We start from the raw sequence: 72089 nt of genomic DNA on the forward strand, positions 1-72089 counted from the left end.
ATCTATTCTTTTTTTAAAATTAAGAAAACCAAAAATAGACCTTTTATTTCCTTTAGTTTTTTTAACTTAAAAAGGGTAATATTTTTACTTACTCTTAAGAGAAAAATGGAATAAATATTTAAAAAATAAAATGTTTAAGCCTGGGATCGAACCCAGACTGATTTTTGCCTTTACTAAGAGAAAAAACAGAATTATGAAAAAATTAATAAAAAATTGTCAAAGTGGGGCTCAAACCCAGGATGCAATGGTACTTATGCATAGCTTTAACCATTGGGTTGTCCAACCTTTATTATGTCAAGGTTGTTTAATTATTAATATATATCTATAAAATCGATATTTATTATATACATTTTAAAAAAATTTCCAACGAAGATTGGTCATCTAACCAACCTTACCATGTCATAGCTCCGCCCATGGATGCAACCATAACCATCGGATAGTTGCAAAGGTGATAAAAAAAGTTCAAGGTAGTCGATGCCAGAAAAAGAAACATATTGGTTTACACTCTTTCTCACCGCAAAATATGCCAGCCTACACTCAGTTGTTGTCCCAGATAAATGTTTTTTGGATACTTCAATAGAGGCTAAAAAAATAACCAAGAAAAAGAATTAAGAAAGATCGGTTATTGTTACTTTTTTTTAAATTTTTATTTGAATAGAATCACGAATGATCAATAAACTGCTAGCATCTGCATTTTTTGTGTAAACAATTGAAGAAAATCAAAGACTTTGTTAGTGGTTTTACTTAAGATTTGATTATGTTAAGTAAAATGCAATCACTAGCACAATTAATTTTGTATAATTTCATCTGACAAGAAAGCTAGCTCAAGTGGAAAGAGTTCTCAACCTCCAACCTTGAGGTTGGGCCATTGGGTGATTGAGCCAGCAGGGTGGAGAATGACAGTATTGACTCCTAGGGAAAGAGGTGTCTTGGGTTGCTAAATTTAGGTTAACATATAAAAAATAATTAAAAGATTCTAGACATTCAGATTAGTTGATCTAGTCAAGTACGAAACTACAATTGGAGGAACACTCAAATTTAATATAGTCACAACAATAATCATAATAATCGAAATAGACAAAACAACAAATATAACTATGATAAAATAAATTTTTGAAGGACTGAGAAGGCAAATATTCCATCTCCCCTATAAGTATTCCTAAACATCATAACATTTGTTCATTACAATTTAGGGCTCCAAGTAAAGTCGTGACACGCTCATGCATAACATGATTCCTCAGGTGTTCAAGTACTTGATTTTCATCGTCATCATCATCATCATCATCGTCGTCATCGTCGTCATTTGTGGACTCCTCAGATGCTTTATCAACTAGAGGCAGTAACTCCGCTTTATCTAACAAAACTAGGCTTTCCTCGTAATTCTCATAGTCAAAAGAGTACATAGTACCAACAATAGTGGTTCTTTGTGTTGTTTGCAGCTTAGGATTATACAAAGCTAACATCCCTTTCACGTCTGTCAACATTATTTTATGACAATCAGTAACGGCTAGTACCATGGCCAAATTCCCTTGGCTCAGTGCAACAGTATAGAGGTGTTATCAACATTGTGACAAACGTAGATAATTCTTTGTCGAGACATTAGAATTTCAAATAAGCTCATTTGGAATTAGTAAGAACAAATGGATGGATAGTACCACTGACTTAACATAAAGCTTTTGCTATCAATTATCGCAATTAACCTAAGATTTAAACAAAATATAAAATTACCTTAACACTATAGAGATGTGGAGATAGTAAATCAATATCATATAAGAGTAAATGCACTGCTTTATAGTGATGTTCATACATGAAAAGTCTAAGTCATCTTCAATGACGCTTATCATCTTTGGATCTCAAAGAATTTATGCTTAGAATCTTCTTTTCTCATTTCCATTTTTCTAGGCTAATCAAATTGATGACAAATACACACTTTTTAAAAAAAATTATAAGGAAGACTTCGTTCTTTTTGTAAATATTTCAGAGTCTCATTTCTTCTTTTTTGCCCTTCACTTAGCTCTAATTCATCGTTCCTATCTACACCACAACTTAGGATTTTGGCCTAAGTTATCTATTCAAATATCATAATGCTTCAAAAATGATTTTAGGTGAGAAGGTAGGGGTAGTTGTTGCTCAAAAGTCTCAATTGGTGCAAACATGGATTCACACCTCACAAGGTAGTCATTTTAGGATTATGTCAAATTTGGCTCACTCATTGACTTTTCCTCCATGATCATGTTCCATATTCACCAAGACTCAACCAATTGAACTAACAAGGGAAATTGTAGGACTTCACATGGATGTTTTCAAGTAAACATCACTACACATGATACTTCTAAATACACTCATCTGGCACATCAGGAAAATTAAAAGCATACTTGTGGTGTTCATTGCAAGAATCACATCCAAATGCAGCTAGTCAACACAATATTTAAAAAGATCACTCAAAAGCTGTAACCACATTTATTTTTCTATCGCAACACCAAAACTACTCATCATGAGTAATCTTTTAGACATCGATATTAAACAAAATCAATTCTAAATTGTTTCCTGAAAAATCTCCTCATTGAGATCAAATAACATAATAAAGTTATCGAATCTTCTCTCCTCATTCCTCTTATATTCAGTCAAATAGACTTCCCAACAAATTTCAACATGTGTCCAGAAGTACTCTACAATACCAATATCTACAATAAAACCATCAAAATCCTTCCAAATTCCTGAACTAAGCGCATAAATCTCAACCCTAGGTGGCATCAAGTATTAACCATTACCATGATCATAGGTCATCCTCACAAAATTGTAATTCTCTTGTTTTAACAGCAAAGCCAAACCCAAGGACAAACATGTAAGTCCCGCCCGAGTTGTTACAACCAAGAGGAGTCATTGGGAGGGTGAGGCATCTGGAAATGCTAGGATTCCAAAGTACCTTCAGGACTACTATGGTCTAATAAAGCATCTAACATAAAGAGAACAGTGTTGCATATACCAATGATCCTACAATAGAAATAATATGACAAGTCAACACTAAAAGGTGATCTTAATCGCATAACAGGGTTGTCAAAATTTGATACATCAATGAGTTGAATTTTTTCCTTCTGAAGACCTTTGCTGAAATACCTTTTGAATAAATGTGTAGGGGTTTTTAGGAGGACAAATTGTTTTGTATGCAGCCATATGAAGTTTGGGCTTGAAATTAGTTCATTCAAAGATTTTGATAAACACCTTAATTGGAGGAGAGATTTGAGTTGGAACTTCGAGAAGATTAGGACCATCATCTCTATATGGAGATATTTCGACAATTTTATTGGTTAAAGTTGGAAGGAATAGGGAGAGTATTGAAAAGAGAGTGTTCTTGTTGTGTATGGACGGGTGTTTGAAGTATCAATAGTGAATGCATATTCAATGAATGATAAGAGTCATAGGAAGTAGTATTTATACCGTGTAAATAGAGAAAAGACTAAATTATGTGCCAAAAACAACAATTGGATTCTCATGCATAAAGGAAAATTCTTTAATAACTTGCTTAAGATCTCTGCTCGCATTTAGGTAACAAAATATAAAGACTAACTTATGTACCATAAACAACAATTGGATTCTCATCTAGAAACGAAATTCTTAATAAATTACTTAAGATCACTCCTCACATTTAGGTGTCAAAATCTAAAGACTAACTTATTTACCAAAAACAACAATTGGATTCTCATCTATAAAGGAAAATTCTTCAATAACTTGCTTAAGATCTCTCCTCACATTTAGGTAACAAAATCTAAAGACTAACCAAAAAAAAAAATTGGATTCTCATCTTGAGAGGAATATTCCTTAGTAACTTGCTTAAGATCTCTCCTCACATTTAGGTGACAAAATCTAAAAGACTAACTTATGTACCAAAAATAATAATTGGATTCTCTCATCTAGAAAGGAAAAAATCTTAAATAACTTTCTTATGATCTCTCCTCACATTTAGGTAACAAAATATTGTAAATTTATTTGATTAGCAATCAAAAAAATTAGGGGAAACAGGCAAATAAACCCCCTCAACTATTGACCAGATATACCCCTTCGTTAAAAAATTGATGCATATCTACCCCTGTTGTCTAACAAATGATGCATATTTGGCCTTTTCCTTAACATGTTGTCAAAAAAATAATACTAAAACTGTTTGCTTAATTCCAAAAATGTCATGTTGTTTTCAAAAAGAAAATTTAAAAAAGGGAAAAGGAATAAATATATCCTCGAACTACAGTAAATAGTATGTAGATATCCTCCATCATACTTTTGGGATGTTGGTGCCCCTGTTGTCAAAAAACTCTGCATATATGCCTCTCACTCCAACGAAAGACTAAATAGGGACACATAACGCAGTTTTATCCATTGATTTGATACTTAATAAATGTCAGGTCGGTGGATAAGATACATATATATGTCCGTTAGTATAAATGGTGTATATGCTCTAGTTTTTAAATGACAGGGGCACCAATGTCCCAAATGTATGACAGAGGAAATCTGCATACTATTTTGATAGTTTTCGGGGTATATTTGTCCTTTTCTCTTTAAAAATAACTTATCATCTTAAGAGATCTATAACTTTAGTTTGGGTATTTACAAATCATATATTCTGTCCTATTTCCTCAATCTCGCTCGCTTCTCTTTCTCTCTCCCTCTCTACGTATAGCTCACCTCTCCCTCATTGTATTTTGATTACCTCTCTATCTATCTCTTTGTATTTTCTCTACTCTTCCTCTTAGTATTTTCACCTCTCTTTGTATTCTCATCGTTCTCTCTCTTTATATATATATATATACACACACACACACACACTAGTTTATTCTTTAATATTATATAAATTCATATAGGCATAATCTAACATTGATAATTATTAATTATATTATTCTTTTGTATATTTTGTTTTATGCAAAATAAACAGTGTCAATTAATTTTTTCATTAAATTTTGGTAATTTTTTTGCAAAACAAAAAATGTTGAAAAATATAAACTAATTAAGATAATATAGCATATAGTATGTGTTGTAGTTGTTAACTTTTGCTCTAAATTTTAGAAATGGACGCAAACATATCTAAAAAACTTATTAAAGACGTGATAACGAGTAAATATATATTAATCATGTTAATGAGGAAAAAATGACCAAATAGATTTATTTTACATAAATTTATATTATAAGATGATGAAATACATAAGTGAAGTAGACTTATATTTTTTGTTCAGTTTATACTAGAGATTATCACCACCAATTTATTAAAAGACGAAAATAATTGCAACCCAAAAAACTTATAATAAAATATAAAACCAGTAAATAAAGTGAAAATATATGCACACACAAAAAGAATGATCTTTTGAGTAAGATAACAAAGGAATATTAGTAAAATAATGCACAAATAACGATACAACTGACCTTGAAAGGAGTTTCACCATATAAATTAAAAAAATATTAACAATATTTTATACATAAATATTGTTTTCGTCCTGTTATTTATACTAAAATAAATACATTATCAAAATTGTAAGAAGAGATATAATGTGTTTTGCCTCCAACATTTCCACAATGAAGCAACATAACTCTTAAACCCAAAGCTAAATATTGTTTTGTAGCTGAACCCCAGTAGTAGAGAATGGGTGATGAACGCATGACAATCAAAAAGCTTGTAGAAGCTATGAATATAGAACTTATAAGATAATTTTTAGTTAGAGTTTGAGAGATCGTTTGATTATGTGATTGAATAATATAAATTTTTGTCCAAATCTATAGAATCCTGTAAAGAATATGAAAAGGTTATGATTTACTTCCATGGAAGATGAGAGGAATTAAACATTTTAATTGAAGTAATAACTAAGAAATTAAAAGTCAATAAATATGGAAATATGTAAAAATTTTCTACATTCAAATTCAATATATTTTGTTTAAAAGTCTACTAATTTAATTTTAAAATTAATGAAAAACATATTTTTATTCCCAACTTTTGATGAGTATGATTAATTAATTAAATAGAATATTATTAAATGTGATTATGTTTTTTAACTTTTCAACTTTTAAATTAAGGGTAAAAAAGAGTATAGAATATATATATATATATATATATATATATATATATATATTAGGATGTGAAAAGACTCATAACAGATTTATAATACAAAAGTATTTAATAGAAAAATCATGTCTTTTGAACTACTTAATACACCAGATAAAAAAAAATATAAAATCACTAAGGTAAATTGATATACCGTGATTTCACGGTATAATTAATACTTTTTCTTTAAGTTTAGTGTGTCCAAAAGTCTTCTTGTGCTAATTTTTATATAAGTTTCTCTTTGTTTTGCAGGAAATCTGTCCAAAGCTGAATGCGGAGATTTTGAGCGAAGAAATGCAGAAGAGACCACCACCTACGGAGCTTATGATGGTTCGTCGTGCTTGCGACGGTCCGTAGGTGGCAGCGTAGTGCATCTGCTGAAGGAAGATTGGGAAGTCTGACCAAGTGTGGGGTTACGAAGATTGTGACGGTTCATCGTGTCTATGACGGTCCGTCTTGCAGGTTCGTCATGAAGTTTAGAGAAGTGATCCCAGTATCCAGATTCCAAGAGTTGAAGTGTTTTGGAACGAAGATCCTTGACGGACCGTTGTGCCTATGACGGTCTGTCATACTTGCCTTCGAGGATAATTAAAAGAGCAGCAGAAGAAATTGCACAAGTATGGGACGACGGAGTACATGACGGTCCGTCGCGAGGTTCGTCGACCCAGCCACATTTTGGCAGATTTCCAGCAATTAGAATCCTTGTTTAATTAGGTTTATGTTTTTTTATAAATAGTTCGAAAAACCTTGTTTTTGAGGTTAGACACTAGATAGTTAGACTCTTAGATTGTAAAATTCCTTATTGGTAAACATTGTATTGTGAGATTCTTGATAATCATTAGACTTTTTGTGAGATTATTGATTACTTTGAGATTCTTGCAAGTGAATATTGGTGATTAATCAAGAAAACTTTTGGATTTTACTCTTTCTCATTGAAGTAAGTACATGAACTCTTATTTAATATATTTGAATATTGTGTTTATGGACATGAGTGACTAAGCTCCATAACTAGGGTTGTGGGAACCATAGGAAAATAATGAGATAAACCCTAACTAAAATAATAATTCTAGAATAGTGTCTTGCATGTATTAATAATTCTTTCACTTAGAAGTCTTTTTAACCGATAGCCAACGTTAGAACTCGCCTTAATGCTACTTGCCGGACAAATGAGTTAGATAATAGGAAAAGAATTATTAACGTAGATTTAGTGTATACTATCTAATAGGCTAGTATTGATTGGTATGAGGTGATAACTTAGTCAAATATTGAATACGCTGCTAAATATGAGGTAAGGATAAGGGTTAGGATAGAAACACAGTAGCCGGACCAAGGTGCGGAGTGAGATTTTCTAGATGCCGGACCAAGGATTTAGAAATACATAACTTATCACTTTGCATGCAAGATACTAGGAAAGAATTGTTATAGTTAGAGTTATCAAGTTATGAACTTGTGGGGAACACGTAAACCCTAGTTACTTTGATTGATTGATTAAAATCCAACATTCAAAGTTGTTAAGTGTCTCTGTCAAGTTTGTTAATTAATTTTACTCATTTAGAAATAAAAACCCCCCTTTATTGTTTTTACTTTCCATGGAAGTCATTTACCAAACAATAGTAATAACAGGTTGAAGTTAATTCTAGACTATTTTCCTCGTGGGAATGATCCCAACCTCACTAGTTGGGTTATTTACTTGACACGACCGCTTTACTTCTTATTTGAGAAGTAAGTTTGAGCGTACCAAATTTTGGCGCCGCTGCCGGAGAGGTCTAGCTTTTAGATTAACTTAAACTTATTACTATAGTTTAGTTGATATTTTCTTGATTTTACTTTGTTTTATTGTTTTTGATTTCTTTTCAGAACTATCCTCCTTATATGCCAAATACACGGAGAGGAAGAGAACCTATATTTCCCTACGATCACGAGTTAGAGCGTACACTGCGCAATATGAATCGAAACTTGGGAATAAATGATGAGGATCCGAACCAGAACATCCCAGCTGCGGTTGATGTTCATGGTCATATGTTACCCGATGCTCCGGGTGAACATCAACAGTGGGGACAAAATCCCGTTCCACGGCCCTAAGCATACTATAAAGGGTATGATAAAATAGCAGACTCAGATGGGGCACTTGTCTTTCCCCCTCTACCCACAGGCCACACCTTTGTGGTAACTAGTAGCCTGATGCAAAAGCTCACTGCCAGAGTTTTGTTTTCAGGGCTTCCTTCTAAGGATCCACATGCCCATATAGCTAAGGTAAGGGCAGTGCGTAAAAGTTGTGTGGGGAGGCCTGATTTGGATCTAGATGTAATAGGGCTAAGAGTGTTTCTTCTCTCACTGACGAGAGAGGCTGCTATTTCGTTCACTAAGCTCCCATGAAACTCAATCTTCACTTGGAACCAATTAAGAGATGTTTTCTTAGCACGCTACTATCCGTTCTCCAAGAAACTAAACCACAATGACAAAGTGAACAACTTTGTGGCACTACCAAGAGAGCCAGTTAGTAGTTCTTGGGATAGATTCACCTCATTCTTGAGAAGTGTTCCAAATCACCGTATAGATGAAGAGTCACTGAAGGAATACTTCTATCGGGGACAGGATGATTACAATAAAGCGGTGTTAGACACTATAGCAGGTGGATCTTATGGGGAGTGTCCTTATGATGAGATCGCTGAAAATTAAGAGAAAATCTCACGAAATAACAAAGATTTAAGTACTAGGAAGTCTGATACAGGGAGAAACACCTTTGCAGTACAGTCCACTCACAACCCAGCCACAGATGAGATTCATGAAGAAATGGCTCAGATGAGAACTGAGCTTGGGTTGGTACTAAAACATGTCACAGGGAGTGCAGAAAAGATAAATGCAGTCAACTACTTGGCTAAACCACCACCTCCTAGTGATGAGTGCTATTATGCGGAGAACACCTATGTAGTAAAAGAGCAGACGGGGGGTTTCCGACCAAGCGCCCAAGGCTCAAATCAAGATAATTGGCGCCAAGGTCGGAACTATGGTAACTACAACCGTGAGGGTCATTATGTCCGAGATGGAAACTACAACCGCGACAACAACTTTAACAAGGGTAACTATGCTAATAGAAACGACAGAAATGGGCCCTATGTCCCTCCTCAAAATCGTGAAGTTACTCCTAGGGATGGTGGAGATAGTATGACGCGAGTTGAGGATATGTTGCACAAAATGATGAGGAGGTTCGACACTAGTGATGAACACATTAAAGAGTTGAGGTGTGATTTAGGCAGTATTGGGCAAAAGTTGATACACATGCAATTTTGATTAAGTAGATCGAGTTGCAAATGGCCCAATTATCTGCGACAATGAACACACGGCAACCGGGCACTCTTCCTAGCAACACTGTGCAAAATCCAAAGAATGATGCGCACTGTATGGCAATCACTACTCAAGGTGATAAGCAAACCATTGACCGACCTATGCCATATAATGAGGAAAATGTGAGAAAGGATAATGATAATGTGGTAAAGGGTAGTGGTGAAGCAGAGGAAAGTAATGGAAAAGATGCAGAAGTACCTATCAAGGTAATTCCCATGCCTAGGCCACCACCACCCTTCCCTCAGTGATTAGTGAAAAAGACCGAGGATGGTAAATAATTGCATTTCATAACAATGTTGAAGCAGCTTTCTATGAATGTCCTTTTGGTAGAAGCTCTAGAAAAAATGCCCGGTTATGCCAAATTTATGAAAGATCTGGTCACCAAGAAAAGATTAGTCGCTTTCGAGGATGATGATAGATTGCAACATTGTAGTGCTATTGCTACAAGATCCCTTGTACAAAAGAAAGAAGATCCTGGTGCGTTCACTATTCCTTGTACAATTGGGTCATTACATTTTGCGAAAGCATTATATGATCTGGGGGGCAAGCATAAATCTCATGCCCGTCTCAATTTACGAGAAATTGGGTTTGGGGGATCCAAAACCCACTGCGATGCGGCTACTGATGGCTGATCGGACAGTGGAACGGCCCATAGGGATACTCCATGATGTGCTAGTAAAAGTGGAGTCATTCATCTTTCCGGCTGATTTTTTTATTCTTGATTGTGAGGTCGATTTTGAAGTGCCTATTATTCTTGGGAGGCCATTCCTTGCTACAGTTGTAGCATTAGTTTATATGGAGAAGGGACAAATGACATTTCGGTTGAATAATGAAGAAATGACCTTCAACATTTGTAGGACCATGAGGCAGAGTAGTGAGCTCCAATCGGTATCTGCCATATCCCACAAAGAAAAGATGAAGAAGGAGACTGAACAGAAAAATGCAAAACAAGAGTTCATGGTTGGGGATTTGGTGCTTGTAGACAGTTCTGGGGTGCCTTGTCTTCTTGGCAAGCTCAAGTTCAAATGGACTGGCCCTTACTTGATTACTCAAGTATTCCCTCATGGAGCAGTTGAGTTAAAAGCCAAGGAGGGAGTGCGGTTTAACAGGAATGGAGATAGAATAAAACTCTATTTTGGGCATAAAGCAACGGGGAATAAGTGATAGAGGCGTACCATCTTGATAAAGTCTGAGTAATCAAGGGTCCCCAGTCATGCCGCAACATTAAATCAGGCGCTTGTTGGGAGCCAACCCAATACTTAGTCTTTTTATTAATGGTAGCATTTTTCTACTAATGGGTTTTTAAATTTGCAGGTACATCACTAGGAAATTCTTCAGAAAACTACTCTGCAGCAGTCACTAACGGATACATCGACGGACCGTTGCGCCTGCGATGGACCGTCGTATGCCTCCGTCGTACCAGGTACGTCTTTCTGTTATTTTCAAATTAGGGCACACACGACGGAACCAACGACGGGTTGTCACAAGTACGACGAACCGTCGTCGGGGAACCGTCGCGTGATTAATGAGTCGTACCCGACCCGACCCGGCTGCAGTATTTTTCAAAATTAGACCGTTTAAACCCCCAACCCTTCATTTCACCCCATTTATTTATTATTCCTCCCACTTCCCTCTCTTTTCAACTTCCATATTCTCCCCCTCGATCATTGTTCCCCAAAAATTCTCCAAAGCCCTAAAAGTGTTAATCTGCTAGTCGGAGTTGCTGGTGTGGGTGTTTGCCTAGCCACCGAGTACTTGTCCAGTTGTTTTCTTTATTTCTAAGGTATGTGTCTCGAATTTCTACTCATTTATCTTGCATTTTTGTTTATTAGTTAGTATAGGTTAGTTCTTGGTCATTTTTTGTTTCTTTTATACGATTCTATCTAACCTAGGTTAAAAATGTTCGAAAATTGCCATGTTTACAACCCTAGACATAGGTGCTTTTGCATTGCTAGTTTCCTAGGTAGTTGGTTTAGACAAATGTAGGTCAAAATTACTACAAGTTTGATGTGGGTTCATCAAGGATGCATAGGGTACCCTCAGTTCTGTTACTGTTATTCAGAACGAGACCTTGATGACGGACCGTCGTACCCATGACAGACCGTCGTAGGGTCCGTTGCAAAAGCCCTAGCACCCTGTCCCAACGAACACATGTGACGGACCGTCATACTCACGACGGTCCATCCTGCACAACCGTTCCGGTTGTCAGAGACCCTGTTTCTAAGGGTCTCTCATTTTTTCTCAAGTGTTCCTGAACGGACACATGTGACGGACCATTGTCTTCACAACGGTCCGTCCTGCACAACCGTTCTGGTTGTCAGAGACCCTGTTTCTAAGGGTCTCTCATATTTTTTCAAGTGTCCTTCAACGGACACATGTGACGGACCGTCATACCCACGACGGTACGTCCTGCACGACCGTCATGACGGTCAGAGACCCCTCCCCTAAGGGTCTCCATATTTTTTTCAAGTGTTCTACGATGGACCGTCGTACCTGTGATGGTCCGTCCTGCAAAGACCGTCATGCTCGTAAGAGACTCTCCTTCAGGGTTCTCTATATATACACAGTCCAAGTAATACATGACGAACCTCATGACGGTCCGTGTTAGTAACGACGGACCGTCACCAGGCCCGTTGTGTGCCACTGTTTCTATAGCAATTACTTACTATTTTCAATGTTTTGTTAAGTATGGTTTTGCTTGCCTTGTTTGCCTCTACTCGTACTAATGTTGATCCTTTATAGGTACTATCTACTATGGCACCCAAGCAAGACCGCATCTACGCACGCGGGATCGAAGTTTGTCGCCCCGTCTGCCCGCATGGTCATCGGCTCTGATGATGAGCGTGACCCTGAGTACGTGCCCCAGGCTACTCCACCCCTTCCCGTGCTGCGCGTGCTCCTAGAGCAACACCCAAAAAGGTGGCGTCCGGCGTAGTCATTGCCTCCAAGTCTGATGAGGAGCGCACACTGACTGACACACCCTATGGGTCAGCCACAAATGAGGAATGAGCGTCTGGCTCCTTAGGAGTATCATGGTCCGAGGAAGCCTCCGGCTCTACTGAGGTTCCCACACCCGCCACAACTGCAGCGTCGGCCTCGTCTGATAAGGCTGACAGTTCAGACTCTATATCAGGCTCACCAGTTCAGGTCCCCACCCCAGCCACTGACCAGCCCAACCGGTGGTGTGTCAACGGGCAATTTCAAGTCTACTCCGACGCCAAGTTTGTGAATGATAAAGGAGAGATGACTCGAACACTCACCTTGGAGCGGCGGGTCCTTACAGGGAGTCTCCCGATGATGCCTGAGATCCACAATCTCTTCATCAGGGATCGCTTGGAGTGGACAGCACGTCCGTTGGGACGATACAGTGAAGAATTGTTCCGAGAGTTCTACGCATCTTACGTAGAGACTCTCCAATTACATATAGATAGACGGGCTGCCCCCGCTAAACAGGACCCACTGGAGCAGGTCCGAGTACGGGGCATACATGTTGACATTTCCCTACCAGCCATTCGCTGGTTTCTATATGGCGAGAGTGTTGATGCTACTCGGACCCCCCTCACTGCCGAGTTTGACTACCTCTGCAGATAGTTAATGATGGCCAGTTCTTGCGCGAGCCATCACTGAGAGAGACCACCAAGAGGTGGATGGCCTTGGATCTGTCAGTAGATGGAGAGGGTGCCGATTGGGTGACTGAGCCGAAGGGGGCCATCAAGAAGGCCAACCTCATATTCACAACAAAGTTCTTGTGGCTGCTTGTCCATCACTGCCTTTCCCCCACAGCTGCTGATAATATTATTACCTGGGATCGAGGTCGACTTCGCATCGCTTCTCCAGGCAGTCATGCACGAGAGGGCATTCAAGGTCACTACTACGTACCCTTTCCCGTGCATGATCTTTTCCCTCTACAGGTCCGCAGGTGTGCCCATATGGCACTTAGATCAGCTTAAGACCCCGCAGGGCACTATTGACGCCAGCCTCATCACAGATGAGGCCAATGAGTTGGCTCCACACAGAGGGCCCCTTCCGGAGCTGCCCCCACTTGCTGATGATCTTGCTGATACAGTAGCCCAGGCCCGCACAGCTACACAGGTGGCTTCCACTGACACTACCCCGATCGAGTCTATCCCGGGTAGTAGCACTGCCCCGAGCTCCTCTCGCACAGCCTCTCTACCGGCACTGGTCCCGCTTGCTAGGGTCCAAAAACTAGAGGCACAAATGGCCACTCTTCTCTATCATATCCAGCCGTAGATGCAGAAGTCGATTACAGAGTCCGAAGAGCGCCTAGAGAGGAAAATGGTGCAGTTAACAGAGCGGAAGATCGATGAGGTTAACCAGCGCTTGGACGGCTTTGAGTTGAGGGTGCTAGCCCGACCAGCCCCTCTAGTGGATGTGTCGACCCTTCAGGCTGCAGTCGACATTCTTCGTGCAGATATCGACACGATCTTAAAGGATAGGGTGCCGGATTCTGAGGCCCCTCTTGTCGAGCCTGCTGAGGACACAGTGTTGGCGACCCTTTTTGCTACTTTTGAAATTCCACCACCTCCCCCTCGAGAGTGCCAAGAGGCGTAGGGGTCGAGCAGAGGACGAGACGCGAGCACGAAAGAAGGAGCGCCGAGAGATAGACGCTACGACGAGAGCCTCAATTGCTGAGGAGGTGGCGCACCAGATGAGAGCATCAGAGTTAGCGGCTGGGGCGTCTAGCTTCCGCACTGTAGAGATTGCTGATGATGCGGTTGTTGTTGAGGACACCACTGAGGATGTCCAGATTGCAGAGGACGTGGGTTCCGGGGAACCGGACCCACCAGCTTGCTAATCGACAGCGCTTTGCGCCACAGGTTTGCTTCACCTACCACTCGAGCATTTTAATTTGTATGCATTGGGGACAATTGCATGTTTTTTTGTTGGGGGTGGGGTAAATGGAAAGTGAGTGTTAGGGTGATGTCTGAGTAGCCCAATTCACTATCCTCTTTTGGGGTTTTCTTGCCTGTGTTCTTTTTCCCCAAAAGACTGATTACTTTTTCTGTTGAACCGACATGTTTATATCTTTTGTACATAGTTTAATTCTGGAGCATGATTGCTAAAATGATATCCTGATAAACTGGAAAATAATGTATGACTAGGCATAGTAACTGATAATTGTGTGTCTTTAAGCATGAAATAGAGTTACACCATTGCATTACCCTAAGTCTTAAATTCGAATTAGGTGTCTGATAATCTGGTATAGTGATGAGAAGTCAAGTGAGTGTGAGGAAATTTGAATAGTCCACTATTGGTACTGAGCTAGAACTTGCCTGGTTAGTCCTGCTAAAAGTAAGCTGTAATAGACAATAGGAAAGGATCATAGGCCCTTATTCAATATATCCCATTTCTAGCCTAAATAAAAGAAACCAAATGAAATTTATCCTTCTTTAATCCAAATAATCTGAGCTTAAAATTAGACCTTTCTCTTTTCACCCCAACTGATCTTTTCTTGGAACAATGTGTTGGCCCTGGTCCCTCCTTGGACATGTGCACCTCATCTTATGCCAAAAGCATAAGTTGAGGGTGGCTAACGCATAAACAACCTTCGTTATGGCCCTGACCCAACTTTGGGTATTGTGTACCTTGACTCTTGGCAAAGCTATGAGATGAGGGTGGTTACTATGAGGAATGCTCTGGAAAGTGGGGTTGAAAGAACAAAGAGAGAGAAAGAACAAAAGTAAAGTGACTCAAGAATTAGTTGAAAAGAAAAGTAAAAAACAAGAAAAATACACAAGAAATACAAGCAAGAAAAGAAGAGAGTCACTTACACAAATGAAGAAAGAAGAGAAAATAGCAAGGTGAAAGAATATGAGAAACTGGGCGAGATAAAATGATAGAAAGTGGAAGGTTCGATATGTCAAGGAGGGCAAATAGTCACTAAAGTATATCTAAATATACCTTACCTGAACTTGAGCCTATGTTACTAGCTAAGAAACTCCTATCGTGATCCTAATGGTTGTAGAGCGAACTTAAGGCAGTGAAAAGAAGGGAAAGCTTATGTAAATAGGTATGAATGAGTGTGACTTTGTTCTAAGAGTGAGTGTTGAAAAAATAATCCTTATACTCAAACTAAAATCATTGTGTGAAAAATGAGGATTTTGTTCTAAAGTGAGGACACTAGTTGCAATACCGGAATTGTTAGCACCTCGGTGAGAAATTGAAGAGGATAGGTGTTACTGCATGGTGAACCTGTGTCATGTTCTGATCCCACAAAATTCAAGCCTAATAGTGATAGCATGCATAGATTTGATGAGATTAATCGGGATTAATAGCCAAATGATTGCAAAGGATAAAACATGGATACTATTGTACAAAGATTGTGTTGTGAGTCATAGTGTGTCGCTTGAGGACAAACAACGAATTTAAGTTGAGGGTGTTGATATATCGTTGTTTCACGGTATAATTAATACTTTTTCCTTAAGTTTAGTGTGTCCAAAAGTCTTTTTGTGCTAATTTTTATATAAGTTTCTCTTTGTTTTGCAAGAAATCTATCCAAAGATGAATACGGAGATTTTGAGCGTAGAAATGCAGAATAGACCACCTACGGAGCTTATGACGGTCCGTCCTGCTTGCGACGGTCCGTAGGTGGCAGCGTAGTGTAGCTGCTGAAGAAAGATGGGGAAGTCTGACCAAGTGTGGAGTTACAAAGCTTGTGACGGTCCGTCGTGTCTATGACGGTCCGTCCTTCAGGTTCTTCATGAAGTTCAGAGAAGTGATCCAGTACCCAGATTCCAAGAGGTGAAGTGTTTTGGAACGAAGACCCTCAACGGACCGTTGTGCCTATGACGGTCCGTCATACTTGCCGTCGAGGGGAATCAAGAGAGCAGCAGAAGAAATTGCACAAGTATGGGACGACGGAGTCCATGACGGTCCGTTGTGACCACGACGGTCCGTCGCGAGGTCCGTCGACCCAGCCGCGTTTTGGCATATTTCCAGCAATTAGCATCATTTTTTAATTTGTTTTTTGTTTTTTTATAAATAGTTCGAAAAACCTCATTTTTGAGGTTAGACACTAGATAGTTAGACTCTTAGATTGTAAAATTCCTAATTGGTACTAATTGTATTGTGAGTTTCTTGATAATCATTAGACTTTTTGTGAGATTATTGATTACTTTGAGATTCTTGCAAGTGAATATTGGTGATTAATCAAGCAAACTTTTGGATTTTACTCTTTCTCATTGAAGTAAGTACATGAACTCTTATTTAATATATTTGAATATTGTGTTTATTGCCATTAGTAACTAAATTCCATAACTAGGATTGTGGGAACCATAGGAAAATAATGAGATAAACCCTAACGAAAATGACAATTCTAGAATAGTGTCTTGCATGTATTAACAATTCTTTCGCTTAGAAGTCTTTTTAACAGATGGACAATGTTAGAACTCGCCTTAATGCTACTTGCCGGACCAAGGGGGTAGATAATAGGAAAAGAATTATTAACATAGATTTAGTGTGTACTATCTGATAGGCTAGTATTGATTGGTATGAGGTAATAACTTAGTCAAATATCGAATGTGATGCTTAATATGAGGTAAGGATAAGGGTTAGGATAGCAACACACGTAGCCGAACCAAGGTGCGGAGTGAGATTTTCTAGATGCCAGACCAAGGATTTAGAAATACATAATTTATCACTTTGCATGCAAGATACTAGGAAAGAGTTGTTATAGTTAGAGTTATCAAGTTATGAACCTGTGGGGAACACGTAAGCCCTAGTTACTTTGATTAATTGATTAAAATCCAACATTCAAAGTTGTTAAGTGTCTCTGTCAAGTTTGTTAATTAATTTTACTCATTTAGAAATAGAAACCCCCATTTATTGTTTTTACTTTCCAAGGAAGTCATTGACCAAACAATAGTAATAACAGGTTGAAGTTAAGTCTAGACTATTTTCCTCGTAGGAACGATCCCAACCTCACTAGTTGGGTTATTTACTTGACACAACCGCTTTACTTCTTATTTGAGAAGTAAGTTTGAGCGTATCATAAATGCATGCAACTGTACAAATTCTAATCGGATTCTCAAGGGTGATGAAAATGCAAAATTTCTTAAATAGACTATTAAGGACCTTTTCAATTAATTGAATTAGATATGAACAATAAAAGAGGTAACAATAAATATTATGAAAAGGAAAAAAGGATAAGATGTAACAATTTAATAATTAATTAGACATATAATTTTTTAACTCAGTATAAGGACAAAATAGTAATTCAATTTCAAAGTTGGGAGCTTCCCACTTTCAATAATATATGATATATATATTTCTTTAGGTATCATGAAAATGTTTTTGTTGTATTCATATGTGCATTTAGGTTGTATCCTCTCTCACCCTATGTATTTTATATGTCCATCTCTCTTTGTATTCCTATATTTTGTTAGGTGTGATGCAACAATATTTATTGTATTGATAGTTCTTTAAGTTAAAAACGTAATGTTCTTGTCTCCTATCATTTGAAGTTGTGACCTTATGGTACTCAACCTGTTTCATTGACCACTAAGATTTTATTTGTTTTCATTAAGATACAGACGTTTGAATCTTAATATACAACTGAATGATTAATATGTTATCTCTTGATTTGAAAATTGACTGATTAAGACTATTTGTTGTAAGCATTCCTTTGGCCATAACTCTTCTTGCACACGACATCCTAAATGACGTTGGCTTAGTTATTAGCAACATTGATTTCTCCATTGTTTCATTACCTTAGTTGTAACCTTGCGCTGACACCAAGTTGTCACATACTTTTACTAAGCACATGTGAGGCACTTGACAATGTGCTCACGTTCTTGGTCACAATCTGCTATGCCAAGTTTGCCTATAATTCTAGGGATTGCTAAGAGAATTGGAAGAGAGAACACAAGACGATTGCTAGGAAAATTTCTATTGTAGAGAACTTTGATTTTTTTTTATGAAAATATTATATGTATTTTCTAGTTGTATATAGAGTATCCGTTGCCAATTTGACATACTAACAAAAATACGGCTCCCCATTACCAAAAAGCTTCAAACGACATTAATAAAGAGTAGAAAATAAAGCAACCGTCTCAACTAGAGATGAATACTGAAAAACATAACAATATATAAGATACAAGCATAAGAGGAATTCAAGCCACGATCAAGAACAAGCACTAGTGCATTCACGCACAAAGTGACCATCCTCACCATATTTGTAGCAACCCCCGCCACCGCCAGAGTATCTGTTGTCACCGCCACCTTCACTCAGGCTACACTACCTAGAAAATTTTCTAGACTTTCCACACTTAAATCATCTGCTTCCTCCTCCACACCGCCACTGTTGTCGTGGTATTTTAAGTTATGTTTTTTCGATATTTATATCAAGTTGAGAATGTTGCTTTATTTTCTGTTCTTTATTAGGTATCATTCTGAAGCTTTTTTTATCATGCCTAGTAGTAATTTTGTTCATGCTGCAATAGATACTCTCTGTATAACTATACAATACATGCTCACAGATAAAATTTAATGTTCTCTACAATAAAGTCTTTCCTAGCCATCCTCTTGTGTTCTCTTAGCAATTCCTAAAGTTTTAGGCTAACTTGGCATAGCATAACCGTGAGCAAGTGGTGCAAGAACATGAGAACGTTGTCAAGTTCCGCACGTGTGTTCAGTAAAAGACTAAGTCAGTGACATTAAGTTGTATTAAAATCTTGGTGCTTATGTTATTCAGGAACTCAGGTCCTTGCCTTTTAGACAAACTAGAACAGGAAAATTTGCATAGGTGGAATGGATGGAATCATGTGACGAGTAATTTCAACACTCCATTTTGATCAAGACATACAACTCGGGTATGCGTATTGTTGTATAAAATATGGTCAAAATATACAACTTGCAGATGATTTGCAATTATGATATTGTAATTTGTTTGCATCATATGTGTAGGGTGTGTATATCATTTTATATCTAGGCTCCAACAATATATTAGTCATAAAAATAACATACTACATATATGTGTCATGTCAAACATGATCTTGGATTTGCACAACTTGTAATTATTTTTCTGGTACACTAGCTTAGTCCTTATCCATTTAATAGAGTGATATACCTTATCACGTATTAAAAATGTGTTGCTGACGAACTTATGTTATTCAGGAACTCAAGTGCATGACTATTAGACAAACTATAACAAAAAAGGTTGCAGAGACATAATGGATTGAATCAGATGGAATCATGTATGGGAATTACAAGAGTAATATTTACTACTAAAAGATTAAAGCTCCAACCAACATAATTTGTTTCATCTGGATAGTTGTGCATGAATATTACTTGCAAAAATGATAACAAAGAGAGGATTTAAACTTTACAACTGATGCTCCCTGTGTAAAGCAAAGGCAGAGAATGCAACACATTTGTTGTTGCACTGTGTGGCTGGGATATATGTGTAGGGTATATCATTTTATAGCTAACCTCCAAAAATACATTAGTGGTTATTAATGAAACATCCAAGTCCTTATAACTACTCCCTCCGTCCGGAATTATTTGTCACGTTGCGCTTATCGAAAGACAATATGACTAATTTCAAAGGTAAATTACATCATATCAATTCGATATTTCAAACAAAAAAAATTAGATATTCTAAAACTATATGAAAATTATTATAAAGTACAATTTGTTGCATATTAATATGATGAAAAAATACATCTTAAAATGTTAGTCAAAGTTTTTGTAGTTTAACTCTAAAAATAGAAACCGTGACAAACAATACCGGACGGACGGAGTAATATTTATTTATGGCTCAGATATACTTGACGAAATAATGAAAGAGAGAGAAAGACAATTAAAAAGAGCGGAGCTTAATCCTATACTTTTTATTTTATTGTTTTGCTAAATATTTGAAAAATACTTCAATTTGATAGAAATTTTGTTACAATACCAAACTTTATGGAGATATTTTTACCCCTCTAAATTCTTTAATAGTGTATTTTTTATCCCCCCTAAACTATTTAATAGTGTATTTTAAAGGTATAAATGTGTCCTTGTGATCACATTATAATTTATAATTACGCAATACTTTTTATGTCAACGTGGACACATATACCTTTAAAATACACTATGAAATAGTGGAGGGGAGGATAAAAGGTCATTTCCAAACTTTGTATCATATTAACAATTTCGATCAACGATGGAATATACTTCATATCTTTTTCTCAATATCTTATGAACATTATTGATCATAAGAGTAGTAGATAATTTTCATTGCTTGAGTCATGTCAAAAACATTATCTCAAGAACTTTTTAACCCAAATAGGTGTATCTCCAAGCTTTAATAAAATTTTCTTATATAATATTAATAATTTAATATTAAAAAAAAGACCCAAAGAATAAGAGAGCAGGAAAGAAAGTCTATCTTTAAATTCTTAGAGAAAGAAATGTTATTTTTTTAGAAAAATAATGTATAATAACAAAATAGTAATTTAAATTAAATGTTATAACCACAGTTTGATTTGATTGTAACACATAACACACTGTAATCATTTTCGCCTCTCTCCCTAGGTTTCTTGCTCACCACTCTCATCAGTCTCTCACCCGACTTTCTTGCTTTTTATACAAATAAAAATGTATAAAATGTGTTTGTATTTGTATAAAGAGAGAGAAAATTATATAAAGAAATATGAATACATATATTTTCGTCCTATACACTTAAAATTATATAAATACAGATCTTCCCCTGCCCAGTCAGTTCATCACAAATCACTATGTACAGCCAACCAGTAGCAACAAAATTAGATAAGGAAACTTAGAATTAAGAATAGGAAGTATAACCTCAAGAGCTGAAAAGATGAGGGTTACGAGATCTCTCGTCGGCCTTAGCCTCCCACTTAGAAAACTCAACAAGATGATTTCTCCACAATACCTTCACTGTGGCAATCTCCTTGTTCCTCAGCCGCTTGACCTGTCTGTCTAAGAACTCAATAGGTACCTTCTCATAGGAAAGTCTTCATCGACCCCCAAACCTTCCACAATGAGAATTGTTGCTGGATCACCGCACTTCATTAAAATGAATACAGGAAAGACTGGATCGACAGAAGCTAGCTCCACAGGCAATGCCAACTCATAGGACAACTCACCAACATGTCGTAGGATCTCGTAAGGCCTAACATACCTCAGATTCAACTTTCCATTTCTGCCAAACCTTATCACCCCCTACATACGTCATATCTTCAGATAGACATGGTCGCTGACATCAAACTCTAACGGCCATTTTTTGTAATATGCATATGACTTCTTCCGACTGTAAGCAGTAGTAAACCTGTCCCTAATCACTCTGACCTTCATTAAGGCCTCATGAATGATATCTTGACCCGAAATGGATGACTCTCCACCCTCGAACCACCCAACTGAGATCTACACCTCCTACTATACAGTTCCTCAAGCGGTGTCATCCCAATGCTGGAGTGATAGCTATTATTATACGAGAACTCTATCAAAGGAAAATGGTCATCCCAGCTACCTATGAAGTCAATCACACACGCTCTCAACATGTCCTCCAATGTCTGAGTGCTGCGCTCTGCCTTCCCATCAGTCTGAGGATGAAAGGGTACTCTAAGCTTTACCTGTGTGCCCAAGATTTTGTGGAAAGATCTCCAAAAATGTGAAGTATACTAAGCTCCTCTATATGAAATTATAGACAGAGGAATCCCATGCCATCTCACAATCTCATATATGTAGAGGGATAAAGTGGCCAGACTTAGTCAATCTATCTACAATAACCCATATGGAGTCATGTTGTCTCCTACTCATCAGAAGGCCAACTATGAAGTCCATATTAATGGCCTCCCACTTCCAAGTCGGAACCTCAATAATCTGAGTAAGACCGCCTGACTAAAGATGTTCTGCCTTAACCTGCTAACAATTAGGACAATTGGCCACATATTCTGCAATGTCCTTCTTCATGCCATCCCACCAATAAACCTTCTTAAGATCATGATATATCTTGGTGGAGCCTGGATGTATGGAATATCTGGAACCATGGGCCTGTGCAACAATCCTAGTCCGCAAATCATCCACATCTGGTACACACAGCATGTCTTGATACCTAAGTATGCCATCACCTCCCAAAATGAAAGACTGATTCATTTTTATCAACACTTAGTCCTTCAGCTCCATCAACACAAGATCGAGATGCTGACCCTGCTTGACTTCAACTACGAAGGATGATTCAGAACTAGGATGAACTAAAACACCACCACTAGTAGAGTCGACCAATCGCACACCTAGTATGGTCAGTCTGTGTACATCTTTCGCTAACTCCTTCTTTTCATCCTCAACGTGGGTTGTACTTCCCATCCTTATCCTGATCAAATCATAGGCTACAATATTAGCCTTACCTGGATGGTAGTGAACATTCATGTCATAATCCTTCAACAGCTCCAACAATTTCCACTGACGAAGATTCAACTGCCTCTGTGTGAACATGTACTGGAGACTCTTGTGGTTCGTGAACACATCTACAGGCACATCATACAAGTAGTGCCTCCACAGCTTCAATGAAAACACCACAACTGCTAACTCTAGGTCATAAGTGGGATAATTCTTCTCCTGAACCTTGAGTTGTCTGGACATCACCTTACGACCCTGCATAAGAACACAACCCAAACCAACCCTAGATGCATCATACAATAAATAGTGTATTTCTCACCACACTTAGGCAAAGTAAGAACAGGGGCTGAAGTAAGTCTATCCATGAGCTCATGGAAACTCTTCTCACAAGTCTCCGTCCATTCAAACTTGACCTTCTTCTTTGTTAGAGATGTCAGTGGGCAGCAATAGAAGAAAAGTCTTCCACGAACCTGCGGTAGTAACGAGCCAATCCCAAAACGCTACGAATATCTGTGGGAGTAAGAGGTTTTGGCCAGTTCTTAATAGCCTCAGTCTTCCTGGGGTCCACCTCTACACCTTGATCGGATACAACATGACCAAGGAAGGTCACTGATCTAAGCCAAAATTCACACTTGCTTAATTTGGCGTACAACTGATATTGTCTAAGTACCTTCAAGGTTAGTCTCAAATGTTGTTCATGCTCTTCCTTAGTCCTAGAGTAGATGAGAATGTCATCAATAAATACTATGACGAAAGAGTCAAGGTATTCACGGAACACCCTGTTCATGAGATCCATAAATGCAGCAGGTGCATTCGTGAGACCAAATGACATAACTAAGAACTCATAATGACCATAACGGGTATGAAAGGCTGTGTTTGGGATATCTTCATCCCTAACCCTAAGATAATGATACCATGAAGGAAGATTAATCTTAGAGAATAAACTATACCCTTGGAGATGATCGAACAAACCATCTATTCTGGGGAGTGGATACTTATTGTTTATAATGACTTTGTTGAGCTAGCGATAATCGTTACACATTCTAAGGGTTCCATCCTTCTTTTTCACAAACAACACTGGAGCGCCCCAAGGGAATATGCTCGGCTGAATGAAACCCTTATAAGTGAGATCTTTTAACTGCAGCTTCAACTCTTTGAATTCAGTTGGATCCATCTGTAGGGAGGAATCAAAATTTGTTTAGTATCAAATTCTATGTCGATACCAAAGTCAATCTCTCGAGGGGGAGGGACTCTAGGCAAATCATCAGGAAATACATCTAGGAACTCATTCACAATAGGCATTGAGTCTATGGTAGGAATGTCATGATCTAAATCATTAACACTCACAATATGACATAATACCCTTGGACATCATTTTATTGGCCTTAAGGTTTGAAATCAAGGGATTAGTACGACTCGAGCTATACCTCTCCCAAAGTAGTTCCTCTTCATTAGGGAAAGGAAATCTCACCACTCTGCTGTGAGAATCCAAACAAGCATAACAACTATGAAGCCAGTCCATGCAAAGGATAACATCAAAATCATGCATGGGTAACTCAACCAAGTCTGCACACATAGACTTATAACTATTTGGCAATCCTTGTATACTCTATCAGTTCTTACATTTTCTCCAAAAGGTGTACTAACCACTGTAGGATCATACAGAAATACAGGCAATATTTCAAAAGTGAGAGCAAGCAAAGGAGTTACAAAGGAAAGCGTAGACCCTGGATCAAGTAAATCATAAATAGAAGTTGAGAATACTTGCAGCATACGTGTGACCACATCAACAGATTTCTCTTGCTCCTCCCTGCCCTTTAGGGCATAAAACTTGATCCTCTTAAGAGGCTCGACTGCTGCTTCAACCTGTGGATTAGGCCTAGGTGAGCATTACCTCCAGCCTGACCTCTGTCCAGTGGGCAGTCTCTAACAATATCACCACTCTTATCGCAATTGAAACACGCATTAGTGCCCTGTCTGCACTCTCCACTATGAGCACGACCACACTTAGCACAGTTGTTTTTGGGATGCTGCATCTCACCTCCATTTCCCTTCTTGGGCTCGGTTTGCCTCCTCTAGGTGTTGTACTCTTTTGTCAATTAGAATCCCAGAACTCTGTTGCCCCTTCTTGAACTTGGGCTTCTCACAGATGCCAAAATTGTTTCTATGGCATCCATGGCTGGGACCTGCCTCATCTTGAGGCTTTGGCCTCCCAACATCACGAACACCACTCTTTTTGCGGCTATCCTCTACCTGCTGCACATGCACCATCAACCTGGAGAGGTCCATGTTATCATGGAGCATCGCAGACCGACACTCCTCCTCTAGATCTCCGTTGATTCTTGTGAGTAACCTGCTCATCTCATCCCTACTATTAGATACAAGGGAAGTAGCATACCTGGATAATTTAACAAACTTCAGTACTCATCTCAACCTTGTTGTTATATACTTAGCAAAAAAGTATACCTGGATAGTTCGCCTCCCTTATTTCCCTATGAAAGAATCTCTCTAGGAAGGATGTCTTAAACAGCTCCCATGACCGGGACTCCGCTCAAAGCTCAACTATCCTGCCACATATTGCACAAGGTCTATGCAACATCCTTGAGATGATAGGAAGCCAACTCTGCTTTCTTAGTATTTGTGTCCCACATAGCCACAAAAATCTTATGCACCTCATTCACAAACTCTTGTGGGTCCTCTGAAGTCTCTCAACATGTCAGCCATGCTACGCACTGATGGGATCTCCCTCTCAACATTCTGTCGATTGACCTGGCAGTAATGTCCTGGGCCTGCATAGTGATGGCCTGTGCCATCTGGGCAAGAGATGCCTGCACCTCCGCATCAGTCAACCCAACCGGGTTAACTGGCATAGCTCTTTATTCAGTTGGAGCCTGGGGTGGAACCCGATTGTTCCCAGAAGCTACTCCTCTTCTCATCTGACCAGCGTTCCTCCTAGTATTAATTCTCTGAAAAAAATAAGGATTGATGTTAGACATGCTCATATCACCATGAAATTGAACATTAGGAAAGCCACGATAAGATCAGAAGAAGGGAATTTTCTTACGCACCATGAAGTCTCTAATTCAGGATAGTGGTGCATTTCACTACCATGACTTAGAAACTACTCAATATGGTTGATGTGAACTTATTATTCTTGGAATTTAACCTAGTGCTCTGATACAAACTTTGTCACAACCTGAATATAGACCTAAGATGAGACAAGCGTTGTTGACCTCTCAAAGGTCACAGACAAGCCTACATACATCATCGTTACTTCATCTAGGTTAATTTAATGGGGAAATTTGAAATTTTTGTTACTTAACATTCTTACTAATCATTTCTAATATAATCATAATTTTTTCACCATCAACCATCTAATGTTAATATCATTAAATGAATGAAATACTTTGATATAACAATAAATGAATACTTGCCAAAATGGCACCAATACAAAGTCTAAGATAATACGGGAAAGAAATGATAGTGGAAAATACTCCACTAACTCAATCCTAAGACTAAGCTAGAATATAAATTGGCAAGCATCCTCGAAAGCATGAAGGCCTACCAAGTCTGAATGAATGCTCGACGTCCGGATAGCTTCAGCGTCAACCTGTAGCTCTAGCGTCCACCTGTTCCTGCACCTAGAATTGTAGAATTGTATAGGTTTAGCACACATTTGTACTAAATATATATATGCAAGCACACACCACGGACATGCATGCACAATAATAGCTCTTTCCTAACAACATGATTATGGGAAGTCAAATCAGTGGACTAGCCAAATTTGGATTAGGAAAGTTAATGAACTTTCAATATTTGGATTAGGAAAGTTAGTGAGCTTTCCAAACCTTGATTAGGAAGGTCATGCCATGAGAGTAATATGCATCATCATACTTATCATATTGCAGACAACACATAAATCTTTACACATAATACATATCACATAGCATATAGCACATAACATCTTTTATAACATACATTCATGTCCCACAACATGTTGGAATCATGGACTTGACCATAAGACTTTCCAAAATGAAGGCTCAACATATGAGACCTCAACTAGGGAATCTTCATTAGAAAACACAGAGTCTACTTCATTCATTCATATGTACTTCATTTCATTCATTCATAAGCTAGTATAAACATCAACTATTCCTAGGATGTAGTTTAAGACTCTCATCGGGTTGCTGTGCAATGATCAAGAATAATTTAGTATCATTACTTTAGTCTAGCTCACCTATTGATTATCCTATCCTAACACCTTTGATATCATTCATTTCATTGTGTACATCATTGAGGCTGGCCTCATACATTCATTGGGAACTTTAACTTTAACCAACATAGAAATGTGAGCATCATGAAATCCAGTGTCTCCCCCATACCGAAAAGAGGTGGAATCACCGGCCAAAGTGACCTAAAACATGCTAGCGTTAATGGGAATTGAACCCCGCTCGATCCCTATATTGGCAGTATTGGTTCGAAGACTAAGAGATATAAGGAAACCCATACCCGGCATGCTGGACAGTCTCATCTCATGAGAGTTACGTGAACTTCCGCCCTTTCGAAAGAAGGCATCACTGCTCATAGCTAGTCTATCGGTTCTTAGTATAATATTCCATTACATTCAACTCATACATCATGGAAGTTGGCTTCTAGTATAAGGACATCGTAGCTTAATAGATGATTTCTCATCTCATCATTATTATTAACTGTGTCAACCTCAATACTTTCATTAGAGTGTTCATAAAGACTGGTCTTTTCATTAACTTTACACTCTCTTAGGTGAGTACATTTTTGTAACATTTACTAAGGCTCATTTGGGATTGCTCTCACCTTTTACATTAGCCTCATATCATGTTGTCACCACATTCATTAACATTAGCACATTTTCTCTTCATCGTTACTCACCCCTTTTTTTACGTGAATGTTTATTTCACATATGACAATGTACTTGTCCATTTAATGTGTTTTACCTACTTAACCCTTCTAGGGTTTCATCATTTCATTGTTCATTTCATCATATGCCAATGTACTTGGACATTAAGTGTGTTTTACACTTGTACTTAACCCTTTTAGGGTTACTTCATTTCATTACATACATCTTAGGTTAACTTATTTTTAAACGTATGCTAGACTTATGGGTCTCTACATACAAGCCATGAGGCTTCATTCATAGTTCGTTAATTGAGTCATATCTTCCTAAGATTATGTAGTACAAGACTTATGTATCTTGTGTGTATACCAAGATCTCATTTTCGATGTAAGTAGGTGGGATTGTTGTTGAACATTTAATTCACGTACGACTTATGTATCAATAAAGAAATTTGGGCAATGGAACCCAAGTTAGAACCCCTTGGACAATATTTATATTTTTGCTTGACTTTATTTTAGTCTTCATGACATTGGGACTCTAGATCAAGCCCCAACATCAATATTCTCTCTTTATTTTCTCCTTGAATTCTTCTCTTATTATGCCAAAGGGTTGTGGGATCGAACCCCCACAACCCCTTTTATATTTTTCATTTAATTCTTCCTGTCCAATTGGCATGGACCATAAGGTTGTGGGATCGAACCCCCACAGCCTCTCTTTAATTATGCTTTATTTTTCTAGGCGTTGTGAGGTTGTGGGTGCGAACCCCCCACAGCCTCCTTATTTTATTTTTAGTTAAAAGTTGACTTGGCCATGCATTGGCAGTGAGGTTGCGGGATCTATCCCCCACAACCTCACTTTATTTTCTTTTTATTTCTTCTCCCTTTCTCTTTTACAGCCTTGAGGTCATGGGTTCAATTCTCATGCCTAACATTTCCTTTATTTTATTTTTCTTTCACTTCATTCGCTGCCTGGAGGTCCTGGGTTCGATTCCCACACCTTGTATTTAATTTATTTAAATTTTTCATTCTCCTTTCTCAGCCAGTATACCCCATTTCGAATCCCCCCTTTTCCTTTCTTGCAAATTTAAGGTGTTACACAGGTGATGTCACAGGTTCGAATCCTGGTAACCTCATCCCTTTAAAACCAATTAAATTTCCAGATTAATCTATACTTTAGCCTAAACATAACTTTTAGTTTTTTTCATTTTTTTTTTGCTGAAAAATTAGGAAAATTCATGGATCATTTAACACCTTTTTGGGGTGTATTTCGTGTATTCGTTTAGCACATTCTTAGGTGTAGATTCATTGTTGTTTTAGCTACAAATTTCCACTTAGAATCAGTCACATACACCTCATATGAACATCACAAATTACACATTTTATGCACGTTAAATTTCAGCCATCAAATTAGCTATTTTAAGACTTCAAAACGGAAAACAACAACAAACATTTTACATATTGCAACACATCATTTTTGGTTGACATCATTGAACAATCTTGCTATTTCCAAACACAAAATCACAAAGAACATCATATTTCACAATTATCTATCAGCAACCATACCAACAACATGATTTCTAACCTAATTTAGATTGAAATCTGAAGAACACTAGGGACAACGAATTCAACAATAAAGGGGACAACCCTAGTTTCATGCGTTTAAATTTTATAGAAAGAAATTTCTCTTGGAGAAAGAATTTCAAGAGAGAAAACCCATACCTTGTTGTAGATTTCAACAACGTCAAAGTGCTGCCCAAATCCTCCCCTAAACCTTCCACACAATCCCATCGAGAAGATGATATAAAGTTTTCATTTCTTAAGTTAGCTTGCTTTGCTTGTATATTTTTTTTGTAAGTAGATAACTTTTTATTGCTTTCTAATGTTTTTATCTTCTATTTTTGCAGGCAGGAAAAAAAGAACGAACGAGAGAGATAGAGAGATTCAGGCGTGAGAGAGAGAGAGTTTGTTTGAGATAATGTCTCTTAAAACTAGGATAGTTTGCAAGACTTAGTCAATTTAAAAAGAACATCATTTAATAAATAAATAATAATTAAAATAAATCTATTTTTTCATTTTTTCTTAAATCAGCCATTAATTATTAATTTATTAAATAAATTCAACAATTAAAAAAATCACATTAAATCATTGTTCCTACCTAGGTTCGAACCCAATGGAGCAAGACTTCATCTCAAGGGCTCAATTTTTGCCCTTTCTTCCCAAATTTCCCCTCCACTTTAGTAATTAAATAATTACATTATCTAGGGTAATTGACATACTATCCTTATCCAGGAAAAGACCATTTTACCCCTAGACCCTTCAAACCTAAGATTTCTTTTTTTTCAGTCCGGTAAAGACTCCTTCGAGTAAACTTAACTTTTAGTTTTTTTCATTTTTTTTTGCTGAAAAATTAGGAAAATTCATGGATCATTTAACACCTTTTTGGGGTGTATTTCGTGTATTCGTTTAGCACATTCTTAGGTGTAGATTCATTGTTGTTTTAGCTACAACTTTCCACTTAGAATCAGTCACATACACCTCATATGAACATCACAAATTACACATTTTATGCACGTTAAATTTCAGCCATCAAATTAGCCATTTTAAGACTTCAAAACGGAAAACAACAACAAACATTTTACATATTGCAACACATCATTTTTGGTTGACATCATTGAACAATCTTGCTATTTCCAAACACAAAATCACAAAGAACATCATATTTCACACTTATCTATCAGCAACCATACCAACAACATGATTTCTAACCTAATTTAGATTGAAATCTGAAGAACACTAGGGACAACGAATTCAACAATAAAGGGGACAACCCTAGTTTCATGCGTTTAAATTTTATAGAAAGAAATTTCTCTTGGAGAAAGAATTTCAAGAGAGAAAACCCATACCTTGTTGTAGATTTCAACAACGTCAAAGTGCTGCCCAAACAGTCTGATAGTAGGAATGTCATGATCTAAATCATTAACACTCACAATATGACATAATAATCCCTTGGACATCATTTTATTGGCCTTAAGGTTCGAAATCAAGGGATTAGGACGACTCGAGCTATACCTCTCCCAAAGTAGTTGCTCTTCATTAGGGAAAGGAAATCTCACCACTCTGCTGTGACAATCCAAACAAGCATAACAACTGTGAAGCCAGTCCATGCAAAGGATAACATCAAAATCATGCATGGGTAACTCAACCAAGTCTGCACATATAGACTTAGACTTATAACTATTGGGCAATCCTTGTATACTCTATCAGTTCTTACATTTTCTCCAAAAGGTGTACTAACCACTATAGTATCATACAAAAATTCATGAAATATTTCAAAAGTGAGAGCAAGCGAAGGAGTTACAAAGGAAAGCGTAGACTGTTGATCAAGCAAAGCATAAACAGAAGTTGAGAATACTTGCAACATACGTGTGACCACATCAGCAGACTTCTCTTGCTCCTCCCTGCCCTTTAGGGCATAGAACTTGTTCCTCTTAGGAGGCTCGACTACTGCTTCAACCTGTGGATTAGGCCTAGGTTGAGCATTACCTCCAGCCTGACCTCTGTCCAGTGGGCATTCTCTAACAATATGACCACTCTTATCGCAACCGAAACACGCATTAGTGCCCTGTCTGCACTCTCCACTATGAGCACGGCCACACTTAGCACAGTTGTTTTTGGGATGCTGCATCTCACCTCCATTTACCTTCTTGGGCTCGGGTTTGCCTCCTCTAGGTGTTGTACTCTTTTGTCAATTAGAATTCCCAGAACTCTGCTGCCCCTTCTTGAACTTGGGCTTCTCATAGATGCCAAAATTGTTTCTATGGCCTCCATGGCTGGGACCTACCTAATCTTGAGGCTTTGGCCTCCTAGCATCACGAACACCCCTCTTTTTACGGCTATCCTCTACCTGCTGCACATGCACCATCAACCTGGAGAGGTCCATTTTATCATGGAGCATCGCAGACCGACACTCCTCCTCAAAGTCTCCGTTGATTCTTGTAAGTAACCTGCTCATCTCAGCCCTGCTATTAGATACAAGGGAAGTAGCATACCTGGATAATTTAACAAACTTCAGTACTCATCTCATCCTTGTTGTTATATACTTAGCAAAAAAGTATACCTAGATACTTCACCTCCCTTATTTCCCTGTGAAAGAATCCCTCTAGGAAGGTTGTCTTAAACAGCTCCCATGACAAGAACTCTGCTCAAAGCTCGGCTATCCTGCCACATAATGCACAAGGTCTGTGCAACATCCTTGAGATGATAGGAAGCCAACTCTGCTTTCTTAGTATTTGTGTCCCACATAGCCACAAAAATCTTATGCACCTCTCAACATGTCAGCCATGCTACGCACTGATGGGTTCTCCCTCTCAACATTCTGTCGATTGACCTGACATTCATGCCTGGGCCTGCATAGTGATGGCCTGTGCCATCTATGCCAGAGATGCCTGCACCTCCGCATCAGTCAACCCAATCGAGTTAACTGGCATAACTCCTTATTTTTTTTAATACCCTTGGAGGGGTAGGGGCTGAGCGACACCCCCAGGCCTTAACATTAATAAAACAAACAAAATACAAGGAGGGGGGCATAAACCTAACCTCCAAACCTAAGATGGTTTGGAGTCGAATTTCCTATTGAAATTCAACTCCTCCCCTTACAATGAAAGATGCAACCAAATACTAAGCACCTAAGGAGAGGACTCTTCTCGTTACAAAGTATCTAGGAAACATAAATTAGGGAGACTCTCCCTTTACAAGAAAAAGTCTATATCTATCCTACTACATATAATCTATTCAAAGTAGCTATATCACTCATACATAGCCAAGTTGAATAGAAAAGCAAAACATCAAGGAGGCTCAAAAATCTTCTTAGTCTTCTTTCTTCTAAAGCTGGGCATGTTCAGAAGGTCCATTTGATAGTAGGCTTGAGCTTCTCTAGGTAATTGATTGTTGCTGAAGTAGACTTGAGGGGATGCTATGCTGTGGCTGTGTTTTGACAATGAGTCTGCAACCCAATTTGCTTCTCTGAAAATATGAGTACACCTGAAGTTCTTAGTTTGCGTGATAAGATGTTGGATTCTCTCAATTTGGTTGGTAACAATCCAATGGGGGGGTGTTCTTTTGGCGATCCACTCCACTACTAGACTCTAATAATATATTTGTGTGTCCTAGTTCCACTGCCCATGACAATCCGAAGAGGGCTGCTTCAATTTCTGCTGTATTATTGGTACCCTCTCCGAGAGGTGTTGCAAATACCAACACCATTTTGCCTTCAATGTTTCGGATGATTCCTCCAGCCCCAATCTGTCCCGGATTTGCAAGAGCGCTTCCATCCGTGCTTATTTTGATCCATTATTCCGGAGGCCTATTCCATGTTATCATGTTGACTTTGACTTCATGTTTACACTTTTCCGTTTTTTGGATTAGAGCTGTCCAGGTTCCCGGCCAATTGATATGTGGGAAGGAAATTTTCAGCATCTTGAAAGTGTCTTTATTGATAGCATATTTGACGCGGCTGATGTTCGTTGCTTTGCCCCCATATTTGCATGCGCACCTGTTCTTCCATAAATTCCAAGCAATAAAAATGGGCGTGGCTTGCAGCAGCAGTTGATGGCCTGCGTTTCGTGGCTTAATTGCCCACCACTGGCGCACTCTTGCCTGCAGTGATGAGTGGTCTGCTTGCAGCCCTGCAGTTGCTGCAAATGCCTTCCACACCCTTGCTGCAAACGATCCAGAATTGAAGGTGTGGTCGATGCTATCCCAACCTGTTCTACCAGGACAACAAAAACATGGTAATGGCTCAATGCCAAAATTAGATAGCTTATCATTTGTAGGAATTTTAACTTTTAATGTTCTCCATAAAAGAAACGAAGATTTAAAAGGTATGAAATTATGCCATAAAAGAGAATTGAACTTGCTCTTAGCCTTTTTGTTTCTGATTTCCTCCCAAGCTGCGGAGCAACTGAAATTGACATGGCTGCTAAGCTTCCAGATGGCTTGGTCTTGCTTGTGCTGTTGTTGAGGGATTTCAGTAGCCATGATGCTACTTAGCTGACTAGCTTGAGCATATTTTACCAATTTGTTCCAGTTCCAGCCCCCTTCTTCCCAGAAATCAGCAACTGTGGTGTTGTTGAATCTGCTGCGGATGTTGGTATGATGTGCTAATGGCCCTATTCCCAACCAGTTATCCCACCAAAACAAACAATCCCCGGCTTGAAGTCTCCAATGAATATGTTGTTCCATGTGTTGTCTAGTAATGAGCATGTGTTTCCAATTTAAAGACTCTCCCGTATCCCATTTTTTGCTCACCGGGTTAGATCTTTGGCAATATTTTGCTTTCAAAAAATCTCCCCACAGGGTTTGTTTGGTTCTAAAAATCCACCATTTTTTGAATTGGAAGGCTCTACAAACATCATGTAAATTTCTCATCCCTATCCCACCTTCCTCATAGGGATAGCTCAAATTTTTCAACGATGACCAATGATATTTTTTCCTATTATTCTGCCATCCCCAAAAGAAATTTGCAATAATCATTTGAACCTGTCGGATGACTGTACTGGGAGGAGTTACAGCAGACAAGAGGTGTATAGGCAAGGCTTGGAGAACATGCTTAGCCAATACAGCCTTTCCACCATAGCTAAGTTGCCTAGTTTGCCAACCTGTAATTCTGGAGACAACTTTATTAATAAGATCGGAGAAATAAACATTTCTAGGTCTGCCAACAAACAAAGGGCATCCAAGATAGGTGACAGGGCCATGCTTTTCTTTAAAACCTGTCAGCCTCCTGATTCTGTCCCTAGTATTATTGAAAGCACTAGGGTGGAGCATAAAATGACTTTTATCACCATTGATAAGCTTCCCCGAAGTCTTTTCATACTCCTTTAGGGTGTTCATGAGGAGTTTTAAGGTTTTGGATCTTCCCGAAGTGAAAAGAATAATGTCATCAGCAAAACTGAGGTGATTTACTTGAGGCACCCTTCTTTCCATTATGAAACCTTGATAATCAGGATGCGTGTGAAGCCTATTAAGGGATCTTGATAAAACCTCGGCACCTAAAATAAATAGGGCCGGAGAGAGGGGGTCACCTTGTTTGAGGCCTCTAGTAGATTGGAAGAAACTATACCTTTTGCCATTGACAATAATGGAGTACCAATTATTGGCCATGATTCTCCAGATCATATCAATAAACACTTCACTAAAACCCAATTTCCTTAGAACCAAGCAAATGTATGACCAAGAGACCCTGTCATACGCTTTTGCCATGTCTAATTTGATAATTACATTACTACCAATATTGGGTTTTTTGATTTGGTGAATGATCTCCTGAGCAAGCATGATATTTTCAGAGATATTTCTCCCTTTCACAAAGCCAGATTTGTTGGTAGAAATCAAGGACGGAAGGATAGGGCTGAGTCTCCTACTAACTAGTTTAGATATAATCTTACTAGTGAAGTTACTCAGACTTATTGGCCTATATTCCGTAAGTTTGTTTGGACTGTTCACTTTAGGGAGCAACACAATACAAGAGTGAGAGAAGTACTTAGGAATCATTTGACCACTGAAAAAGGCACGAAGTACTTCCATTAAGTCACTCTTGATTATGGTCCAGCACTTCTGAAAGAAGTACCCATTCATACCATCAGGACCAGCTGCAGAATTAGGATTCATGGAAAATACTACTTCTTTAAGTTCATCCATATCCGGTAATTCTGTAAGCGGAATATTTTGATCTTCATTGACTGTTTTTGGAATACAGTCCAGGTTGTGCTCATTAATATATGTATTGTCACCTGTGAAAATGGATTGGAAATGTTCACAAGCCTCCTGAGAAACCTTGTTTTCACCTTGTATCCAAACCCCATTATCCGTAGTGATTTTATGAATGAACAACTTCCTTCTCCTCCCTCTTATAATGGAGTGAAAGTATTTGGAATTGGTGTCACCATCTTTAAACCATTGAAGCTGCGTTTTCTGTTTCAAAATAGTATCCTCCATTTTAAGGAACTTGATATAATGAGCATTGAGTTCATGGAGGATAGTCCTGTTTGACTCAGTTTGGTTCTGGATGTAGTTTTCTTCCACTTCGTGCACTTGTTCCTCATACATCCTAACCTTTTGAAAAATATCCCCAAATTCCTCTCTAGACCACACACTTAGAGTGTTAGAAAGTCTTTTCATTTTCTGGTGAAACTTCCACATAGGTTGACCTTCCACAGGTCTGTCCCAACAATTTTTAACAGTAAGCATAAAATTGGGATTGTCAACCCAGCAATTCAGGAATTTGAAATACTTAATGTGTTCTGCTTCAGTGGAAACCATTTCCAAGAGTAAAGGACAGTGATCTGATCCTGTAGAAGATAAATGGGTTATATTGGTTTGGGGCATCTTCTCTAGCCAAGTGTCATTAACCAGGGCCCTGTCTAACCTCTTCCAGATTCTGTGATTAATGCCTCTCTTATTAGACCAGGTAAATTTGTGACCACTAAACCCTATGTCTATGAGTCCACAAGCCTCAGTTACAGCAATGAAATCCATACTCTTCTTCATATTGTAGGGTAAGCCACCTAATTTTTCCTCCATATTGGAAATAACATTGTAGTCCCCTACTGCACACCATGGATTGGTACTAATAGAAGCATGATGAAGTAATTTCTCCCATAAAGGTCTCCTAAGATGTTCTTTGCATTTAGCATAAATAATGGTATTAGTAAATTGGTATTGTAATTCATTGCGTTTCATGTCACAAGTAATTTGCTGTTCATCTTCATCAAGAATATTACACTCAACATCACTGTTCCAAAAAACCCAAATCTTACTGTTACAATTACTAATAACATTATCCATGTTTAATTGCACTTTGAAGTTTTGGATATTAACATTATCAGAGAAAGGTTCCAAAATAGCAATAATAGACAACTGGTGCATTTTTCTAAGTACTTTGAGTCTTTCCAACACTCCCTGAGTGTTGATCCCCGTAACATTCCATACAATTGTACTAATCATTGGGAGGATCTGGATGAGAAGAGTCTTGTGTTAGGTCTGCCAGAGGTGATAGTGTTGGCATCTTGCTTAGTAATGTGAAATCTGCCCTGTTGGAAGCCCCTTGGGGAAAGACTCTGATTTTTAGTGACTTGCTAGATCTCATTCTCAATTGTCTCATCTTTATATGGACTGAAAGCCCTAATGAGGTCTTCACTAGTCTCATCATTATTATCAGAGTCTCTTACAGGCTGGTTATCCTCAACCATTTCATCCTTAGAGTTGATCACATTATATTCATCCAGAATCTGTTCAGTATTACCATGTTGTTGCATTTTATCTAGAGGGTCTGAGGTATGAGGAGTCATGTATTGTACCTGTAGGGGGAGGATATTCAAGCCATGGTTATCATCCACCAACACAAATTTGTTACAAGATTCTCCACTTACTTCCTTTTCTTGTTCCATATCCTTTTCATGTTGTTTGCTCTGTCTCCTTTTTTCAGCATCTCTTTTTTGTTTACTAGGCTTATTCTTACTTTTTGGAGTGTTTTCATTGCCCTTAGTAACACTAGGTTTCTCTTGGCCCTGATCAATCAGTTTTTCAACCTGTTCTTTTATAGTTTCATTTGCAGCCTGCTTTTGGTTGTCACTGTTTTGAGCTTGCTGCTGTAATTGACTGCTTTGTTTCTGCATATTTTCAATATTCCTAGTGGCTCTATGGGCTGTCCTAGGGTCATAAACCAACCCTTCATGCATAACATGAGGCAAATTCCCCCCTTTGGTGTCCCCTTCCTGCAAGTTAATGGCTATCTCCTGACACCCCCCATCCATACCTCCAACAACTTCATCAGTAAAACCAGTATCAACATCACCAATAATGGGGGTTTTGGGGCTTGGGAGAGATAAGTCAATACCTGTGCTCTTGCTTGTTTTGCTGTCAATAAGCTGTTGGTGTGACTTGCTGTGGCTGTTTGGATTATTCTTACTTGGTTTTTCCTTTAGGTCACCATTTTGGATTGGTTTATCTAACTTGCTGTTTCTCCGATCCCAGTCTGTTCAGCCTGCTGCCTCTCCTGTTTTTCCTGCAAATCAAGATTTGTAAAAGAGTTTTGAGTTGGAAGAATGGATATACCTGCAATTTCCTGCTCATGCTGGTTGCTGCTGATTTTTTGTGCTGGAGAATTGACAGGCCTCCACACAGCATTTAAAGTAGCCTGTTCCTGAGTTTTGGGGTGTTTCCTCCTTTGTGTTTGCCATTGTTCTTCCTGTGACTCCTCTTGCTGGCCCTGTTCATCCTGAATTTGTATTTTTTTTTTGTGTTGCTGATTTGCCAGCTGTGATTTTGATTGATGCTGCAGCTCATTGTTAGCATTTCCTCCCCTTTGATTTTTGCTTGGTTGTGTTGAGTGCTTTGGTGTTTCTGTCTTACCCTGTTGGCCCTGTTCTTGTAATTTTCCGGTACTCCTATCATTGCTGTTTTTTCCTTCTTCCAGCTCTCTTTTTTTTTATCTCCTCATCTCTTCTTTTTATTGTACACTCCTCATCCATGTGTCCTTGGTGTTTACAATAAAAACAGTAGCTAGGAATTCCTTCATATTCAACTTTGAGCCACCTTCCTTTGTTGGGGTTTGAATGTTTAAATCCCAACCAAACATGTGAGGGTCTATACTTTGTTAGGTCTACTTGGACCTTAACTCTAGTGGTGCTCCCCCTAGTTCTCTGTGAAGTAGGTGAGTCCAAGAATAAAACATTTCCAATGCTTTCCAAAATAGTTGTTAAGAACACTTTGTTGTAACAGTGCCAAGGGAGGCCAGGAATAGATATCCAGATGGGGACAACAAGTGTTTCTTCTTCCGGAGTAAAATATGGGGTCCAAGCTTGTATTCTCATAGATTGACCCTCTATGTTCATTTTCAATTTGGTCCAAACAGTCTGATAGTCCAATTCATTATCAAGATCAATATAGACGTGTCTAGAATTGTAATGTGTGATCTTAACTCCCCCCATCAATTGAGTCTGCAAAATAAAGCTTTTCCTAACAAGTTCCATTATAGGCATAGTGTTATTAAATTTACCCACAAGCGTATATTTACAAATCTTGGCTAATTTAACATAGTAATCACTCTCATCAATCAAAACAGCCGGGAAACCTTGTCTATTAGTGTGTATAGGTTCATTCAAAGTAATGGGAGTCTCTTTTTGAGCTTGATTGTATCTCAACCTATCTACAAAAGATTTTATTACAGTATATGGGGCTGGTTCAAAGTTTTGCTTATTTTTGTTGTTATTAGTGGGTTGTTGTCCCTGCAGAAGGTTGTTTGGGTTTCTAGTATTGTCCTGACCAGCCTGGCTAACCTCTTTTTGTATGCTATCAGTCTGAGTTTTATGATCATACCTTGAGAAATTGTTGGAAATTTTAGGGAAGCTGTTGTGGTATTGGTCCCTTGTCCTGTTGTTTGGATCATCAGTGTGTCCCCTCTTTGTGTATGGTTTTACTTGGTGTGATCGTTGTGCTTTCCAGCATTCCCTTTCTTTTGCTCCACATTGATTCCTTCCAAGCTTCTCCTTTCTTTATCAATCTGCTGGTGTTGATTATGGGTTTGATTGTGCTTCTCCTTGGTTTGATCATGCATGTGCTCCTGTGCTCCCTCCTTTCTTTCTCCTTTTTCCTGCATATTATGTTCTCCTATCGAATTACCTGCATTGAGATGAGGGGTTAAGTGTGTTGATGTACTTGTCATGGCAAAGGAAAAATTAGAGGTTCCTGCTGCTGAAACAGCAGGTTGTGTGTCCATAGTCATCTTGTTATTGCCCTGCTGCTCCTTGACGGTTTCCTTCTGGCGATTGTTGTTGTCTTTCACCGTTTGTTTATCATCCATTTCGTGAGGCACCATTGCAGGGCTATGTCGTTCTTCTCCTCGATCACGACTTGACCCTTCCCCTGTATTTCCATGTCGCTCACTATGAACATCTGAGTTGCGATTTGTGGAGGATGCTGGATTGTTGGTATTAATGTTTCCACTGTTAGGTTGACTAATTGAGAGTGTTCCTTGTGTATTTTGAGATTGGCCAACCCCTTCCTTCATTGTACCTCCATTAATTCTGACGTATGGAACAGTAAGGTCGCCGGAATTATCACCACTGGCGACTCGACCGTCCATTTGCTCCAAATTTTTGTTGGGATACTCGTCTTCCTTAGGAGAACAAACCCCAGTACTCAAAACCAGAAGATTCGAAGAAGAACTTGGTCGAATATTGATACGCGACTCAGGCGACTTCATCGCGACTTTCTCCAAAATCGCCTCTCTCGTCTGAACGATTGGGACGATGGATTTTGCCAAAATTTGGACCTTGGATAGATCTTGATGAGGGGAACTCATTTCCCAACTCGATTCCACACAGAAATTCGTGAGGAAATTTTTTCACGATCTTCAAAGACGACCTCTTCAGAAAACATAGAATTCATCGCATCTTTGTCCTGCATATTGGAGGCGTACTGAGGTTGATTTTGGGGCGTGCTATGTATTGTTAAGGAGCTCTCATCAGGGCGCCCCTTTTGGTTTTGGTCCGGTGGCCTTCTGACGGCTGTCGGCGTCCCACGCGCCGTTGCGGCACTAGGCGATTGGTGAGTACTAGCCGTTGTGAGTAAGAGAGAGAGCGTTTTGCAAAGAGAGAGAAAATGTAAAGAGAGAAAAAATCCAGGAAATGAGGTGCGATATAACTCCTTATTCAGATGGAGCCTGGGGTGGAACCCGATTGTTCCCAGCAGCTACTCCTCTTCTCATCTGACCAACATTCCTCCTAGTATTCATTCTCTGAAAATAATAAGGATTGATGTTAGACATGCTCATAACACCATGAAATTTAACATTAGGAAAGCCACGATAAGATCAGAAGAAGGGAATTTTCCTACGCACCATGAAGTCTCTAATTTAGGATAGTGGTGCATTTCACTACCATGACTTAGAAACTACTCAATATGGTTGATGTGAACTTATTATTCTCGGAATTTAACCTCGTGCTCTGATACAAACTTTGTCACAACCAGAATATAGACCTAAGATGAGACAAGCATTGTTGGCCTCTCAAAGGTCGCACACAAGCCTACATACATCATCGTTACTTCATCTAGGTTAATTAAGGGGAAAATTCGAACTTTTTGTTACTTAACATTCTTACTAATCATTTCTAATATAATCATAATTTTTTCACCATCAACCATCTAACGTTAATATCATTAAATGAATAAAATAGTTTAATATAGCAATAAATGAATACTTGCCAAAATGGCACCAATACAAAGTCTAAGATAATACGGGAAAGAAACGATAGTGGAAAATACTCCACTAACTCAATCCTACCAAGTCCGAATGAATGCTCGACGTCTGGATAGCTTCAGCGTCAACCTGTAGCTCTAGAGTCCACCTGTTCCTGCACCTAAAATTGTAGAATTGTATAGGTTTAGCACACATTTGTGCTAACTATTTATATGCAAGCACACACCACGGACATGCATGAGCAATAATAGCTCTTTCCTAACAACATGATTATGGGAAGTCAAATCAGTGGACTAGCCAAATTTGGATTAGGAAAGTTAATGAACTTTCAATATTTTGATTAGCAAAGTTAGTGAGCTTTCCAAACTTTGATTAGGAAGGTCATGCCATGAGAGTAATATGCATCATCATACTTAACATATTGTAGACAACACATAAACATTTTACACATAATACATATCACATAGCATATAGCACATAACATCTTTTATAACATACATTCATATCCCACGACATGTTGGAATCATGGACTTGACAATAAGACTTTCCAAAATGAAGGCTCAACATATGAGACCTCAACTAGGGAGTCTTCATTAGCAAACACAGAGTCTACTTCATTCATTAATACGTACTTCATTTCATTCATTCATAAGCTAGTATAAACACCAACTATTCCTAGGATGTAGTTTAAGACTCTCATCGGTTTGCTGTGCAATGATCAAGAATAATTTAGTATCATTACTTTAGTCTAGCTCACCTATTGATTATCCTATCCTAACACCTTTGATATCATTCATTTCATTGTGTACATCATTGAGGCTGGCCTCATACATTCATTGGGAACTTTAACTTTAACCAACATAGAAATGTGAGCATCATGAAATCCAGTGTCTCCCCCATACCGAAAAGAGGTGGAATCACCGGCCAAAGTGACCTAAAACATGCTAGCGTTAATGGGAATTGAACCCCGCTCGATCCCTATATTGGAAGTATTGGTTCGAAGACTAAGAGATATAAGGAGACTCATACCCGGCATGCTGGACAGTCTCATCTCATGAGAGTTACGTGAACTTCCGCCCTTTCGAAAGAAGGCATCACTGCTCATAGCTAGTCTATCAGTTCTCAGTATAAAGTTCCATTACATTCAACTCATACATCATGGAAGTTGGCTTCTAGTATAAGGACATCGTAGCTCAATAGATGATTTCTCATCTGAGTACATTTTGGTAACATTTAATAAGGCTCATTTGAGATTGCTCTCACCTTTTACATTAGCCTCATATCATGTTGTCACCACATTCATTAACATTAGCACATTTTCTCTTTATCGTTACTCACCCCTTTTTTTTACGTGAATGTTTATTTCATCATATGACAATGTACTTGTCCATTTAATGTGTTTTACCTACTTAACCCTTCTAGGGTTTCATCATTTCATTGTTCATTTCATCATATGCCAATGTACTTGGCCATTAAGTGTGTTTTACACTTGTACTTAACCCTTCTAGGGTTACTTCATTTCATTACATATATCTTAGGTTAACTTATTTTTAAACGTATGCTAGACTTATGGGTCTCTACATACAAGCCATAAGGCTTCATTCATAGTTCGTTAATTAAGTCATATTTTCCTAAGATTATGTAGTACAAGACTTATGTATCTTGTGTGTATACCAAGATCTCATTTTCGATGTAAGTAGGTGGGATTGTTGTTGAACATTTAATTCACGTACAACTTATGTATCAATACAGAAATTTGGGCAAGGGAACCCAAGTTAGAACCCCTTGGACAATATTTATATTTTTCCTTGACTTTATTTTAGTCTTCCATGACATTGGGACTCTAGATCAACCCCCAACATCAATATTCTCTCTTTATTTTCTCCTTGAATTCTTCTCTTATTATGCCGAAGGGTTGTGGGTTCGAACCTCCACCACCCCTTTTATATTTTTCATTTAATTCTTCCTGTCCAATTCGCATGGACCATGAGGTTGTGGGATCGAACCCCCACAGCCTCTCTTTAATTATGCTTTATTTTTCTAGGCGCTGTGAGGTTGTGGGTTCGAACCCCCCACAGCCTCCTAATTTTATTTTTAGTTAAAAGTTGACTTGGCTATGCATTGGCAGTGAGGTTGCGGGATCGAGCTCCCACAACCTCACTTTATTTTCTTTTTATTTCTTCTCCCTTTCTCCTTTATAGCCTTGAGGTCGTGAGTTCGATTCCCATGCCTAACATTTCCTTTATTTTATTTTTCTTTCACTTCATTCGCTTCCTGGAGGTCCTAGGTTCAATTCCCACACCTCGTATTTAATTTATTTAAATTTTTTATTCTCCTTTCTCAGCCAGTATACCCCATTTCGAATCCCCTTGACCCCTTTTCCTTTCTTGCAAATTTAAGGTGTTACACGGGTGATGTCACAGGTTCGAATCCTGGTAACGTCATCCCTTTAAAACCAATTAAATTTCCAGATTACTCTATACTTTAGCCTAAACTTAACTTTTAGTTTTTTTCAATTTTTTTTTGCTGAAAAATTAGGAAAATTCATGGATCATTTAACACCTTTTCGGGGTGTATTTCATGTATTCGTTTAGCACATTCTTAGGTGTAGATTCATTGTTGTTTTAGCTACAACTTTCCACTTAGAATCAGTCACATACACCTCATATGAACATCACAAATTACACATTTTATGCACATTAAATTTCAGCGATCAAATTAGCCATTTTAAGACTTCAAAATGGAAAACAACAACAAACATTTTACATATTGCAACACATCATTTTTGGTTGACATCATTGAACAATCTTGCTATTTCCAAACACAAAATCACAAAGAACATCATATTTCACACTTAGCTATCAGCAACCATACGAACAACATGATTTCTAACCTAATTTAGATTGAAATCTGAAGGTGACTAGGGACAAGGAATTCAACAATAAAGGGGACAACCCTAGTTTCATGCGTTTAAATTTTATAGAAAGAAATTTCTCTTGGAGAAAGAATTTCAAGAGAGAAAACCCATACCTTCTTGTAGATTTCAACAACGTCAAAGTGCTACGCAAATCCTCCCCTAAACCTTCCACACAATCCCATCGAGGAGATGATTTCTTAACTTAGCTTGCTTTGCTTGTATATTTTTTTGTAAGTAGATAACTTTTTATTGCTTTCTAATGTTTTTATCTTCTATTTTTGCAGGCAGGAAAAAAAGAATGAACGAGAGAGATAGAGAGATTTAGGCGTGAGAGAGAGAGAGAGTTTGTGTGAGATAATGTCTCTTAAAACTAGGTTCGAACCCAGTGGAGCAAGACTTCATCTCAAGGGCTCAATTTTGGCCCTTTTTCCCCAAATTTCCCCTCCACTTTAGTAATTAAATAATTATATTATCTAGGGTAATAACGATACTACCCTTAGCCAGGAAAAGACCATTTTACCCCTAGACCCTTCAAACCTAAGATTTTCTTTTCAGTCCGGTAAAGACTCCTTCGAGTAAATCTTTGTATTCGAGATCCCTATATGGTTGGACCCAACCTTTTCCAAGCTCAACTTACTCCCCAAGTTAGTTGGTTTGGCGGTAGTAAGGATTCCGAGGTCTGGTTCTACGCGCATCAATCTGTGTGAACCCTTGTCTAATCGTAGGCATTCTTGACTTATTAAGAATTTTTTATCTTATTCATTTTTAAGGTTGTTACAAAAATAAGCCTTGCTAATTAGATTATAAAGATTGGTTTCAAAATAGTCATACCTCAATTATTGATTTCTACATAGTGCTCCAACTTGTTCATACTCTTTACTTGTTCAAAATTAGAGATAAATATTCCCTTCAAAGCTTGCAACACATGATTAGAAAAAATTAAACTAAAGGAAAAAAAGAACTAAGAAATACCTTTTCACAAATTACATTTCAATGGCGGTCGAGGAAGAAATATACAATGATTAAAGCTTCCAATTTCTTAAAACATTACGAATATGTGTGAAAGTTGAAAGAGAGAAAGGTTAAGTGTAAAATTGTAAAGAGCATTGGGAAAAGATAAAGACAAGAAATTAAAAGGAAAAGACAACAACTATGAATCTATTCTTTTTTTAAAATTAAGAAAACCAAAAATAGACCTTTTATTTCCTTTAGTTTTTTTAACTTAAAAAGGGTAATATTCTTACTTATTCTGAAGAGAAAAATGGAATAAATATTTAAAAAATAAAATGTTTAAGCCTGGGATCGAACCCAGACTGATTTTTGTCTTTTCTAAAAGAAAAAACAGAATTATGAAAAAAATTAAAAAAAATTGTCATAGTGGGGCTCAACCCCAGGATGCAAAGGTACATATGCATAGCTTTAACCATTGGGTTGTCCAACCTTTATTGTGTCAAGCTTGTTCAATTATTAATTTATATCTATAAAATCGATATTTAGTATATACATTTTTAAAAAAATTCCAACGAAGGTTGGTCATCTAACCAACCTTACCATGTCATAGCTCCGCCCATGGATGCAACCATGACCATCGGACAGATGCAAAGGTGATAAAAAAATTTCAAGGTAGTCGATGCCAGAAAAAGAAACATATTGGTTTACATTCTTTTTCACCGCAAAATATGCCAGCCTACACTCAGTTGTTGTCCTAGATAAATGTTTCTTGGATACTTTAATAGCGGCTAAAAAATAACAAAGAAAAATGAATTAAGAAAGATTGGTTATTGTTACTTTTTTTTTAAAAAAAATTTGAATAGAATCATGAATGATCAACAAACTGCTGGCATCTGCATTTTTTGTGTAAACAATCGAAGAAAATCTAAGACTTTGTTAGTGGTTTTACTTAAGATTTGATTATGTTAAGTAAAATGCAATCACTAGCACAATTAATTTTATATAATTTCATCTGACAAGAAAGATAGCTGAAGTGGAAAGAGTTCTCAACCTCCACCCTTGAGGTTGGGCCATTGGGTGATTAAGCCAGCAGGGTGGAGAAGGACAGTATTGACTCCTAGGGAAAGAGGTGTCTTGGGTTGCTAAATTTAGGTTAACATATAAAAAATAATTAAAAGATTCTAGACATTCAAATTAGTTGATCTAGTCAAGTACGAAACTACAATTGGAGGAACACTCAAATTTAATATAGTCATAACAATAATCACAATAATTGAAATAGACAAAACAACATATATAACTATGATAAAATAAATTGTTGAAGGACTGAGAAGGAAAATATTTCATCTCCCGTATAAGTATGCCTAAACATCATAAGATTTGTTCATTACTATTTTGGGCTCCAAGTAAAGTCGTGACACGCTCATGCATAACATGATTCCTCAGGAGTTCAAGTACTTGATTATCATCATCATCATCATCATCATCGTCATAGCCGTCATTTGTGGACTCCTCAGATGCTAAATCAACTAGAGGCAGTAACTCCGCTTTATCTAACAAAACTAGGCTTTCCTCGTAATTCTCATAGTCAAAAGAGTACATAGTACCAACAATAGTGGTTCTTTGTGTTGTTTGCAGCTCAGGATTATACAAAGCTAACATCCCTTTCACGTCTGTCAACATTATTTTATGACAATCAGTAACGGCTAGTACCATGGCCGAATTCCCTTGGCCAGTGCAACAGTATAGAGGTGTTATCAACATTATGACAATCGTAGATAATTCTTTGTCGAGACTTTAGAATTTCAAATCAGCTCATTTTGGATTAGTAAGAACAAATGGATGGATAGTACCACTGACTTAACATAAAGCTATTGCTATCAATTATCGCAATTAACCTAAGATTTAAACAAAATATAAAATTACCAAACAATATAGAGGTGTGGAGATTGTAAATCAATATCATATAGGAGTAAATGCACTGCTTTATAGTGATGTTCATACATGAAAAGTCTAAGTCAACTTCAATGACGCTTATCATCTTTGGATCTCGAAGAATTTATACCTAGAATCTTCTTTTCTCATTTCCATTTTTCTAGGCTGATCAAATTGATGACAAATACACACTTTTTAAAAAAAATTATAAGGAAGACTTTGTTCTTTTTGTAAATATTTCAGAGTCTCATTTCTTCTTTTTTGCCCTTCACTTAACTCTAATTCATCCTTCCTATCTACACCACAACTTAGGATTTTGGCCTAAGTTGTCTATTCAAACATCATAATGCTTCAAAAATGATTTTAGGTAAGAAGGTAGGGGTAGTTTTTGCTCAAAAGTCTTCTAGGCTCAATTGGTGCAAACATGGATTCACACCCTCACAAGGTAATCATTATAGGATTTATGTCAAATTTGGCTCACTCATTGACTTTTCCTCCATGATCAAGTTCCATATTCACCAAGACTCAACCAATTGAACTAACAAGGCAAATTGTAGGACTTCACATGGATGTTTTCAAGTAAACATCACTACACATGATTCTTCTAAATACACTCATCTAGCAAATCAGGAAAAATTAAAAGCATACATTTGGCGTTCATTGCAAGACTCACATCCAAATGCAGCTAGTCAACACAATATTTAAAGAGATCACTCAAAAGCTGTAACCACATTTATTTCTCTATCGCAACACCAAAACTACGCATCATGAGTAATCTTTTAGACGTCGATATTGAACAAAATCAATTCTAAATTGTTTCCTGAAAAATCTCCTCATTAAGATCAAACAACACAATCAAGTTATCCACTCTTTTCTCCTCATTCCTCTTATATTCAATCAAATAGACTTCCCGACAAATTTCAACATGTGTCCAGAAGTACTTTACAATACAAATATCTGGAATAAAACCATCAAAATCCTTCAACATTCCTGAACTAAGCGCATAAATCTCAACCCTAGGTGGCATCAAGTATTGACCATTACCATGAGCATAGGTCATGCTCACAAACTTGTAATTCTCTTGTTTTAACAGCAAAGACAAACCCAAGGACAAACATGTAAGTCCCGCCCGAGTTGTTACAACCAAGAGGAGTCATTGGGAGGGTGAGGCATCTCGAAATGTTAGGATTCCAAAGTACCTTCAAGACTACTATGGTCTAATAAATCATCTAACATAAAGAGAACAACCTTGCATATACCAATGATCCTACAATAGAAATATTATGACAATTCAACACTAAAAGGTGATCTTAATCGCATAACAGGGTTGTCAAAATTTGATACATCAATGAGTTAAATTTTTTCCTTCTGAAGACCTTTGCTGAAACACCTTTTGAATAAATGTGTAGGGGTTTTTAGGAGGACAAGTTGTTTTGTATGTAGCCATATGAAGTCAGGGCTTGAAATTAGTTCATTCCAAGATTTTGATAAACATCTTAATTGGAGGAAATATTTGAGTTGGAGCTTTGAGAATATTAGGACCATCATCTCTATATGGAGATATTTCGACAATTTTATTGGTTAAAGTTGGAAGGGGTAGGGAGAGCATTGAAAAGAGAGTGTTCTTGTTGGGTGTGGACGGGTGTTTGAAGTATCAATAGTGAATGCATATTCAATGAATGATAAGAGTCATTGGATGTAATATCTATACCGTGTAAATAGAGAAAAGACTATAAATTATGTGCCAAAAACAACAATTGGATTCTCATGCATAAAGGAAAATTCTTTAATAGCTTGCTTAAGATCTCTCCTCGCATTTAGGTAACAAAATATAAAGTACTTATGTACCATAAACAACAATTGGATTCTCATCTAGAAATGAAATTGTTAATAAATTACTTTAGATCACTCCTCACATTTAGGTTTTAAAATCTAAAGACTAACTTATTTACCAAAAACAACAATTGGATTCTTATCTATAAAGGAAAATTCTTCAATAACTTGCTTAAGATCTCTCCTCACATTTAGGTAACAAAATCCAAAGACTAACCAAAAACAAAAATTGGATTCTCATCTAGAGAGGAATAGTCCTTAGTAACTTGCTTAAGATCTCTCCTCACATTTAGGTGACAAAATCTAAAAGACTAACTTATGTACCAAAAATAACAATTGGATTCTCTCATCTAGAAAGGAAAAAATCTTAAATAACTTGCTTATGATCTCTCCTCACATTTAGGTAACAAAATATTATAAATTTATTTGATTAGCAATCAAAAAAAATTAGGGGAAACGGGCAAATAAACCCCCTCAACTATTCACCAGATATACCCCTTCGTTAAAAAATTGATGCATATCTACTCCCGTTGTCTAACAAATGATGCATATTTGGCCTTTTCCTTAACATGTTGTCAAAAAAATAATCCTAAAACTGTTTGCTTAATTCCAAAAATGCCACGTTGTTTTCAAAAAGAAAATTTAAAAAAGGGAAAAGGAATAAATATATCCTAGAACTACAGTAAATAGTATGTAGATATCCTCCGTCATACTTTTGGGACGTTGGTGCCCCTGTTATCAAAAAACTCTGCATATATGCCTTCCACTCCAACGAAAGACTAAATAGGGACACATGACGCAGTTTTATCCATTGATTTGATACTTAATAAATGTCAGGTCGGTGGATAAGATTATGACACATATATGTCCGTTAGTATAAATGGTATATATGCTCTAGTTTTTAAATGACAGGGGCACCAATGTCCCAAAAGTATGACAGAGGAAATCTGCATACTATTTATGATAGTTTTGGGAGTATATTTGTCCTTTACTCTTTAAAAATGAGTTATCATCTTAGAGATCTATAACTTTAGTTCGAGTATTTACAAATCATAGATTCTGTCCTATTTCCTCAATCTTGCTCGCTTCTCTTTCTCTCTCCCTCTCTACATATAGCTCACCTCTCCCTCATTGTATTTTGATTACCTCTCTATCTATCTCTTTGTATTTTCTCTACTCTTCCTCTTAGTATTTTCACCTCTCTTTGTATTCTCATCGTTCTCTCTCTCTTTATATATATATATATATATATATATATATATATATATACACACACACACACACACACACACTAGTTTTGAGAACGTGCGCTGCACGGTTATTCTTTACTATTATACAAATTCATATAGGCATAATCTAACATAGATAATTATTAATTATATTATTCTTTTGTATATGTTCTTTTATGCAAAATTAACAGTGTCAATTAATTCTTTTCATTAAATTTTGGTAATTTTTTTGCAATACAAAAAATGTTGAAAAATATAAACTAATTAAGATAATATAGCATATAGTATGTGTTGTAGTTGTTAACTTTTGCTCTAAATTTTAGAAATGGACGCAAACATATCTAAAAAACATATTAAAGACGTGACAACCAGTAAATATATATTAATCATGTTAATGAGGAAAAAATGACCAAATAAATTTATTTTACATAAATTTATATTATAAGATGATGAAATACATAAGTGAAGTAGACTTATATTTTTTGTTCAGTTTATACCAGAGATTATCACCACAAATCTATTAAAAGACGAAAATAATTGCAACCCAAAAAACTTATAATAAAATATAAAACCTGTAAATAAAGTAAAAATATATGCACACACAAAAAGAATGATCTTTTGAGTAAGATAACTAAGGAATATTAGTAAAATAATTCACAAATAACGATACAACCGACCTTGAAAGAAGTTTCACCATATAAATTGAAAAAATATTAACAATATTTTATGCATAAATATTGTTTTCGTCCTATTATTTATACTAAAATAAATACATTATCAAAATCGTAAGAAGAGATATAATGTGTTTTGCCTCCAACATTTTCACAATGAAGCAACATAACTCTTAAACCCAAAACTCAATATTGTTTTGTAGCTGAACCCCAAAAGTAGAGAATGGGTGATGAACGCATGACAATCCAAAAGCTTGTAGAAGCTATGAATATAGAACTTATAAGATAATTTTTAGTTAGAGTTTAAGAGATCATTTGATTATGCGATTGAATAATATAAATTTTTGTCCAAATTTATAGAATCCTGTAAAGAATATGAAAAGGTTATGATTTACTTCCATGGAAGATGAGAGGAATTAAACATTTTAATTGAAGTAATAACTAAGAAACTAAAACTTTCAATATATATGGAAATATGTAACAATTTTCTACATTCAGACTCAATTATATTTTGTTTAAAAGTCTACTAATTTAATTTTAAAATTAATGAAAAACATATTTTTATTTCCAACTTTTGATGATTATGATTAATTAATTAAATAGAATATTATTAAATGTGATTATGTTTTTTAACTTTTCAACTTTTAAATTAAGGGTAAATAAGAGTATACAATAATTTAGATATATATATTTAAGAAAGGGATATAATCGAATCTAAAGAAGGGATCCATATATATATATATATATATATATATATATATATATATATATATATATATATATATTAGGATGTGAAAATACTCATCACTGATTTATAATATAAAAGTATTTAATAGAAAAATCATGTCTTTTGAATTGCTTAATATACCACATATAAAAAAATATAAAATCACTAAGGTAAATTTATATACCATGGTTTCACGGTATAATTAATACTTTTTACTTAAGTTTATTGTGTCCAAAAGTCTTTTTGTGCTAATTTTTATATAAGTTCCTCTTTGTTTTGCAGGAAATCTGTCCAAAGCTGAATGCGGAGATTTTGAGCGAAGAAATGCAGAAGAGACCACCACCTATGGACCTTATGACGGTCCGTCGTGCTTACGACGGTCTGTAGGTGGAAGCGTAGTGCAGCTGCTAAAGGAAGATGGGGAAGTCTGACCAAGTGTGGGGTTACGAAGCTTGTGACGGTTCGTCGTGTCTATGACGGTCCGTCTTGCAAGTTCGTCATGAAGTTCAGAGAAGTGATCCAGTACCCAGATTCAAAGAGTTGAAGTGTTTTGGAATGAAGACCCTCGACGGACCGTTGTGCCTATGACGGTCTGTCATACTTGCCGTCGAGGAGAATGAAGAGAGCAGCAGAAGAAATTGCACAAGTATGGGACGACGGAGTCCATGACTGTCCGTTGTGACCACGACGGTCCGTTGACCCAGCCGCGTTTTAGCAGATTTCCAGCAATTAGAATCCTTGTTTAATTAGGTTTTTGTTTTTTTATAAATAGTTTGAAAAACCTCGTTTTTGAGGTTAGACACTAGATAGTTAGACTCTTAGATTGTAAAATTCCTTATTGGTAAACATTGTATTGTGAGATTCTTGATAATCATTAGAATTTTTGTGAGATTATTGATTACTTTGAGATTCATGCAAGTGAATATTGGTGATTAATCAAGCAAACTTTTGGATTTTACTCTTTCTCATTGAAGTAAGCATATGAACTCTCATTTAATATATTTGAATATTGTGTTTATGGCCATGAGTAACTAAACTCCATAACTAGGGTTGTGGGAACCATAGGCAAATAATGAGACAAACCCTAACTAAAATGACAATTCTAGAATAGTGTCTTGCATGTATTAACAATTCTTTCTCTTAGAAGTCTTTTTAACGGATCTCCAACGTTACAACTCGCCTTAATGCGACTTGCCGGACCAAGGAGGTAGATAATAGGAAAAGAATTTGTCAACATAGATTAAGTGTATACTATCTAATAGGCTATTATTGATTTGTATGAGGTAATAACTTAGTCAAATATTGAATATGATGCTTAGGATAGCAACACACTAGCCGAACCAAGGTGCGGAGTGAGATTTTCTAGATGCCGGACCAAGGATTTAGAAATACATAACTTATCACTTTGCATGCAAGATACTAGGAAAGAATTTTTATAGTTAGAGTTATCAAGTTATGAACCTGTGGGGAACACGTAAACCCTAGTTACTTTGATTAATTGATTAAAATCCAACATTCAAAGTTGTTAAGTGTCTTTGTCAAGTTTGTTAATTAATTTTACTCATTTAGAAATAGAAACCCCCATTTATTGTTTTTACTTTACAAGAAAGTCATTGACCAAACAATAGTAATAACAGGTTGAAGTTAAGTCTAGACTATTTTCCTTGTGGGAACGATCCCAACCTCACTAGTTGGGTTATTTACTTGACACGACCGCTTTACTTCTTATTTGAGAAGTAAGTTTGAGCGTATCATAAATGCATGCAACTATACAAATTCTAATCGGATTCTCAAGGGTGATGAAAATGCAAAATTTCTTAAATAGACTATTAAGGACCTTTTCAATTAATTGAATTTGATATGAACAATAAAAGAGGTAACAATTAATATTATGAAAAGGAAAAAAAGAATAAGATGTAACAATTTAATAATTAATTAGCATATAATATTTTAACTCAGTATAAGGACAAAATAGTAATTCAATTTCAAAATTAGGAGCTTCCCACTTTCAATAATATATGATATATATATTTCTTTAGCTATCATGAAAATGTATTTGTTGTATTCATATGTTCATTTAGGTTGTATCCTCTCTCACCCTATGTATTTTATATGTCCATCTCTCTTTGTATTCCTATATTTTAATAGGTGTGATGCGACAATATTTTTTGTATGATAGTTCTTTAAGTTAAAAACGTAATGTTCTTGTCTCTTATCATTTGAAGTTGTGACCTCATGGTACTCAACCTGTTTCATTGACCACTAAGATTTTATTTGTTTTCATTAAGATACAGACGTTTGAATCTGAATATACAACTGAATGATTAATATGTTATCTCTTGATTTGAAAACTGAATGATTAAGACTATTTGTTGTAAGCATTCCTTTGGCCATAACTCTTCTTGCACACGACATCCTAAATGACGTTGGCTTAGTTATTATCAACATTGAATTATCCATTGTTTCATTACCTTAGTTGTAACCTTGCGCTGACACCAAGCTGTCACATACTTTTACTAAGCACATGTGAGGCACTTGACAATGTGCTCACGTTCTTGCTCACAATCTGCTATGCCAAGTTTGCCTATAATTCTAGGAATTGCGAAGAGAATTGGAAGAGAGAACACAAGACGATTGCCAGGAAAAATTCTATTGTAGAGAACTTTGATTTTTTTTATGAAAATATTGTATGTATTTTCTAGTTGTATATAGAGTATCAGTTGCCAATTTGACATACTAACAAAAATACGGCTCCCCATTACAAAAAAGCTTCAAACGACATTAATAAAGAGTAGAAAATAAAGCAACCGTCTCAAGTAGAGATGAATACTGAAAAACATAACAATATATAAGATAAAGGCATAAGAGGAATTCAAGCCACGATCAAGAACAAGCACTAGTGCATTCACGGGCAAAGTGACCATCCTCACCACATTTGTAGCCACCCCCGCCACCGCCAGAGTATCTGTTGTCACCGCCACCGTCACTCAGGCTACACTGCCTAGAAAATTTGCTAGACTTGCCACACTTAAATCATCCGCTTCCTCCTCACACCGCCACTGTTGTCGTGGTATTTTAAGTTATGTTTTTCGATATTTATATCAAGTTGAGATTGTTGCTTTATTTTCTGTTCTTTATTAGGTATCATTCTGAAGCTTTTTTTGTTATGCCTAGTAGTATTTTTGTTCATGCTGCAATAGATACTCTCTGTATAACTATAAAATACATGCTCACAGATAAAATTTAATGTTCTCTACAATACAGTCTTCCTAGCCATCCTCTTGTGTTCTCTTAGCGATTCCTAAAGTTTTAGGCTAACTTGGCATAGCATAACCGTGAGCAAGTGGCGCAAGAACATGAGAACGTTGTCAAGTGCCGCACGTGTGTTCAGTAAATTACTAAGTCTGTGACATTAAGTTGTATTAAAATCTTGGTGCTTATGTTATTCAGGAACTCAGGTTCTTGACTTTTAGACAAATTAGAACAGGAAATTTTGCATAGGTGGAATGGATGTAATCATGTGACGAGTAATTTCAACACACCATTTTAATCAAGGCATACAACTCAGGTATGATTATTGTTGTATAAAATATGGTCAAAATATACAACTTGCATATGATTTGCAATTATGATATTGTAATTTGTTTGCATCATATGTGTAGGGTGTGTATATCATTTTATCTCTAGGCTCCAACAATATATTAGTCGTAAAAATAACATACTACATATATGTACCATGTCAAACATGATCTTGGATTTTGCACAACTTGTAATTATTTTTCTGGTACACTAGCTTAGTCCTTATCCATTTAATAGAGTGATATACCTTATCACGTGTTAAAAATGTGTTGCTGACGAACTTATGTTATTCAGGAACTCAAGTGCATGACTATTAGACAAACTATAACAAAAAAGATTGCAGAGACAGAATGGATTGAATCAGATGGAATCTTGTATGGGAATTACAAGAGTAATATTTACTACTAAAAGATTAAAGCTCCAACCAACATAATTTGTTTCATCTAGATAGTTGCGCATGAATATTACTTGCCAAAAAGATAACAAAGAGAGGATTTAAACTTTACAACTGATGCTCCCTGTGTAATGCAAAGGCAGAGAATGCAACACATTTGTTGTTGCACGGTGTGGCTGGGATATATGTGTAGGGTATATCATTTTACAGCTAACCTCCAAAAATGCATTAGTGGTTATTAATGAAAAATCCAAGTCCTTATAACTACTCTCTCCGTCCGGAATTATTTGTCATGTTGTGCTTATCGAAAGTCAATATGACTAATTTCAAAGGTAAATTAGATCATATCAATTTGATATTTCAAACAAAAAAATAGATATTCTAAAACTATATGAAAATTATTATAAAGTACAATTTGTTGCATATTAATATGATGAAAAAATACATCTTAAAATGTTAGTCAAAGGTTTTGTAGTTTAACTCTAAAAATAGAAACCATGACAAACAATATGGGACGGAGGGAGTAACATTTATTTATGGCTTAGATATACATGACGAAATAATGAAAGAGAGAAAGAAAATTAAAAAGAGCGGAGCTTAATCCTATACGTTTTATTTTATTGTTTTGCTAAATACTTGAAAAATACTTCAATTTGATAGAAATTTTTGTTACAATACAAAACTTTATGGAGAAATTTTTACCCCTCTAAATTCTTTAATAGTGTATTTTTTATCCCCCCTAAACTATTTAATAGTGTATTTTAAAGGTATAAATGTGTCCTTGTGATCACTTTACAATTTATAATTACGCAATACTTTTTATGTCAACGTGGACACATATACCTTTAAAATACACTATTAAATAGTGGAGGGGAGGATAAAAGGTCATTTCCAAACTTTTGTATCATATTAACAATTTCGATCAAAGATAGAATATACTTCTTATCTTTTTTTCAATATCTTATGAACATTATTGATCATAAGAGTAGTAGATAATTTTCATTGCTTGAGTATGTCAAAAACACTATCTCAAGAACTTTTTAACCCAAATAGGTGTATCTCCAAGCTTTAATAAAATTTTCTGATATAATATTAATAATATAATATTAAAAAAAAAGACCCAAAGAATAAAAGAGCAGGAAAGAAAGTCTATCTTTAAATTCTTAGAGAGAGAAATGGTATTTTTTAAGAAAAATAATGTATAATAACAATCTAGTCATTTAAATTAAATGTTATAATCACAATTTTATTTGATTGTATCACATAACAAACTGTAATCATTTTCGCCTCTCTCCCTAGGTTTCTTGCTCACCACTCTCATCAGCCTCTCCCCCGACTCTCTTGCTTTTTATACAAATAAAAATGTATAAAATGTGTTTGTATTTGTATAAAGAGAGAGAAAATTATATATAGAAATATGAATACATATATTTTTGTCCTATACACTTAAAATTATATAAATACAGATCTTCCCCTGCCCAGTTCTCTTTTATTTTTCTCGCTTTATACAACACAAATTATACAAATTAAAATGTATAATTTGTGTTGTATAAAGTGTGTGTGTGTGTGTGTGAGAGAGAGAGAGAGAGGGGGGGGGGAGGGAGGGAGGAAGGGAGATTTGATATACAAATGTTTTATTTCAATTCAATTGCATACAAATTCAAATTTTATGCAGATATACAAATACATAAAATTTGATTGAGAGGCTGCAACAATTTATACAAACGAGAGGTTGTTAACCATTTACACAAATCGCATGCCTACAAAATTATGTTTGTTATATGTGAAAGTTGTTCTTTGTTACACATATATAAAGTTTATCCTAATTAGAGTTGTCAAAAAGGATTCGCCTAGCCCCACTAGGCACAAGTCTTGCTGGCCCAGGAATTTGATGGCTAGGGTGGATCAGCCATTTCTTTGGAAGGACTTGAAGCTCAACCAATCCTAGAAGGACCACGAACTGGAGCGAGCTAGCATTCTTTTTCAAATTAAACACTTTGTAACATTAAGAAAATAAGAGAATTTTCAAATAAATATGACAACCAATGGTGTTGTTTCAATATTACTAGTAAAAACTCTAATGTTATTAGCATATATCTAAGGAAACTAGCTATGTGAGATACATTTATATGATATGATGCATCAAGATACGAGAACAAATCCTAGATACACGTGAGTTCATAGAGTATACATTCTAGAACAAATTACACCTAATTTTACATTCATGTATTCCAAGATACATATATCTAAACGTACCAAAATTTGATAAGATTCATAATATTACTATCTAAAGTACATCTTATTAATCAACTCACACACTAATGAGATTTCTATAAATTACCCTTAAATAAATAATTTTGGTCCATGAGTCGACTCTGGCCCAACCTAAATCAAGCCTCAAGAATCGAGGACTTATATGGGTCAGACTTATAATTCATAATTTTAAGAGCAAACTACATAAATTCTTCTAGCTTAGGACCTAATTACTGGGATTTAAGATAGCTCAATAGTCACATGATATACCATATTTTGTCTATCGAATACATATATCCAGATACATGTATCCGGCTGTTTGAATTAAAGAGATACATGATTTAGTAATTTTGAAATAAATGTATTTAACCAATTTACTTAAATAAAGGAGTAATTAGCCTTAATTTATTACTCATAATGATTTGCAGATTCAGAATGAAACTCTAGACAAGAAAATTATTGGATGGTGAAATAGTTTTTGAGTTGGTTACATCAATTGTTCGATTTAATTTTTTTCCACTATAATACAAGCTTTTAATATTCTTAGAATCATTTAGCTTAGGTATGGAAAGTTATTTTTTTATATTTGTCTTCTTCTGATACATTATGTGAACAAGTACATTGTCATTTATTAATTTTTTTGCTAAGAAAATATAATTTTTGATAGTTTCATATGGATTATTCATCTTACTAGATACATGTTTATTAGACATCTATAGAATACATATAAAAACATGTTTAGATACAGGAAATAATCAAATCAAATATGTGTCAGAGCCGTATATAGATACATTAAAATATGATCAAAAACAGAATAAAATCTTAATTTACCTTTTTGAATAATGGTGAATGATGATTATCAAGAAGTAGTTCAGAATTTAGTACATGCAAATAGTTGGTATGATATGAGAGTAAAATTTGAATTGTTAGTATCTCATTAATTAAGAAATAATTATTCAATATCATATTGATAAGAGATTTGTGTATCTTATTTAACTTTTTTAAAATATATGATATAACTAATAAAATAATATGCGCCTCGCGCAAATATTAAATATCACAGAATTTATAAAATTATACTTAAAATACATTAGTTACTAAAACTAAAACATTATATTCTCTTACATATAATACGAAGTAACAAACATTAATAATGTAACGAAAAATGACAATTACAACATCTTATCATTTATCACTTAATCGATCATCTTAAATTTGATTTTATAATTTATTCTTCTGCTTCCAAGAAGTGTTACTATTTGATATTTCTGGGGAATCAAATACACATCAACCAAAGATTTTAAATTTTCTAGTAAAAAAATAATCACTTTTGAAGGGATAAATAAATTTTAAAAGACTTTAAAAAAAAAGTGAACAAATATTCTAATTCTAACGTGTAGAAAATTCAGTCATACTGTTTGGTTTACATATATTATTATTATAAAGTTTCTCATTTTAATGTATCATAATTAATTATTAAAATGAAAATTAAAGGAAGAATGTATCATATATGACAATAATTCAACTTATTATATATAATTGATTGGAAAATATTACATAAAGCTATTAAGTTTATTTGGGTGTTTTTTTAAAATTATTATACCATAGTGATGGAGTTTAATTTGAAACTACAATTTCAGTAGAAAACTTGTGTGCATACTCAATTATTGTGTGTTATTTAATCTCTATTAAAAATACTTATAACAATATATTTTCAGAAACATAAATAACATTGTATAAAACAACCATACCAGGTGGAAAGAAACATAAAGGAAAAAAATCGAGTAAACTAAATGCACAGTGTCCCCTTAAGGAAATTATTTCCCTCAAGATATAACGATTATAGTCAGCAGTGTATTCATACAAAAATAATATTTAATTTTGCAAAAAAAAGGATGTTTAGAAATTTGTTGTTTAAAATGAGATAAAATCCCTCTCTATATAGAAAATAAAGAATAGTGTGAACAAATATTTATTGTGCCTTATCGAAAATATCACAATACTTTGGAAAAGTTACAATCCTTTGAAAAGGGCACAACCCTTCGGAAAGGTCACAACCTTTCGTAAAAGTCACAATATTTTATGAAAGTCGCAATAAAAGTCGCAACTCTTCATAAAAGTCACAACTCTTCATGAAAGTCACAACTTTTCATGAAAGAGGAATGCTAGTTTGGTAATAAATAAATTTAAAAGAAAATTCTAGATTGTGACAGCGCCACGTAAGCGGACCTAGGCCTCTCTTTTATATAAATATATAATATGATTATTAAAAAATGGTATTACATGTAATTTCTTAAAACTAAAGGTAAAATATGTATATATGATAGTAAAATATGTCTTGTTAGGTAGTTTTTTTTATTTTTAATGAACTTGAAAATTTTATCCCAACAACATATTAGGTTGGGCAGGCCCTACAGGCTAAGCCCATTTTGACGTCTTTATTCCTTATTTTAAACGTCATAATTTGAACCCAATATTTACTTAAAATATGTGTTTAAGTGAAAAAAACCTACTTCTTTTCACTTTTTTTTAATTATATGAAATAAAAAACTGCCATTTTTAGGTGTTTATAGATAAAACCCTAGCTCCTACGCTGAAATGACATAGATAAAACCCTAGCTTCTATGTAGTAGTTTGTAAATGACATAGCTAGACACCCATGCTTTGATTCGAAACCCCTAGCCTGGGTATTCAATGTCTGATTCGATAGGAGGACAAGGAAGAAATAACTTTTTTTCCCTCCTCAAAAGCAAGGAATTTTGAACATGACATATCAAAATTGAAAATCCAATATCCAAACTACCAAGACAGCCCGAAGGGTCAATTCTCTTGTCCTCCTTCTTGATTTTGTATTTATGGAAGAAATTGTGATTTGTGACAGAAAAGGAAGATTGAACAGAAAATAAAAATTGCGGCTTCTGCTTTCTTTCATATGTGTGATCACTGAATAGATAAGAAGTCTATTATTATTGTTCTTTCTGCCATAATCAGTGTGTTTTCAATGAAATTTGATAAGTCAGGGGAGATGGTTAGTGATATGTTAGATGATGCTAAGACTTGGGTCTGGACGATGGGAGGTGACTCCGAATGTTTCTAGTCGCAATGGAGTTGCACTACGGATCTAGTCTTAGTTCGTCTTTATTTGAATTGGCTATGGATATACTTAAGCGTCACATTCAAGGAGAGGTGCCTTGGTGCATGTTATTTGATATCTATCACTAGCTATTGCTTTTCGGGAGTATTATTATTATTTGTTTCTTTCCCTTATTTTTTTGATTTCTATCACTAGTTGTTGCTTCAATATCTTATTATCTTGTTTCTATTTGTTGCTATTGCCTCTTTTCATTGTTTTCTCAACCAATGTTTTTTTGAAAAAACCTCTTTACCTTTTCAAAGGTAGGGGCAAGGTATGTGTTCACTCTATCCTCCCCAAACCCCACTCGTTGGTACACATTGGGTTTGTTGCCTATACATTGTGCAAAATAGATGATCTAGAATCTAGATAATAATTTTATGATAAAGAAAATCCACAACCGCTACTCTTTGGGTCTAGATCATGATAAGTTGCTAATAAGTTTCCAAAATTCATATTTGTCCAATTAAATGTTTGAACATTTCCTTTAATAAAGTAGGGTGCAATTTAATGCGCGTTGTTTCATAAATAGATTCTCAGTAATTACAAAAATGTGATTATCTTAAGTAAAATGCAATGACTAGCACATTAATTTTGAAGCATTTCATCTGATCAGAAAGGCTAACTCAAGTGGAAAGAACTCTCCACCTATAAGGCTCTAACCTTGAGGTTGGGAGATTGAGTCACCAAGGGAACATGATGGAGAGGATTGTATTGACTCCTAGGGAAAGAGGGTTCTGAGGTTGGTAGATTTAGGTTACCATATAAAAAATAACTAAATAATTCTGTTGATCCAGTCAAATACAGAATCACAACAGAAGGAACACTCAAATTGACTAAAGTCCCAATAATAATCATAACACTTGAAATATTGACCAAACAACAGATAGGTTGATAAAAAAAATTATGAAGGACTGAGAAAGCAGATATTCCATCTTCCCTATAAGTATGCCTAAACATCATAACATTTGTTCATTATTATTTTTGGCTCCATGAAAATCTTTGACACTCTGATGCATAAAATGATGCTTGAAGAGTTCACATGTTTTAGTATCATCATCGTCGTTGTCATATGTCGAACTTGTCAGATAATAAATCAATTGAAGGCAGTAACTCACCTTTATTTAGCAAAACAAGGATTTATTCTTAATTGTCTAATAGATAGAATACATAGTACCAGGAATATTGATGCTTTCCTTTATTTCCTTCTCAGGATTATACTTAGCTAGCATCCCCTTTATATCCGTCAACAATATCTTACGACAACTAGTAATAGCTAGTACCATGCCCAAAAACTCAAATTTCCCTGGCCCAGTGCAACATTATATTCTTTGGTCCATGAATATGTGTCTCCATACCTTTTGATTACCCAAATGGAGCAACTATTGCACCAAACAAGTGTATCATACTGATACACAACAAGTAATTCCTCAAGTTGTGCAACGTTCCAATTTGTAGGTAGTTCATTAACAAAATTTTTTGGTAATGATAATTCCTATGAAATCTCCTACTTGAGATAAAACATTACAATCACGTTCTCCATTCTTCTCTCCCCATTCCTCTTGTATGAAGTCGAGTGGACTTTCCACAAATATAAACCTGTGTCCAGAAATACTCTACTAAACAAATATATGGACTAGAATCACCAAAATCCTTTCAACATTCCTGAACTAAGTGCATAAATATCAACCCTAGGTAATAGCAAGTATTGACCATCACCATGAGCATAGACCATCCTCACAAGCTTGTAGTCTATTATTTTAATAGCAAGGTCAAACCAAAGGATAAATGTCAAAGTCCCTGAGTTGTCACAGCAAAGAGGATTCATTAAAAGGTTGATGCATCTGGATATGCTAAAATTCCAAAGTACCACATGACTTTTATATTCTAATTAATCATCTAACATACAGAGAACACTATTGCATATACCCATGATCCTACAATAGAAATAATCTGTAATCCAACATTAAGAGGTGATTTTAATGATATTTCATTGTCAAAATTTGAGATTTTTTCCCCTCTTTAGACATGTGTTGAAGTACCTTTTTAAAAATGTCAAGGCTCCCACCCAAATCCCTCCTCCAATTAAGGTGCTTATTAAAATTTTGGAATGCACTAATTTCAAAACATGATTTCATATGGATACATGCACATCAGTCGGTCCTCCTAAAAACCTCTACACATTGTGGTTTTTAGGAGGACCGACTATTGTGTATGTAGCCATATGAAGTCGGGGCTTGAAATTAGTGCATTCCATTATTTTGATAAACACCTTAATTGGAGGAGAAATTTTGGTGGGAGCATTGAGATTTTGATAATACATTTTATAAAAAGTATTTCAGCACAGGTCTGAAGAGGGGAAAAATTCAACTCGCTAATACATCAGATTTTGACAATGTAATACCATTAAGATTACCTCTTAATATTGGATTGCCAAATTATTTCTATTGTAGGATAATTGTTATATGAAACGGTGTTCATTGTATATTAGATGCTTTATTATAATATAGAAGTCGTGTGGTACTTTGAAATCCTAGCATATCCAGATGTCTGACTATCGCAATGACTCCTCTTTGCTGTGACAACTCGGGGACTTACACGTTTGTCCTTGGGTTTGACTTTACTATTAAAACAAGAGACTACAAGGTTGCGAGGATGACCTATGTCAATACTTGCTGCCACCTAGGGTTGGGGTTTAAGGACATAAGTGAGGAATCTCGAAGGATTTTGATGGTTCTAATCCTGATATTTGTGTCGTAGAGTATTTCTATACGCAACTTGAAATTTGTGGGGAAGTCCAAGGGCATACAAGAGGAATGGGGAGATAAGGATGGAGTACTTGATTGTGATGTTTGATCTCAATTAGGAGATTTTTCATCAATTATCATTACCCAAATTTTTGGTTAATGAACAACCTACAAATTTAAATGTTGCACAACTTATGGAATTACTTGTTGTGTATCATTTAATTTACCATAGTTTCTAAGTAGTGAATCCAAAATCAACTACAAAAAGTAAAATTCATAACATCTACAACAAAATATACCAATTTTTTAAAAAAGTTGATGTCATCTGTAACAATACCATTGAATTTAATACATTTGATTGAATCAGAAGAAATTTTTGCTGAGCTAGAGTGATACACTTGTTCATTACTAATCTCATACTCTTCATTATCAACTAAGTTGTTATGTGGATGTTAACATTCATTATTCATTACAGATTAAGGGATAAATGGTATTGGATTTTTTAGCTTGATAAAAAAATATATAGGCTTCAAAAATTCACGATTACTAGTAAGCAAAAATTTTATCATCTACAAAGAATGTCTAGGTTATGATTTTCCATGTAATGAAATATGGATACCAAAGGTTCTGATGAAAGTGTGTGTTTTCACTTCCGTAGCAGGTTGAGGGTTTATTTGGCAGTGGAAAATCTTAGAGAGCGAAATGTTGTCTATGCTAGTTGGTGTTATATGTGTAAGGGGGCGAGGACATGGATCATCTTCTTATATTTTGCTTGTTTACTATGAGGTTATCATGGGATATGTTAAGGTAGTTTGATACTTCACGGGTAATGCCAAATACTGTGAAAGAGTTGATATTTAGCAAAAAGATTGGAGGAGAAAAGAAGGTCTTGGAACATGGTTCCACTTGCGTTAACGTGGATTGTTTGGAGAAAAATAAGAGTGACTTTGAAGGACTAGAATCGAGTTTCTCTTCGTTGAGGAGTATATGTGCCTTTTTTTCTTTGGATGTTCACCGAAAGTTCATTGTTGTAAGTTTGTAGAGAATGATATGGTTTTGTAGATTATTTAGATTTTGGTATAGAACCTGTAAATGACTACTTATGGCCATGTTTATGAATGAAATACTCTTACTTCATTAAAAAAGGTATGGATTAAACTGTAAAACAAAGACAGATTCCTGGCTCATGATGAAGTTGTTTTTCATGCAGAGAAGGGGAGATGGTATATCAATACCAAAATCACGGAAACTTTACATATTGATAACAGAGTTAACAAAGAAGAGGTTCATTTTCACGATGCAGATAACATGCCAACCAGGTAATTAAGTTTGAATTTTGAGACTTATTACCTATTCTATAAGCTGCGGTCCATGCCACAAGAAGTTTTGTGCTTTTAAATTATAAGAATAAAATAGGCTTCACAAGTAAAAATCTATCTCTACATTTAACTCTATGATAATCTAGGTACTTCTGTTCAGTAAAAGTGTATCTTTTAAATATCCATATCTGACAAGACAGATGTGTGTGTTTTCTACAAAAATTATGAGTGTGTCAGTATTTTTTTTGTCTTAGTACACTTTTTTTAACATTAGCTTAGGAAACTTCTCTTTTCTCTCTCAACTTCCATGGCTGACCTTCACCTATTTCACCATTTCAGATATACAACAACTCACAAACACTTAAATTCCACCTGCTGCCACCTTAACAATCAGACAGTTGCAAAGGTGATAAAAAAAGTTAAAGGTAGTCGATGCCAGAATAAAAAACATTCACGTTTACACTCTTTCTCACCCAAAATATCCTATCCTACACTCAGTTGTTGTACCAGATAAATGTTGCTTGTGTATTTCAATAGCGGCTAAAAAATAACTAAGAAAAAAGAATTAAAGAAAGATGGGTTATTGTTAATTTTTTTTAAAAAAAATTTAGAATAGAATCATGAATGATCAATAAAATGTTAGCTTCTCCATTTTTTGTTTAAAGAAACAAAGAAACGCAAGACTTTTGTAGTCGTTTTACTTAAGATTTTATTATCTTAAAAGCAATTTTTAGCACAATTAACTTGGTACGATTTCATATGACAAGAAATCTAGCTCAAGTCGAAAAAGCTCTCAACGTCCAACCTTGAGGTTGGGCAGTTGGGTGATTGATTCAGCAGGGTAGAGAGGGCCAGTAGTGACTCCCAGGGAGAGAGGTATCTTGGGTTGTTAAATTTAGGTTAACATATAAAAAATAATTGCAAGATTCTAAACGTTCAGATTAGTTGATCTAGTCAATTACGAACCCACAATTAGAGGAACACTCAAATTTAATAAAGTCACAATAATAATCATAACAATTGAAAGAGACCAAACAACAAATCACTATGATAAAATAAATTTGGAAGGACTGAGAAGGCAAATATTCCATCTTCCCTATAAGTATGCCTAAACTTCATAACAATTGTTTGTTACTATTTCAGGCTCCAAGTAAAGTCGTGACACGCTCATGCATAACATGATGCCTTAGGAATCAAGTACTTGATCATTATCATCGTCGTCGTCATATGTGGACTCTTCAGTTGCTAAATCTACTGGAGACATTAACTCCCCTTTATTTAACAAAACAAGGCTTTCCTCGTAATTCTCAATGTAAAAAGAGTACATAGTACCAACAATAGTGGTTTTTTGTGTTGTTTGAAGATCAGGATTATACAAAGCTAACATCCCTTTCACGCCTATCAATATTATTTTATGACAATCAGTAACGACTACTACCATGCCCAAATTCTCCTGGCCTAGTGCAACATTATATTTTTTGCTCCATTTATCTGTCTCCATACCTTTTCCTTATCCAAATTGGGCAACTGCTGCTCCAAACACGTGTATCATATTGATACACAACAAGTAATTCCCCAAGTTGTGCAACATTTCAATTCGTAGGGGTTCATTAACCAAAATTTCTGGTAATGATAATGCTTGAAAATTCTCCTCATTGAAATCAAACATCATAATTAAGTTCTCCACCCTTTTCTCCCCATTCCTCTTTTATGCAATCCAGTGGACTTCCCCATAAACTTCAACCTGTGTCCAAAAATACTTTACGATACCAATATCTGTAATTAAACCATCAAAATCAAAACCCTAGGTGGTAGAAAGTATTGATCATCACTATGAGTATAGGCCATCCTCACAACCTTGTAGTCTTTTTTTTAATAGCAAAGCAAAACCCAAGGAGAAACATGTGAGTCCCTGAGTTATCACAACCTAGGGGAGTCAATGGGAGGGTGAGGCATCTTAATATGCTAGGATTCCAGAGTACCACAGGATTACTATGGTATAAATAATCATCTAACATAGAGAGAACATCGTTGCATATACCAATGATCCAACAATAGAATTAATCTGGCAATTCGACATTAAATGGCGACCTTAATCGCATCACAGGGTGTCAAAATTTGATACATCAGCGAGTCAAATTTTTTCCTTCTTGATACCTATACTGAAAGACCTTTTGAATAAATTCTCACCCGCTTCATTTATTTAACGTAATGTATGTCTCAATTTTAATCATTCTGATATTTAACCCTTTAAGTACGTTAAGTTTTTAGGTCTGAATCATCCTATACTGAAAGACCTTTTGAATAAATTCTCACCTGCTTCATTTATTTCACTTAATGTATGTCTCAATTTTAATCATTCAGATATTTAAACCCATTAATTACGTTAGGTTTTTAGGTCTGAATCAGGTAAATTCAGATTGAACCCATTAAGTTCATTTGTTTCTTTAAAATCCTCTTAAATAACCTAAAAAGGTCTAAACGGATCAGAGTTGCAGGACAATCTTAACACCACTCATACTTATTTAATAAGTTATAAAATAATAAGATAACGCCTCCTCGGTCTTTGCGTGACTTTTGCTTTCATAACTATAAACCTTTTTCCTCTTTTTTCTCAATCAAACGCCAATTTTTTCCTCTTGAACTGGTTCTTTTTTTTGTTTTTACAAATATTTTTTATATTAATAATTTTCTCTGGGTGTATTGATGTTTGTCAAGAACACTTGTTGCAATAATATTTTTAGTGTATTGATGTTCATCATGATTTTAAGTGAAAAATTACTAGTCATAATTAAAAATAATAACTATGTAAACATATTTGAGGTCTCTTATTAGAATTTATTCTTAGGCCAATAATTTTATTAAGACTCCTCGATCATCAAACCCTTTTGTGAGATAACACTAATGTGTTATTGTTGTTGTATTAGTTGACGAAAAATAAATTGATCTCCTAATAATTTTCTATCCTAATCTTCAGTTTCAGGTGGGAAAAAAAGTTCTGGGGAAGAAAATAAATGTATTCGTCTGAATTGAAAATTGTTGTAAAGATGATTACAACTCTGAAGTTATTGATTAAAAAAATAGTGCACCAGAATATGTGGAAAAATTAGATGGAGTTGGATGGAAAGAGACATTATACAGTACACGTGTTAGAATATTTTGTCAAAGTTTCCACTACAAAAACACATTAATGACGTAAGAACTCAAGTTAGAAAATTGGATTAACTTTATTGGAAAAAAGATAAGGATTTTTTTGTTTTACTAATTAGCCAAAACATATGTTAAACGTTGATAATGTGATACCTTATTTATTAGGTTCCTACTAGTATCTATCATACTTATTGATATTTATTATATTATATCGTGCCTATAAAATATTTTTTATTCATGAATTTTTCGTATGTTATGCTTAATAATTATGATATTTTTTTAAAAAAGTAATTTTTTGTTGAAATAATTTTTTCTATATCATTTCAATAATATAATGTTTGATTTCAACATTTAGATATTGAAAATAAACAATAATCATTCAGTTTTTAGATTTGAAGACCACATCTTAATATTCTGTGTATTAAGATCTAGATACTTAGCTCTTAATGCAAATATTAATATTCAGACATGTATTAAGATTTAAAGGTTTTAATCTTAATGGAAAACAAATAAGACCTTAATCAAGTTTTAGAGTTTGTGTTTGAGTGAGAATAGAATGGAAAGTTTTAGAACTGCCTATTTATATTCCCATTTTTATTTAAATAAAGTATTTAATTATTATTTTTATTTTTTTGATTTTAAAAAGTATCACTCAAATATTTAATTTTTATCTTGATATAAATATAAAAATTACAATTTGTGAAATATAATTTGTTTAATTTATTAATTTTTAATTCATAAGGTTTAAGAGTATGTGTTTGAGCGATACTATAATGTGATGTTTTATAACTATCTATTTATATTGCCTTTTTATTTAAATAAAGACTTTTTAAATGTTTTAATATTTAATTTTTATTCTAAACTTTATGTAAATATAAAAGTTTATAAATTGGGTATATAACAATTAATTTAAATTATTTATTCAATAAAAAATAAATTTTACAATTTTAATTATGATTTATAGTTGCAATTTATTTTATTTTAATTATGATAGATTTTTTTAGGTCTTTTTACTGTGAAGTTTCATATTTTTTTTAAAAAATTCTGTTATTTTACTGAAAGCATGTTTCTTAATTTGTTTTTAGAGTTTGTTTTTGAGTGAAATTTAATGGAGAGTTCTAAATTTGTCTATTTATTTAAAGGGTCAAAAATATCCTTAAACTATGAGAACGGAATAGAAATGCCGTATGTTTATCGTTTGTTGTAAAATTGCCCCTGTTGTTTATACTTTGGTTCAAAAATGTCCTTACAATCCCTACTTTAGTTCAAAAATACTCTATAATTACTAAATGAGTAAAATATATGTTTAAAAGAAAAATAAATAATATATTTTTTTGAAAAAAGAGCATTTTTTTATCCAAAATAAAAATAAGGGTATTATTGTACCAAAGTATTGACTGAAAGGATATTTTTGGACTAAACTATAAACGGAGGGTATTTTTGTTCCTTCCTCATAGATTAAGGGAATTTTTGAGACTTTTCCCAAAATAAAGAATTTAAAGTTTTTAAAAGTTTTTGTTTTAAAATAGATTATTCAAAAGTTTAATATTTATGTTCAAAAATATTATGAATTTTAAATAATTTTGAAAATATATAATTTTTTATTCTTACCCATCCCCCTATTTTTAAATAATTAACTGCAGTTATATGTATTTTTTTTCTTTTTGCAAAATACAATTTATAATATTCATTTTAATATCATTTCTGTTGGTTACTCATTTTTATTTATTTTTGATTAATTTAAGATACATATATAAAATAATTTTCAATATTTTTTGAATTTTTTATTTAAATAAAAACGGAAATATATCCCATCACATTCCCACTCAAACACAAACTCTAAAACCTGATTAATTAGTAGCTAATAAATTAAACAAATTATATTATACATTGTCAATTATAATATTATATAAATATAAAAATTCAAAATTAAAAATTTAATAATTTTTTTAAAATTAAAATGTAAAAATAATATTTAAATTTTTTGTTTATAAAAAAATGTGATTATAAATAGGCAGTTTTAAAACCTCCCAGTACATTGCACTCAAATAGAAACTCTAAAACTTTATAAAGTAAAAATTAGTAAATTAAACAAACTATATTATACGAATTGTATCTCTTTTGATATAATAAAATACTAACAAAAATTCAATAGATTTAAATACATTGAAAAATTTAATTTTGAAAGAAATCATTCAAATATTCAATTTTTAATTATATCTTTATACAATTATTAAAAAGTTTCAAATTGTTATAGTACATTAATTTTAAGTAAGTATTCAACAATTTTTTTTAAAATTATAGTTTCGATTTTAAAATGGAAATTCATTTTATTTGTTATGAAACGATACGAAATTAGAAGACGAATAAAAGTAGGAAGTAGATAAAAGATTTGTTATTCATCTTGAAGTATATTTAGGATTCATAAATCTTGTTTACAATGAAGGAAAACCCCTTTATTTATAGGGTAAATCTAACTTTGTCCCTAAGTAGGATTCCTAACCATATCCTAAAAGGAATCCACATAATTAGGCATTCACTATAACACAAATATGTTTATAACACTCCCCTTGAATGTTGGTAGATTATGTGCCTCGGTAAAACCTTACTAGATAAAACCCAGTGGGAAGGAAAAACAGTACACATCTAATAATACGCGTCATGGATGCCTCATTAAAAACCTTACAAGGAAAACCTTGTGAGGAAAACAGAGTACATCACGTATTAACTCCCCCTAATGACAACATCAATTCAGAGGCTAGAATCTTCATTATCCAAACTTTTGCATCATCTTCTTGAAAGTTGTAGTTAATAGAGACTTGGTGAGTAAATCAACAATAATACTACTTGAACAGACCTCTTTCATGTTGATATCACCATTTTTGGGAGCTCAAGAGTGTAGAAAAACCTTGATGAAATATGATTTCTTGTATCTCCTTTTATGAATCTTCTCTTCAGGATCAAAGATTTCTACAACTTCCTTACTTTAACATCTTTAAGCAACTAATCTATTGCCTTTTGAAAACTCTTCAAGTGTTTCAATTCTAGATATAAACTTGCATAACAATATTTGTATATGCGTCATGCAATTTGAATCACTTAAATCCTTATAAAGATTAATAACAGATAGTATTAAATAAATAATATTAAATAATATTAATATTTACTGTGTACTAATCCTAGTCCTATTAGGATTAGTACTCCTTAATCCTAGTCCTATTAGGATTATTACTCCTTCCTATATCTCCTATATATATCTCCCATGTATTCCCTTATTAGGTTAACACTTCAATACAATCAATATTCCTTCATGGTATCAAGATCCAGAAAACCTAGATCTTCTTTTCTCTAGGTTTTTTTCTCTCTTTAGTGCACCGATCGTTCCCTATCTTCTCTTGGGCGGCGGAAGCCATGGCAACCGAGGTGGATCCTCTCGATTCACTTCCTTCTGGCGTTAAACTCCTTCTCAGGCATCTTCATTCCCTGATTCCCAAAATATTATCAGACATAACTTGAGGCCAATTACCTTCTCAAATACGTCGATGGAAGCACAGAACTGCCACCGACAGTCATCACCGCCACGGACAAATCAGAAAAAACCAATCCGGCCCATGTCGCCTGGAAAGCCGTGGATGGCCAGATCCGATCATGTTTGATTGCGGTCATCTCTCCCACGTTTCAGAAACATGTCCGATCTTACACAACTGCTTCAGCCCTGTGAACGGCCCTCACAACACGCTATGCATCAATTTCCCACTCTCATATTTTTCAATTGCGTGATCGTCTCCACACAATTACCAAAGGCACAAAAACTATGGCAGAGTATTTAGACGAGGTCTCCACCATCATCATAGCCCTCGACACCGTGAACGAAATCACTCCCAAAAAAGATCTCGTCATGTGCGTCGTTCGGGGGTCTCCCATCAGCTTACTCCTCCATTAAACAGGCAGTTTGCATCAGCCCAACGCCCGTTGACCTAGCTACTCTCTCCTCGTGTCTAAAAAGTGAAGAAATCAACGTGGATCTGGAGAGCAAACTTCTTCTCCTACAAGCCACTGTTATGGAGCCAGCCACCGCCCTCACCGCAAGCCTGAACTATCGCGGAGGGCGTAGTGGCGGCCAACAGTGGAGTCGCGGCGGCTACGACAGAAACAGCGGAGGCCGCGGGCGCGACGGTCGGCAAGGCAGTCGTCCGTCGTATGATGGTTAGCAGCACGGTAGCAACAACAGCATGCACTCATTCGGCAGCATCGGGCAGTCATCTTCCAGTGGCGGGCAGGGCACTTACGAGCTGGATCGTCCAACTTGTCAAATCTGTCAGAAAACAGGACACA

General features: G+C 35.6%; 3 protein-coding genes and 1 long non-coding RNA gene across 4 annotated transcripts; all 4 read right to left on the minus strand.

Moving 5' to 3' along the window:
- Positions 1–21744: 21744 nt before the first annotated feature.
- Positions 21745–22546, minus strand: LOC138337342 (uncharacterized). Its single transcript, XM_069287251.1, has 2 exons — positions 22382–22546; positions 21745–22023 (listed from the first exon to the last, which is right to left on the minus strand). Exons 1-2 carry the CDS (start codon positions 22544–22546, stop codon positions 21745–21747), a joined length of 444 nt encoding a protein of 147 aa, XP_069143352.1.
- A 1823-nt stretch (positions 22547–24369) lies between these two features.
- On the minus strand, positions 24370–29644 carry LOC109120664 (uncharacterized). The gene is made up of 4 exons (XR_002028134.3): positions 29381–29644; positions 26355–26430; positions 25256–25755; positions 24370–25187 (listed from the first exon to the last, which is right to left on the minus strand). It is a non-coding gene; the product is annotated as an uncharacterized lncRNA (long non-coding RNA).
- Positions 29645–36792: 7148 nt separating this feature from the next.
- LOC138337343 (uncharacterized) lies at positions 36793–38110 on the minus strand. Its single transcript, XM_069287252.1, has 3 exons — positions 38069–38110; positions 37674–37973; positions 36793–37584 (listed from the first exon to the last, which is right to left on the minus strand). The coding sequence occupies exons 1-3, from the start codon at positions 38108–38110 to the stop codon at positions 36793–36795; spliced, it is 1134 nt and encodes a 377-aa protein (XP_069143353.1).
- A 1021-nt stretch (positions 38111–39131) lies between these two features.
- Positions 39132–40019, minus strand: LOC138337344 (uncharacterized). Its single transcript, XM_069287253.1, has one exon. The coding sequence runs from the start codon at positions 40017–40019 to the stop codon at positions 39132–39134; it is 888 nt and encodes a 295-aa protein (XP_069143354.1).
- Between the last annotated feature and the right edge of the window lie 32070 nt (positions 40020–72089).

Source organism: Solanum lycopersicum, chromosome 7, assembly GCF_036512215.1.
Source record: "Solanum lycopersicum chromosome 7, SLM_r2.1".
Lineage (NCBI taxonomy): Eukaryota > Viridiplantae > Streptophyta > Magnoliopsida > Solanales > Solanaceae > Solanum > Solanum lycopersicum.

What these genes read in the sequence shown, in the direction of transcription:
- LOC138337342 (XM_069287251.1), bottom strand. Translation starts at nt 22,546, where the DNA reads ATGAATCAGTCTTTCATTTTGGGAGGTGATGGCATACTTAGGTATCAA. An exon ending in TATATCATGATCTTAAGAAG is followed by an intron (nt 22,024 to 22,381) that starts GTTTATTGGTGG and finishes TTGGGCACACAG; the next exon opens with GTAAAGCTTAGAGTACCCTT.
- LOC138337343 (XM_069287252.1), bottom strand. Translation starts at nt 38,110, where the DNA reads ATGATAGGAGTACCGGAAAATTACAAGAACAGGGCCAACAGG. An exon ending in ACAAGAACAGGGCCAACAGG is followed by an intron (nt 37,974 to 38,068) that starts GTAAGACAGAAA and finishes TCAAAATCACAG; the next exon opens with CTGGCAAATCAGCAACACAA. An exon ending in AGACTGGGATCGGAGAAACA is followed by an intron (nt 37,585 to 37,673) that starts GCAAGTTAGATA and finishes TCACACCAACAG; the next exon opens with CTTATTGACAGCAAAACAAG.
- LOC138337344 (XM_069287253.1), bottom strand. Translation starts at nt 40,019, where the DNA reads ATGAGTTCCCCTCATCAAGATCTATCCAAGGTCCAAATTTTGGCAAAA.